The following is a 72089-nucleotide window of genomic DNA, read 5'->3' on the forward strand; positions in this document are numbered from 1 at the left end:
GCAGCCTAGCAACATGGGCTTAACTGGTTTACTGCCCGCTCATCTGCAGCTGTCAGAGAAATACATTGATATTTAGCCATTACCTATACATAGTTTACACAAGATAGGCAATCATTATCTATGTAGTAGAATGGGTACTTACTCACTGCTGGGCCATTGGCCATATGCCTTGCTTCTTGGATCCACTGGTCCAAGAGATCATCCTTCTGCCACTTAAGGTCAGCATGGTGATGCCTGATCTGCTCACCAGTCCGGGGGATACCAGTGGCATTGGTGAGGTCATGGGCGAGACTGTCTCAGGCCTCCACTTTATACTGAGAGCCCTGGTACTGGCCCCCTCTCCTCATGGTGTTTTACTAGAACCCATGGCATGAATCTGGACTCTTGGGTGCCCCAGCACTCCGCTCTAGATTGAGTGCCTTCCCCAACTCCAGCTATTCTGCCTACAGTAGGGAGCTGCAACCAGTTATGGGAATTATTGGCACTGGTGGGGTTTAAATATGCCTGATTTCCCACACTTTCCCGTGATTGGATGGTTCTGAAAAGGCTAAGCTCTGGGCACACCTGCTTACTAATGTTGGGATTGCTTAAAGGGGCATACCACTGGGCAGGTTGAGTTAGCTGGCCTACACATTGCTTACACCACGTAAGCTGACCTGTGCAATGCTTAGCATTGCTTAATATCTAATTAGCATTATACTTTCCTTTTGACATTGATTTATTATTTGTTACATCTTATATCTGTGTTTGGTATCTGTGATTCATGTGTACGTACACTGTATGGGGTCCTGGGGACTTCAACACTTTATTACACTAACGCCTAATATCTGGCCTTACTGCAGTACTCCAGTTCACATATTTATGTTATGTAGCAGGTTATACAACATCACACTGTACATAGATTCATTTCACATGTTCAGTTTGATTTTCCTATGGTATGGATTTGTTTGTTGAAACCTGAAGCTTATGTACTGTTATGATAGCTTAGTGGTTAACTGCTGTGATTGTAGTGTACAGGGTTCTGGGTTCAAGCCTTCCAGAGGCTGTTTATTTTGTTGATGGGCAGAACATGGGCTGTTGGATACAGAGTGATTAAGGCACTTTAAAGCAGTTGTAAGCGGGTGTGCATGTGTTTGCGCAGAGCTAAGCACTGCTAACTTCTGGTTACAGTTTCTTATACTCCATTAGCTTCCAGATTGCTTAATCTCTGTAGACAGTGCTTACCCCCATGCAAACGCACATAAACATGCTTACTAGTGCTTACATATGCTTACTACTGCTTAGTTGTGCTTAGATCTATTCATTATGACACTGATACTTCACATGTGCATTTCCTGCAGTACTCTACTTCATAAATATGTGTTATTTAGTGGGTTTTGCAACAAAAAATTGGTTATAACGTGCTTTGCAATGTAAAATAGACTGTGCTGTAGTGGGACCCGAACCTGGAATGCCTGCTCATTAGGCATATGTTCTGCCCGCTACACTATTGCCATGCTGCTTCATTGACATATATCTTCCTTGTTATCATCTTCAGTCTTTTAAGCTGCTTTAACCATAGTTAAGCGAAGGGCACACCCGCACACCTACAGTTATCTTTAATCGGATTTAAAAATAAACAAATAAAAGGGTTTCTTCATTTACTTTTTCAGTACTGTTGCTGTTGTACACATGGGGAACTGTTGGTGGGGATATGCACACACCTATGAGCAATCTCGCTTATTTCTTAACACTTTCTGCTGTTCTACATTGCAGGGGTGTGTTTATTTTGAGAGCTCTGCTCTCAGACATGCCCCCTGCACTCGTACACACTCTGTGTAAGCCTGGGAGCTTGGGCAGCGTGCCTTCATTAATATGCATGGCACGCTGCTGTCCTGCTCCTAAACGGGCGCTTCCATGCAGGACTAAGTTAGTCTTGGACGGAAGATTAGTGAATCTGGGGGAGTGTATACTTCTGCAACTTTGATTTTCAGAATTTTGAATTCTCGGGCTCACATGTTAATGTTTCTTCTGATTAATTGTGAAAGTATAAGGAATGTTTAGTATACAGTTTCTTCTTTTATGGAAATATCTACATTAAATTATTTATTTTTTACATTGTACTAGTTACTGCTCTCTGTTTACAGTGCTTATGTGTATGACTAATTTGATAATTCTTCCAGTGCTATGGCCTCTGGTATTGTTTTGAGGAGGTTTGCCTGGCTACATTCTCAGAACTTCCCAAGGAGATGTCAATAATGAGATTTTATTTTCTCTTTTGGATGTAGATTCATGTTTTAGTTCCTTTGCTGTAGAGGTGATCACAATGTATGATAGATGAGGTACGTTAAATCAGGAAATCACTAGCATTTTCTATCCGCCTTTTTCTAATTTTCTAGGGATTCTCTAACCCCCCATCCAATTTTGGCATAATGGCTAGGGAATTCAAAAAAGAATTCAGGAACCCCCAAAAGAGGATTTGACTATTTATGGGACCTTGTACCCCCCTCCCACACTGGCAGTCCTGTTTCACTTCCAGAAAGTCTGAATCTACATTTTTCTCTTTGGCAACAGATAGTTTCAGACAAATGGTTTATAAAGATAATTCATCAAGGTTATAGATGACAGTGAGAGAATATTCCTCATTGCCAGGAGTTTATTTGTTATCCACCAGATCAGACTCGTTTATTTCCACCTGTCCTTCATTAAATGCTGTTACAGAGAGAAATAAAACCAGTCCCTCCTTCCCAAGTTGGGAAAGGTTTTTGTTCAAGAATGTTTTTAGTGCCAAATAAAGAAGATGCCTGGAAACTGGTTCTGGATCTTTATTCTTATAATTGCTTGTGATAGTGCCTAACTTCAAACTGATGTAATTTCAAAATATTTTACCTGTTCTTAATTATTCAAGTTTCCTAATAACTTTACATTTAAAAGATGCTTGTCATCTGATTGCTTTTCATTCAGACTTCAGGCATTTCTTAAGGTTTGCATGTCTGGATCACTTTATCAGTTCTCTACTTTACCCTTTGGGCTATCCACTACACCAAGAGTATTCACTAAGTGGCTAGTTGCAGTTTAAGCTCATTGCAAGCTATAGGGCATCCATTTTCTTTTTCCATATTTGGATGACTTACTCACTTTTGCAGAGGCAAATTTTTCATTTGGGTGAGAGATCTCTTACACAAGCTTGGATTTCAAGATAATATTCAAAACTCCTTTTTGACTCATTCACAGTGGATTGTGCTCCTGAGGTATCAGCTGGGCACCTCAATTCAAATAGCTTCTCCTCCACAGGAAAAATCATTATACATCTAGATCTATGTCTAAAGTTTTTCACTCAGACTTTGGTCACTGCAAGGGAATACCTCAGGATTTTGGGTCTCATGGCATCTATTATTCTCATGATAACCCTGGCAAGACTCCATGTGAGAATGATACAAACACCGCAGTGATATCTGAAGTCTCTTTGGTCCCAGCATCAACATCCCTTATCTTTTCAAATCCCAATGCCAGGCTTTGTCAGTAGAAAAATTACTTGATGGAGATAGCAAATATCCCCATATTTGGGTCACCCCTTATCCCTCATTATTTCAAAGCAGTCAGTAATCTCCAATGTCTCAGACTTTGTTTGGGAAGCAGTTTCAAAAGGGGTAACACTACAAGGTGTGTGGGACACCTAGGACAGATGTAAGTACATAAATATGAAAGAGATGCTTGCCTTGATCAAGGCACGCTACTCTCTGAATCCTCTTTGGCCCCCAGGGCCTATTCAAGTTGTTTAAGACAATTTCACAATCATGTGGTACATCTTCAAGTGTGGGGAACTAGGTCATACCCCTTTTGCGGACTAGCCATGCTAGCTTGGAATATAGTTTCTCCACACAGTCTCACTCTATAGACGTCCTTCATTCTATCAGAGCAATACTGTGAAGCAGTGAAGATAAACAGGACAAGGCAGGCCCTCCTATATGCAAACAAGAACAGGGGGTCTTCCACGATTTGATCCATCTGTGTGGAGTTCCTCTAGCAGACCCATTTGTTTAATCTCTAAATAACCAGCTGGCAATATTCTGATCCAGGACATCATGCTAGAAGGTCTAGAAGTCAGATGCTTTTTATTTTTTCTTTGACTGGAATGTCCCTGTATGCTTTTTCACCTATTCCACTGATATCCATGCTATGTCTGAAGATTCAGAAATAATTCCCCAAGATCTTTGTGTTGACTCCTTTTCTGGCCCCTGCAACAGAGGTTCTCTCTTTTTGGAAATGGTCAGGGGCAGTTACCAGAAGCTTGCTCACAGAATGTATCTACTCACATAAGATCAGGGATATCTGATACACCCCAACTCCTATCAACTTCAACTGACTGCTTGGCTGATAGGATCTTATTTTCCTTTGGGCATCTGTTTACTGAGGATGTGCAGCAAGTCTTAATGGAAGTAAGAAAGCCTAATACTAGAAAACTTTATATTAGTAAATGTAAAACATTTTGTAGTTTGTGCTAAAAAAAAACATAACCAGAACCCATTCAAGGCTATTTGTTTTTTGGTTTTGCAATATTTGGCTGAGTTGCTTTCCTATGGCCTTTCTTACTTCTCCATCAAGATTCAGTTATTGGCCATTTCAGCATGTCTACTCATGGAACACCCACTTTCAAGGTTTTCTCATGTCGAAATGTTTTCAAAAGGGGTTTTACTTAACTCATTAACACTTATGTGGTGTTGAACATCGTACCTCTAGCAACCTATACATATCTTGCATTCCAGAGAATTTTATGAAAAGTAAACTTAAAAAGCCTAAGATAAACAATTATTGTAAATACTTTCTGAGCATGAAAAGATACTAAAACTGTACAAATAGCAATGCTATCAGTAAGAAGAATTCTTTATAGTGATAATACACATTGTTCTTCTTCTTCTTTCGACTGCTCCCGTTAGGGGTCGCCACAGCAGATCAACTGTTTCCATTTCTTCCTGTCCTCTGCATCTTGCTCTATCACACCAACCACCTGCATGTCCTCTCTCACCACATCCATAAACCTTATCTTAGGCCTTCCTCTTTTCCTGTTATCTGGCAGCTTCAACCTTAGCATCGTTTTCCCAATATACTCTGCATCCCTCCTCAGCACATGTCCAAACCAATGCAATCTTGCCTCTCTGGTTTTGTCTCCAAACCTTCCAACCTGGGCTGACCCTCTAATATACTTATTCCTAATCCTGTCCATCCTTGTCACACCCAGTGCAAATCTTAACATCTTCAACTCTGCCACATCAAGCTCTGACTCCTGCCTTTTTGTCAGTGCCACTGTCTCCAACCCATATAACATAGCTGGTTGCACTACCCTCTTGTAGACCTTCCCTTTCACTCTTACTGGTACTCGTCTGTCACAAATCACTCCTGACACTCTCCTCCATGCACTCCATCCTGCCTGTTCTCTCTTCTTCACCTCTCTTCCACACTCACCATTACTCTGAACTGTTGATCCCAAGTACTTAAACTCATTCACCTTTGCCACCTCTACTCTCTGCATCCTCACCATTCCTCTATCCTCCCTCTCATTCACACACATATATTCTGTCTTACTCCTGCTGACCTTCAGTCCTCTTCTCTCTAAAGCATATCTCCACCTCTCCAGGGTCTCCTCCACCTGTTCCCTACTCTCACTACAGATCACAATGTCATCTGTAAACATCATAGTCTACAGGGATTCCTGTCTGATCTCGTCTGTCAACCTGTCCATCACCATTGCAAATAAGAAAGGGCTCAGAGCTGATCCTTGATGTAATCCCACCACCACCTTAAACGCATCTGTCACTCTCACTGCAGACCTCACCGCTGTCACACTAGCCTCGTACATATCCTGTACCACTCTTACATTCTTCTCTGATACCCCCGACATCCTCATACAATACCACAACTCCTCTCTAGGCACCCTGTCATATGCTTTCTCTAAATCCACAAAGACCCAATGCAACTCCTTCTGACCTTCTCTGTACTTCTCCATCAACACTCTCAGAGCAAACATCGCATCTGTAGTGCTCTTTCCTGGCATGAAACCATACTGCTGATCACTAATCATCACCTCCCCTCTTAACCTAGCTTCCACTACTCTTTCCCATAACTTCATGCTGTGACTGATCAGTTTAATCCATCTGTAGTTACTACAGCTCTGCACATCACCCTTATTCTTAAAAATTGGTACCAAAACACTTTTTCTCCATTCCTCAGGCATCCTCTCACTTTCCAAGATTTCATTAAACAAGCTAGTTAAAAACTCCACTGCCATTTCACCTAAACACCTCCATGCTTCCACAGGTATGTCATCTGGACCAAACGCCTTTCCGTTCTTCATCCTCTTCATAGCCATCCTTACTTCCTCCTTGCTAATCCACTGCACTTCATGATTCACTATCCGCACATCATCCAACCTTCTCTTCCTCTCATTCTCTTCATTCATCAACCCCTCAAAGTACTCTTTCCATCTGCTCAACACACTCTCCTTGCTTGTGAGTATATTTCCCTCATTATCCTTTATCACCCTTACCTGCTGCATATCTTTACTAGCTCGGTCTCTCTGTCTAGCCAATCGGTACAGGTCCTTTTCTCCCTCCTTAGTGTCCAACCTTTCATACAACTCTTCATATACCTTATCCTTAGCCTTCTCCACCTCTCTCTTTACCATGCACCTCATCTCCTTATACTCTTGTCTACTTTCTTAAATACTATAGTATATTATAATGCACACAAACCAAAATGTATATTTTTTGCTATACTTTCTCAAACAAATTGTTGTATCTTGGAAAATGCACAGCCTAGACATATATTGTTATACGATTTTTATTGACAAGACATAAGCTTTTTATGACAACAAGAAATTCCTCTATGAGTGCATGTTAATTGAGATATTTACAGACTTATGAAACATATACTTAATTGTATAATTATCAATATAAATAACACTAGCTACCACTCAAGATGTGCAACTTTCAGTGCAAATTTCAAAGGTAGTTTTCTTCAGCAACATGTAAGGTTTCACCTGATGTAATGAGTAGTTTGTAAGTCACTTGGTTTATGAAGTATTAAGTATTTATGGAAATATTATTTATGTTCATAATTTCAAACAACTAGCAATATCTCAGTTATGGATTGATACAGAAGCACAACAACAATTAATTTTCCTGTCTGCCACTATGGCATATTGCACAGTAGCCCTAACTGTCATGTAGGGCTGTCAGGTAGGAAAATGGGAACATGAATATGAAATATAACAAGTGAGAAGCACTGATTAATTTCTCTACTGCAGGACAATGCTAGAGTAACAATCCCAGTGTCGTTTTGCTAATAACGCCTCACACTTTCTAATACTTTTTATTATTAGCTTGTAAGTCTCTTAATTGAAGAAGACAGACCCAAAAAAGCCCTGCACACCATAAAGAACTATTGGTATGAGCTGGAGGTATACAAAAAGGCACTATAGGCTTGAATGGCTTAATAGGCCTCCAAGAAAAACAGTGGTCTCTTTTCAGGATCTTAATTTTGTTTTAGAAAAAACATTTATTCCATTTGAACCCACTAATCTGGCTGACTTGAGATTATTAACATGGAACAGACTTCTACTGATTCTTCTGAATCCTGCAAGAAGAGTATCGGAGTTGCAATCTCTTATGGTGAGTCATCTCTATCTCACTTTCCACAGAGGGTGAGTTTCTTTGAGAACTAATCTGTCTTTTATGTCTAAACTGGTTTCCAAGTTTACTTTAGGCCAAAGTATCCATTCCCCCTTTTCTTTACAAATCTTAAAATAAGGGAGAAAGGACACTCCATAGCTTGGATGTTCATTGACAACACAGGTACTATCTTGACAGAACTAAAACTAACTTTCAGATCTTTGGATCTGCTGTTCTTTTCTTGTGGAGGTAAGAATAAGGAACAAGCTGTGTCAACAGTATTTCCAAATGGTTGTCTAATGGTATTACCCTTTTTATAGTCACCACAGCAAGGTCTACTCTACCTTGACCTTGGCTTCATCTATGGCTTTTTGGAAAAGGATGGATAAACTGAAACTTGATCATCTGTACATACTTTTACAAAACACTATAAGCGTTATTCCTTCTCTCAGTCTAGAACATGCTTTGCAAGGAGTGGGTTTGGCCTGATTACTGGAGGGGTTTTGATGATGTTTTGTGTCGAAGGTGTGTTATTCTAACGAATCTACTGTTATGGTAAGTTTACTTATACAGCTGTTCTTTTTGAGTCTTTGTAATTATATAAAAGAGTGATCTTGAGAGTGGTATGCTGTGGATTAAGTTTGGCCTGATGAGTGGACCAGCTGTAATGGTAATTTGTTAGTGTCGAAGGATTGTTAGTCACCCAAATGTAGTAAGCTAGTATAATCTACTCATATAGCTAAGGTTCCTGCAGCAGTGATCGATATGATGAAAGTAGTACAGTAATGTAAGTAGCATTACCATAACAGTAAACATTCAAATGATAATTGCTGCAGTAGCCTGTCCCTTACTCCACCCTCCTTATTTTTTATGGTGTGTTGTTTACAACAGGGTGTGGTTGTTAATTTTTTCTTCTTCCTGAAATTACCCTTTCAAGAATCAGCCTCCCTCTCTATGTTGGCAGAAAAGCTGTGACGGCCTTGTCACCCAAACTTGTCTTTTAGTCAGCTCACCTTGAGCTGCTTGACAGTTTGGGCACATGGAAGATGCCCTGGAGTTTTGATAGCTGGCCGGCTGTCATATCCTTAGCAAATTATAACCCATAAAGCTAAGGCTACTGCAGCAACACTCCTTTAAACATCTACTGTTACAGTAAATTTACTTACACAACTCTACTTTCTGGGTCTTTGCTCTTTGTAATTATATAAAAGAGTGATCTTGAGAGTAGTTTGATGTGAAGTGGATTTGGCCTGATGACTTGGCGAGGGGGTTGTGATGTTGGTTTGTTAGTGTTGAAGTTGTGGAAATAGAGGCAATACTGGGTTTGCTAAGTGTTTATTGAAGATGTCTTGTTATTGCTGGTGGGGATGAGGGAGGTGAAGATGAAAGAAGAAGGAGACAGTAAGTTGTGGTAGAATAAAGATTTTATTGTGTTGATGTGTGTGCTGTGTTTGGGAAGTTATATAAAGGTGTTGCTAAGACTTCCAGTAATAATATAGTACTGACTTTGATGGCTGTGAGGTAAAGGAGGTTTAGTCTTTTTCATGGTATCTGTTTAAGAGGCTTATTTTGTGGATGTGACTGTGGGTGGAGATCAGAGCAGATGTACTGAACAATTTGGAGTCTGGGGAATTGGGCATGAGAGGGGAGAGAGAGGGACATAACTCACACTTTACTGGGAGTTAATCAGTCAAGGCCTGTGCCTAGTAGTGACCTCAAAAAGTTAGGTGTAATTGCATGAGCTGTGCAGAAATGAGACCTTGGAGAAAAGGAGATGTCCTAACAATTGCATGACAGTATGCCAGCATACTTTGTTCTACCACATTAATGGGTAAGGTAGTCATTCCTCATAGTGTGGCGATAACTAATGTTGGGTATTTATTGCCTGTTGCAACAGCCTAGAAGTCTAAAACCCTAAAGGGAATCTACATATGGAGATGGGGTCTATATTAGATCAGCGAACGCTTAAAAAAGCGAACGCTGATTGATCGAACTTATGTAAGCGAAAGCTTAAAATATCGAAGCAACAGAAACCCAAATTTTTTCCTAGGGAAAGAATTTGGTTGTCTGTTTCTCTTGCTTTGGTATTTTCAGTGCTGTGGTGGAAAGTTACGGGTCGGGTTCAGGTAAGTGTGCGATTGTGTGGATGTGAGTGTTAGGGCGGGTTAGGTGAGTTAGGGTTAGGGTGTGGGTTAGGTATGTGTGCGATTAAGTGGACATGAGGGTTAAGGCGGGTTAGGTGAGTTAGGGTTAGGGAGTGGGTGAGGTGAGTGTGTGATAGTGATGAACCTTAGGGTTAGGGTTTGGGTTAAGGTAAGTGGATAGTTAGTGGTGTGTGTATAGTTTAGTGTAGGGTTAGGTGTCAGATTTTAGGTGTATGTGTGTGGATTGCTGTTTGTTTGGTGTGCTTGTGTTGTGTGTATGTGTTTTGGATCAGCGATTTTGTTTTCCCTAGGAAAAAAAATCGCTGTTCTGACAGTTTGAGATTGTAAGCTTTCGCTTACATAAGTTTGATCAATCAGCATTTGCTTTTTTAAGCATTCGCTGATGTAATATAGACCCTGGAAATGGGAATTTTTTGAGAGGATGAGTCATGCAAACATCAGCCATGGAGATGCCTGCCTTACTATAGTTATAACGCAGGAAAGTGGAAGTTTTATGGCACTAAAGCACAATTTTCAAGATAAGTAGAAAATGCACCTTAAGAGTTTTTTCTTTTTGCTTGCTTTTGCTGTGCTAAGGTGACTTTGAGAAGAGTATGAGTAGAGTTCACTGGACAGCTGATATCTGTTTACAGAATGAGGACAGTCCCAGGTAGCTTGGACAAATATTGAAATACCCAAGGAAGGAAGAAAAAACAAACAGTGAAAGATGGGTGTATATTTAAAACAATAGGAGAAAAAGTATTTCTGTTTCACTTTAGAAACTCTATCAAAGTATGAGTTGACGCTGAGAATAGTATGACCACCAGCCAGCAGATAAGCAAAGAAATTCAATTCAACAAAGATACTGGGAAAATCATTCCCTAATATAATATCTCATTAAATACAAATTAACCCTGAGATACAGTTTACTTAATTTAAATTTAAGATTTAATTCTGCTAGTTAAACAGTTTGATATCTAGTGGATAATACAGGAGTTTACATTTAGTTTGATAACCTTATCGATAATGCCAGAATGTGGGGTGTTGTCAAAGGCCTTGGCAGGCTCTAAGTAGGCAGTGTGAATTGATTTGCCTGAGTCTGATGCATCAATGTCATACTCAAGGAAGTTCATGAGGTTCAAAAGGCAGGACTTACCATTCACGAACCCAAACTGGTTTGGGTCCAGGTCTTGCTGACTGCCTATATCCTTGTTAATAAGCTCTATCATGATGTGTTCCATGTAAATAAGGCTGATAAGGCTTATAGGTATGTAGTTTCCTGTATCAGTAGTAGATCTTCCATTATGGCATGGGATGACTGTTTTAGTTCTCCATTCCTCTGGCACAACTCCAAGAAGGCAGCCTGGCACATTATCAGGACCCATGAAGTAAATGGTTTTGGCTTTGGAGACAGCATTCCAGATCTGCTCTGAGTTTGCATTAATAAGCTGGGGGAAGTTAGGGGAATAAAGTTAAGGCTAAATTTGTCAGTTAAAATTATGGTTATGTCCTCAGGGTTGAGTAAGTGTTGTTGTTTTGTATTAACTTTGAGCATTGTTGGGCATTAACTTTCGAGTTTCTGACATAGCTGTAGAAGGCTTTGTGGTTGTTCAACAGAGGTAGCAATGCATAATACTCATTTACGTTTGGAGGATTTAGTTTTGTTTCTGACTTCTTTTTTTATCTTTCTTAGTTGCTCTCTAGATGATGATGTATTTGCTTTTATGGGCCATGAGATTCTTCTTCGTATTGTATAGTTTGTTTATACTAGGGTTCCACTATAGGGGTTTATTCCCGAATTTCATATTGTGTTTGTGTCTTATGGGGACTGATTCCTCAATGCATGCTTTGAGGGGGTATAGAAGTTATTCACAAATGTGTTGACATGTGAGATGGGGTCAACAAGGTAAGGAGGACACATTCATTTCATTAGGTCTCCAATTAGTTGGATTAGATTTACCTAGGCCAAAACATTTTAATGATCTTTATAGAAGGAAGTGTTACATCACGGGTTTTACCTTGAATGGGGAAAATTTACATTCTGCAACAATTCTAACCTGTCACCAGTAGGACTTACTAATAATTAATAAATAATAAATGTGCAGTCAACTCTCAGTTAACTGGCACCCATGGAGATTAGTAGATGCTGGACAGCTGCAGTTTCTGGTTGCTTGAGAGTTACTATTAAAAATAGGCCTGTCTAATACTGTACCCTATACTATTTGTTTGGTTTGACTTGTTCTCAGGTTGGGGAGAGAGGGAATTTATTCCTATCTTCCTTTTTAAAACTTTAAACTCTAAAAACGTAAGGTATATTTCTGTGGAGGAAAAACAGAAAGTGCAACACATGAAAATTGTACTGTATTTCTTCAAATTTTTTTTTTGCCAGTTGCTTGAGTTCCGGTTAATTGAGAGTTTACTGTATTAATAAAATACTTCATTCCATATTTTACACATTTAAGTGAGTATGTTAACTTTTATTAAAATAATTATTATGGTTAAAAAGCACTCCACATTTTACGTGACAACAAAGGCAAAAAAAAAAGTAAAAATCAGAGGTACAGTCTTGGGGAAGATGAACACCATTAGTAAAAGCTTATCTGTTTTTCATTTATTTTTCATAGGTTCATAGGTGTGTACTAGGCTAATGGCCCTAGAACCTTTACAAGCCTAGCCCATAGGATTACCCTGGCATCGTGCCACCTGACCTTAGTTCCCAGTGCCTCTGTCGAGTAGAGCCAGTAGAGTGATCCCCGGGGTGAATTTTCTATTTCCCATCACCTCATCAAGATTTATCTTGAAGAGGGCCAGTGAGGTGCTCTGTTTGACATGTATTGGAAGTCTATTCCATAGCATGGGCAGTCTCTGGGTTATGAACCTGTCCCTCCAGCATGTTCTGTTGAGTGTGGTAATGAGGCTGAGGTCTCTGGAGCGTGTGTTGTGGAGGGATTGGGATTTCTTTAGATTTAGCATTTCTAACAGAGCTGCGTCAGACATGGCTTTGTATGTCAAGCAGAGATTGCCTCTAAGTAGGCAGTATGAGACAGAGAATAGTTGGAGTTTTTTGAGTCTGTCTATATAGGACAAGTGTTTAAGGCCTAGGATCCTCTTCGTTGGGTACTTTTGCGGCCTCTCCAGTTGTTGCAGGTGTCTAGTGAGGTACATGCCAAATGGGGCATTGTACTCGACGACTGGCCTAATGGGGGAAGAGTAGACGGAGACAATGACCTCTTTCTTCCTGAATGCAAAACACTTGGTAATGACATGTGGAACATAGAAGGACTTTCTGATCACAGTGTAAATGTGGTGGTCAAAAGAGAGGTTGCTGTCAACCTGTGTTCCCAGATCTCTTATAACACCTTCTGTGTTCAATGGACTACCATCGATGTGGTAATTTATGGGAACTGGGTTTTTTCCAAAGGGGATGACGACACATTTTTTGGCATTGAGCTTAAGGCCATGGTTCTGACACCAGTCGTTGGTCTCAGTGAGGCCTTTCTGTAGGATGTCAACATCACTTGGGGAGTTAATAATGGCTCCCAACTTGCAATCATCTGTGAACTTTGTCAGCCAGATTCCCTTCATGTTGACCTGGAATTATGAGAAGTAGATACCAAAGAGGAGAGGACCCAAGACCAATCCCTGTGGGACTCCACACTTGACTGATCAGCAGTCTGACTTGGAGTCAGCTACTTTCACACTTTGGCTTCTATCTGTGAGCCAGTTTGCAACCCACCTAGTGATATAAGGGTTGATGACTAGCTTATTGAGTTTTTCTATGATTGCTGAGTGGAGAATGGTATCAAAGGCCTTGGACAGATCAAGGTAGGCTGTATGAACCACCTTGCCTTCATCCACAGCTCTCTTGACTGGCTCAAAGAAGTCGACCAAGTTGAGCAGGTGTGATTTACCCTTCACAAAACCAAACTGTGTGGATTCCAGACTTTGGAGATTCCCTATATCCTTGCTTATTAGGTCCATGATGATGCATTCCGTAGCTTTGCATATTAGACTTGTCAGGCTAATGGGGCGATAGTTCCCAGAGTCTGTAGTTGCTCCTCCTTTGTGGAGAAGGATGACTGTAGTAGTGTGCCATTCGGTAGGGACAAAGCCTGAGATTAGGCTGTGATTGAACAGGGCACACAGTTCATTCTGTAGTTCATGTAGAACACAGCCAGGGATATTGTCAGGTTCCATGGAAGCTGTATTCTTGGACTTGGACAGTGCTGTTTTAACCTGTGCAGCAGTAATACTGAGTGCCTGGCAATCTACTGGTATTGTGATTGGTCTTTTGGGGGGAGGAGGGGTAAAGTTGGCACTGAATCTGTCGCCAATATATTGGCAATTTCTGTTGGCTCGGTATAGGAGGTACCATTGTGCAGTAGCTCAGAAATCTGGGTATTGCCATGGAGATTCTTTACATAACTATAGAATGCCTTGTGGTTGTCTTTACTATCTGCTGCAATTCTGTTTTCATAGCTAGCTTTAGAGGATTTGATGATGGATTTCAACTTTTTGTTGAGGCTGATAAGGGAGTTTTACTAGTCTTGGAACTTCACCTTATTCAGCATCAGTTTACTCCTTCTGTTGTAGAGTTTGTTTATGGCAGGGGATCATCAAATTGGCTTTCTTTTTTTGGAGGAGAGTGTCTTGGTTCTATTGGGTATAGCGAGATCATGCATTTGTGTATGTGTTCGTATAGTGCATTGGTGTATGATTCAGTGGTCATGTAACTATTCTTCATTTGCATGGTGACGTGAAATTAACCACCTCTGTTTTTAGGAGCCCAAAGTTATCTTTGGAGAAGTTTTTCATGGCGGTTACCTTTGTGGGGGGTGATGGGGTGGGCGGGATGTGGATTTCCAAGGTGATTAGTTTGTGGTCAGATCTAACCAGGGAGGAGTTGACTATTGGTGTACAGCAACGGTCGCCCATATTAGTAATGACCAGGTCAAGGATGTTGCTACCTCTAATGGGGGTAAGAATGAGCTGGTCCAGGGCATTGGAATTAATGAATTCCAGGAAACGTTGTGCAAGTGTATTGGTACATGAGTAGTTTTCTCAGTTAATGGAGGGGTAGTTGAAGTTGCCAAGTATGAGAGTGTTAGGTTGGACCCTAATATTGTCCAGGGTGCTTATGAATGTGGAGTGTGAGTCTTGGGACATGGTTGGGGACCTATAACAGGCTACAACCTAAATTGCTGTCTTACCCAGTGTTAGCTGCACCTGACGTATCTCTGATGGGTTATGTTGGGCTACCAGTCTGGAGGTGTGTGCATCCTTTATGAATACAGAAACACCATCATCTTGGAGCTTCGGTCCAAATTCTGGGGCCAAAAGGTGTGGAATGAGTTATAACCTGGTAATGCAGGGTTGCTTTCTGCTGCCTTGAACTAGGTCTCTGTTACAGCACAAATGTCGATGTTCTCCATTTTAAGGAGTGCTTCGAGCGAGTGCATTTTGAGATTTAGACTTCTAGCGGTGAGCAGCATGACCCTCAGATTGCATTTTCCTTTAATTTTCCCTGTTACTTTTACATTGTGCAGAACTGTGTTTAGTGCAGCTGGATTGAAATGTGCACTCCAGTGAAGTGGGCACATTTATTTGTAACTTTTTCTAATATAACCGACTCACCCACCTTCTATCAGTGAATACACTCTTGATATGTACAGTTGCAGCATCTGTGTTTACCTCCATAAAATGGTGAGCGCTGAGAGCCTAGCATCCTAAAAGTAGCACATAACAGCCCCTATCTGCACAACATTGTTTAACTTATCCTATATGCTCTACATATACTGTCAACACTACTGTTACGCAAGGTTGCCAAGCTGTACTCTTCACAGTTGCATTTAAACCCAAGATCTATGTTGTCCTTTTCATTCTTCCTCAACACATGGGTTTGGATCCAATACTTGGATCCAACTCAGAAGCATATTCTAGACTTTGGATCCAACTCTTGAGCTCCTCCCTCTGGCCATAATACATTAGTTCATCTCCAATACCTCAGATCTTGTTTGCCACTACCATGCTCAGATGCAGGTTCCTCTCTTGAGCGAGGAAATTAGTGAATTCTTTGTCAGTATTTATATATATATATATATATATATATATATATATATATATATATATATATTACACATTTTTTATCTTCTAGCTTGTTAGTGTACTGTTTTGTATTAGCATTAAATGCCCTCAGTCATGTCTGAAAAACTGACAGGGTTCAAAAAATGCACTTATCGTAGGTATAAATTCTGTCCTCAGATGCCCAAAAGGAGTGCATTTATTGTCTCAGAGATGGCCACATGGATACCAACTGCAGCATTTGTTCCACATTTAATCCAAGGGCTCTGGCCAACCAATGCGACAAGTTAATATTGAAGGGCCTACTTCCTTCTGCTGCAACTTCTTCTGGGCCTCAAATCCTTGCCAAATCTTCTAAGTATGCTCCATCAGAGCACAGAAACTGTTCCCTGCTGAAGTCGCCTAGAACTTAGTTGGAGCCACCAGCTAAGATCCAAAAATCCTTGGATTCAAAATCATGAAACCCAAAACCTTCAGATCCAATTATTATATCTGCTAGTCCTATAGCACCTAATTCAGATCCCAGACCCTTGGATCTAAAGCCTGGCACCTCTCAGAGAGGTCACACACCATAGTTTTTACTAGGCCCAATTTCTCCTACTTTGTGTTCTGCATTTATGCAGACTCCAAGGAAACATTCACGGCCACAGTCCACCACATCCTCCAGGTCCTACAGATGTATATCAGAAGTGGATATGGATAGGATGATGCAAAAATTTCCCAGAGCTCAGATCCAGATGGAGGTCATTCAGGTTCCATCGCCTATTGGATCTATGAGACTTCCAACTATGTCTAATACTACTCTCACTCCTTTGCTGATTTGTCCCACCATTTTGGAGGCCCAGGATCCAAAAGCCTTGAGACATCCAGAGTTGTATCTGAAGAAGATCTCTTCTTTGACTGCAAATGCATTCCTGACTAGTTCTGCTCTGATACCTTCAGATCAGAATGGATCCCCGAGCTGAAGTGTTGGCATCAAATCTGTGGCGCCGGGTCAAGTCTGATGTTATCAGATCCTTCCCTACCCCTCAGAGCCTAAGCCCCTAGACAGTTCAGGTCCAGTTCCATCCTCAAGCCACCAATCCAGTAGAGGTCACAGTCTGCCTGTACTGGAAGTCTTGGCTTCAGTGTGGTTGTTCACGGCTTCTCTTGGTCTGTCTGCCTTCAAGGTCATGGAAATGGCTTTATCTCTCTCTTCAGAGAACCACCTCCTCATTCATTGGATCCAGTTCCCATCCCCCTGTTCAGTTTTGAGCTCTGAGTCGATCAGGCCTACTCTACAGGGACAGCCAGTTCCGACTAGTTTTCAAGCAGTTCCTGTAGAAGAACTCCCCCTGTCTGCAGATACTTCCTCTGAACATCCTCCAGAGGAGATCCATTGCTGGAAAATGTCCATGAGGAGGCACATAGATTCCCTGCTGGAATCTCTCACAGAGGATACCAATTTCAGTGAAGGAAAAAGGTCCTCGAGATCACCACCAGATGATATTGCCTTCTGAGACATATTAGAGATTCTCAGACAAAAGAGAGGTTGAGCCTTCAAAAATCCCTCTACAGAGGAACTAGTATTTTTGAAAGCTTTTGGTTCTGGCCCATTTACATGTTGGGTTACCTCCCTGATGTATGCTTATTGATTTAGTTTTCTGCTGGGCATGGAAGGAGCCAGATACCGTTGAGCCCATTCCAAGGAGACCTGATAAATTTTTAGCTCCTCCCATGGATGGTCCCCACTGGAGCAGAGGAGTCCCAGTAGATGCTATGGTGGTGGTGGCAGCCACTACAAAAGAGCTAGCAGAACAGAGCTGCTCCGTCCAGCCACCAAACAGGGAGTTTAGGGAGCTGGACAGATGTAGAAAGTGAGTCTTTGCCTCAGCAGCTTTTGCTTTGAGGTCTCTTAATTATCTGGCACATTTCATGAGGCTACAGAGAGATTTGACCAAATAACTATCAAATACTCTCTCAGAGTCCATGTCTACAGAGGATTTCAAAATAATATCCTCTCAGCTCACCATTTTATTGTCAGTTTCCAGTGCTTCCATGTGGTTGATCTGTCACACAGCTGAAAGCACCCCCATAAGCTGCCAGTTTAGGCACTGCACTAAGGAGATATGCTTGGATGCATCTATGTGATATTTTGAAGCCTTTTAAGGTATCCTTCATAAACGCACCTTTCTATGGCACATCTTTATTTAGTTCATTGGTAAAACATATGCTTACCCACAGCAAATACAAGGGAAATACTCTGTCTGCCAAGGGAAACAAGTTTTCTACCCCTCAATGAACCTTCTCTGGAATCAAAGAGGTGGCAAGAAAATTGTGGTTCCAGAAATCTCAAGGACCTTTCCAAGATTCATGCAGGGACAACTCCATCTGAGGCAGAGGAGGAAGTTCCAATGGGAGACATCACCTTAGAGGCAGAGGAGGTCCAAAAAAACAGGGTTTCCATGATTTGTTTCTAGACAGACCCTTCCAGTGCCCCTGAAGTGCTGCCCAACTGTCCAACTCTGGAGGCAGTCGGGGGATAATTATCCTTGCACCTAGATGTCTGGGCAAATATAGCAGAAGATTCCTGGGTGCTAAAAATAATATCCAGAGGTTATTTCATTCTATTTTTCCAACTTCCTCTTTGCAAAAGGAAAGAGCTTCCTGACACTTCACCCAGTCAGAGGAAAGCAGCAGTGCAAAAAATTCAAAGGCTGCTAGACAACAGAGTCATCCAAGATGTCTCACCAGACTAAATAGGATTCAGAACTTACATTTCTCTTTCATGCCCAAAACGATGGGGGACCTCAGACCAATTCTGGATCTGAGCAAATTGAATCAGTACGTAAAGAAGTGAAAGTTCTGAATGGTCATGATTCAGTCCATTCTGCCATTTTTTTGCAAGGATGATTGGATGTGCTCCATACATCTTCAGGATATGTACTATCACATGAAAATAGACAGGTGATCTAGTAGACATTTACACTTTTGGCTGGGAGCCAGTTATTACCAACTCAGAGCCCAGATTTTGAATGTTTCCTTATCTGAATGGCTGGCTCCTCACTGCCCCCCTCCAAGCATCTCCTCCAGTAGTCTAGGGACTATTTGCTCCAAATTTGCCAGTAACTGGGGATAACAGCAAACAATGCCAGATCAAACTTGGCACCATTGCAGAGCCTGGAATTCACTATTGCACATCTGAGCAATGCAAATAGCATCACTACCATTTCATTGTATAGCCACTCTTGGGTCTCAGGTCCTTCAGTTTATCTCCCATCCACTTCCTTCACCCAGATTAGTTCTTCAAGCATTAAGAGCTGTGGCAGCAGCCATTGTATTGCTTCCCTTAGCATGATACTTTGTGTGTTCTTCAATGGACTCTAGCTGTTTAATGGTCTATTCTTCAACAACCACTGTCCTTTCCTAAAAACTTACTCCAGTTTACAAATGACACATCTGCTGGTGGATCCAGTCAGATGACATTCATCTAGGATGACCTTTTGTTTTACCACCCTCAGTGGCCACTGTGACTATGGATTCCTCCCAACTGGGGTCGGAGGGAGTCTGCATGTCAATGTACTAGAGATGAGTGCAATCCTATTAGCATTGCAGGCATTTCAAGAAGCTCTTCCTCTAGGGACTATTGCAATTCAGACCAACAACATATCTATTGTCTGGTGTATCAACAAACAAGGAGGAACTTAATCTTAACCCCTCTGCAGAGAGGCCATGAGTGTATGGGAATGGATGAATTCTCAGACCACTTTCTAGTTGCAGTGTACATACTGGGGAAAATCAGTGTGCTAGCAGACAAATTAAGCAGGTCATTTTTGCATGAGTGGCTGTCAAACAGTCTGTAGTAGAAGAAATTAGTTGTGATTGGGGACAACCTTGTTGCTATCTCTTCCCCACAACACTAAATGCAGCAGGTATTTTGCCATTTTCCCCCCTCAGGTGGAGTCACAGAGAGATGCTCTAGTTCACGTTTGGCCCTTCAGTCTTCATTATGTTTATCCCCCACTCTTGATTCCCAAATTTCTACAGAAAGAAAACCATTGGCCCCTTCTGGCTTTGACAAGTATGGTTCTCTTTCTTATGTTCTCATCTTTGTTACCCTCCATGGATACTGGAACTATTTCCAGATCTCCTCACACCCCTCCTGAATCAACTATCCCAATATTCAGGCTCTCAAGCTAACTGCACAGTTTCTTCACTTCCAGTAATGGTTAGACAGCCCAGGCTTTGTTCCCCAGTAAGCACCATAATTTTATCTTCAGAAAAAGACTCTACCAAGAAGGGTTATAAGAGCAAGTGGAAAAGATGCTCATTTTTGGGCACTGACAAACAACTTATCTCTGTCCTCAATAACCTATCCTTCTCACAATCAGTCACCAACTGGTTTCAGAGTTACCTGTCTTACTGCCAACAATCCGTTCCATGGCAGAATGACATATCTCCCCAACTACCTGTCTCCATAGGGGTTCCCCAAGGATCCATCCTTGGACCCCTATTCTTCTCTGTTTTCACCAATAATCTAGCCTCTGTCACCAAACATGGCACACTCATACAATATGCAGATGACTCAACCATCATCTGCTCAGCCCAGTCCCTACCCAAACTGCAAAAAGTCACACAGGAATACTTTTCCTCTGTTGAAACTTGGTTATCCGATGCCCAGTTAATACTCAACCCAAACAAAACTAAACTACTCATCTTCCAACCCACCAAACATACTCAAAACAACTCTCACTTTAACATCACAGCAAAAGACAACACCACTATATACCCAACTGAACACACCAAATTGCTAGGAGTAGAAATAGACAATAAACTAAAATTTGACATTCACATATCCATGACCATAAAGAAAGTCCACAAAAAACTAGGATCATTATACAGAAATAAGCAATTTCTCACCAAAGCAGCAAAGATTTCAGTAGCAAATTCCCACCTTATCTCCACCCTACTTTATGCCTCTCCAGTATATACCAACCTAATGCAATGTGATCTAAACAGGCTAGAGACCTGCTACAACAAAATCGCCAAATTCGCCACAGGGGTATCCTACTGTAGTCACCACTGTCTCTCACTTGCTGAACTGGGCTGGCTTGAACTCCCTCACCTCCTTCAATGGTATCAACTCTCACTTGCCCACAAACTAGTAAACCATCCTCTAAATGTCCCATCCCTCCAGAATCTATTCCAACCCTATTGCACCACCAGACCACTAAGATGCAGCAACAAAAATCACTTGAAGATCACTAAAGCCAATAACTCTGCTAGTGAAGCACTATTCTCTTGCACCATAGCCATATTATGGAACTCCCTCCCACCCACAATTGCCTCCATACCATCATGCACCCACTTCAAAACTTTACTAAACGTGCACCTAAAAGCATGCTGGCTATGCCCTTTCATCTCCCACTCTAATATCACCCACCCCATCCAACCACTACCTTTCTTTCCACTCCACTAACTACCTTGATTATAGCAAGCTCAGATGCTCATAAGCCTAGTACTTATTATACAGCAGGAACTTCTTATTTTAACATTTGCTAATGTCTGTTATGTACTTCACAGATAAAGATTCTAGTTGTCTACTGATGTACTATGTTCTTCATCTGTAAATATGTTGTAAGTAATTGATATGTAAATTGTTAATCACTATGTAATCCAATGTAATTGCTGTCTGTTTATTTTAACTGTGGAGCTTTTCTCCCCGGGCCTCTGCTGAAAATGGACCTATGTCCAGTCGGACACTCCCGGTCAACAAATATAAATAAATAATAAATGTTGACCCTTTTTCTGCTCCAGTTTTTGCAGCACTTGATGTTTTTGTTGTTCTTTTTAAAGAAGGAACTAGCTTTTCTATGATTAAACTGCAATTAGCAGCCATTTCCTATTTTCATACAGGAGACAAAAAGTATTCCTTGGCTTCTTCCAAGTTATGCAAAGCATTTCTAAAAGGCATTTTTCTAATTCTACCACCAGTAAAGGATCCTTCACCACCATGGGATCTGACTGCTGTGTGCTACAAGTTTTAACTCAGAAACCTTTTGAACCTTCAGCTAAAAATTATTTAAAATTTCTTTCATGGAAACAGTCTTCTTAGTAGCTATTACTGCTGCAAAGAGAATATCTGAACTCCAAGCTCTTTCTTCAAATACCCCTTACATTATTTTCCATAAAGATATGGATACCTTATGGGCAAACCCTTCTTCTTTACCTAAAGTAGCTTCTGAAACAAACATTAATCAATCCATTCATTTACCAGTCTTATTTCCAAATTTTTCAAACAAAGGAGAATACATGCTTCATCTCCTGGATGTGCACAGACAGGTGCCCTTTTATCTACACCGAAAAAAACAAATCAGAAAATCAGATAGCTATTTGTTTCCTTTTCACCAAAAGACTGGATTGCTCAGTTTCTAATGTTACTTTAGCTAAATTGATTACTGATCACTGATTGTATTTCTTGGATCTGTTCCCATCGAGGGATTCTCCCTACCAAAACCACCTAAAGCTCATTCAACTAGATCCATGGCTGCTTCATCTGCTTTTTGGTCAGGAACATCTATTGATGATATTTGTGCAGCTGCCACATGGTCCAATGCTCATACCTTTGTTACTCATTACAAATTGGATCTTATATCCAGAAATAGAGCTACCTTTGGCTCAGTGGCACTCTGGAATATCCTTCCATTAGGGCCACTCAGTGTCACTGTAGCTGGGGACTCTGTCTCATGTGTTGAGGAAGAATGAAAAGGACAACATTAGATTTAAAAGTTATGTACTCACCATATATAGGTATCTGTGTTGTCCATTTTCATTCTTCCTCAACTTCCTTCCCATCTATCTCCTGGCCTTAAATCTGTTGGACTGTTATTGGAACATAACAGGGTTGAGCCCTTTTTTTCTTTCAGATATCCTTGTTTCTGTCTAGCTATAGGGTACTTATGGCAACAAACTAGATATGAGGTATTGGGATACACACAGACATTATGCTTAGAGGGAGGAGCTCGAGAGTTCAATCCAACATCTACAGTATGCAGCCAAGTCAGATCTGAGGATCAGATCTGAACCAATGTGTTGAGGAAGAATAAAAATGGACAACACAGATGGCTAGTTATGGTAAGCACATAACGTTTAATTACCTATTTACCTAAATAGATACTCAGATGTAACTACACTACCCACCTTAACTGATAACTATCTTAGTAGACCATAAATGTCTATTTCTTTCTTTTTTTAAAGAAGAAAACATCTTTATTAAATTAGCGCTTACAACATAGGCAATCATACATTTATATAAATGAAAATTAGAAGTTATGTACATACCATAACGTTCCATGTTAGTTGTCTTCTCTCGCCTTCTTTCTTGCTGGATGGGTTCAGAGCCGATCCTCGGCTCCGACTCGGCACTTGCTAAGCTCGAGAACTCATTTTACCAGCTCGAGGCAACCCTGTATCCCATGATGCAAGGCGTGACTACCTCAGATCTCGTTTGGTAGCTAGAAGAAAACCCTGCCAAAAAACACTTCTTCCCCAGGAAGAAGATTACTAAATGTAGGAGAAACTAGGCCGATAGCCACTAACAATAATGACTCTTCCTACTGGGAACTCTTGGAAAGAGTGACAACACCCCCAACAAAAGGAAGGTACAACCTCAAGATCAGTCCAGGCCAGGGGGAAGGAGGGAGGGACGCAAGAAAGAAGGCAAGAGAAGACAACTAACATGGAACGTTATGGTATGTACATAACTTCTAAATGTTAAGTTGTCAAACTCGCCTTCATTCTTGCTGGATGGGACCGCGTCCCTAGCACCTCTATCCTGAGTGGCTCAATGGAACAGACTCTTGAGAACTGTGGAACCAAACCTAGCCCTGTCCCTGGAGGCCAAGTCCAATTTGTAATGAGAGACAAAGGTGTGAGGAGTGGCCCAAGTGGCTGCTGCACAAATGGTGTCAATAGGTAGCCTATCCTGAAAGGCTGTGGATGTGGACAGGCTCCTGGTAGAATGTGCTTTTGGTTTTAAGGACAATTGCTTGCCTCTAAGATGATAAACATAGGAAATGATAGAAGACAGCCATCTGGATAAGGTCACTTTAGAGACTGGGAGACCTTTTCTGTTCTCTGCATAAGAAAGGAATAGTTGATCAGATTTTCTGAATTGTTTAGTTCTGTCCAAATAATATCTGAGTTGACGATGGACATCTAAGCAATGAAGTTTTTGTTCAGCTTTGTCTGAATAATTAGGGAAAAAAACTGGCAAATCAATAGATTGATTAAGATTCGTCTGGGAAGCAACTTTGGGCAAAAAAGATGGATTAGGTCTTAAAGATACCCTATCTTTGTGAAAAACCAAGTAAGGGGAACGGACACAGAGGGCTTGAAGTTCAGAAACCCTTCTAGCTGAAGTAACAGCCACCAAGAAATTGTTTTCCAGGAAAGAAACTTTAAGGAGCATGTAGCAGCCGGTTCAAAGGGGGGTAGAATCAAGGATGCCAGCATTAAGTTCAAATCCCATTGCGGAGGAGGATCTCTGATTGGAGGCTTCAGGAGAAATATACCTCTCAGAAAGGCTTTGCAAAGCTTGTGGGGCATTATGTTTTGATCCGCTAAACCCACATGAAAATTTGAGATTGCTGCCAATTGGACTTTAACTGTAGAAGAAGAAGACCCTGATTGAAAAATCTCTGCTAAGAAGTCCAAAACTGAATGCACTGGAGCAGTAAAGGGATCTATGTGTTTAGACTTTGCCCAGAAAGAAAAATGTTTCCACTTACTAGCATAAATCTTTCTGGTGGAGGACTTTAGAGAAGCTACTATGATATTCCTAACGGGGTTAGAGATCATAGGAAGCCTGGCTAAGGAAGGAAGTGGAGCAACCAAGCAGTGAGGTTGAGAGAATGAATGGCCCAGTGCGATTGACCCGACTGGTGGGTCAGAAGATCTGGAACTGGGTCCAGATGCCAAGGCTGCACCAGGAGATGACGATGCAGGGTCGGAAACCAAATTTGTCGAGGCCAGTAAGGGGCAATGAGGATCAACTTGGCTCTCAATACGGTAGCTTTCTGAATAACTTGTGGTATCAGTGGAAATGGAGGAAAGGCATACAGAAGTCCCCGGGGCCAATCCTGGGTTAGAGAGTCTCTCGGGGAATGGCCTGGTAGAGGAAAGAGGGTGAAGAAGTCCGGGCATTTGCTGTTTTGGGGTGTAGCAAAAAGGTCACAGGAAGGGAAGCCCCACTTCTGAAAAATCTCGTCCACTACCAATTGCTTGAGAGACCACTCGTGTGGCATGAGAATAGCTCTGCTCAGTCTGTCCGCTAAGGGGTTGGATCTCCCGGGGATATGCGTTGCTATCAGAAACCGATGAGAGGAGATTGCCCATTGCCAAAGTCTGAGAGCTTCTCGACACAGTGGGTAGGACCTGGTCCCGCCCTGCTTGTTGATATACCAGACTACAGAAATGTTGTCCGTCTGAACTCCAATAGTCCCTAAGGGAAGAAAGTCGCTGAGGGCTTGCAACGTTAAAAGCACTGCTCTCATCTCTAGGACATTTATGTGCAGATGGTATTCTATGGGTTGCCAAGTCCCATGGACCATCCTGCCCTGATAATGCCCCCCGCACATGATCAGAGAGGCATCCGAAGTGACTGTGGCAACCGGAACTGGGGGAACAAACAGTCGGCCCTGATGGAGCAGAGGAGAAGACATCCACCAGGTTAGATGACTCTTGCACGACTGCGTGACAAAAATCTCGTGACTCATGGGGAGCTGCTGGAATGACCACTGATTGAATAACATCCACTGCAGAAGACGCATGTGGAAGCGGGCTAATGGCAGTAGAACAATGGCCGCAGCCATAAGACCCAGAACCTTCAGGACAAATTTGGCTCTGATCTTCTTGCTGAGTAATATGATCCGAACATACTTCTGAATGTCCAGAATTCTTTGTTTTGTGAGTCTGGCTGACATACTGACAGTGTTTAATTCTGCGCCTATAAAGGTAATAGATTGGCAAGGCAACAGAGAAGATTTTTCGAAGTTTATTGAAATCCCCAATTGTTTGCAGGTTTGCAGAGTGTAGTCTCTGGCCTTGAGAAGTTGAAGCCTGGTGGTGGTGGAGAGGAGCCAGTCGTCTAGATACGGAAACACCTGGAATCCTTGACGTCTCAGATGAGCCGTAACCACTGCCATACATTTGGTAAACACTCTGGGGGCTGTAGTGAAGCCAAAGGGCAGGGCTCTGAATTGAAAATGACTGGACCCCAGCCGAAAGCGGAGAAACCTTCTGGAGTGCCTGTGAATCTTTATATGATAGTACACATCCTGAAGGTCTATTGAGCACATCCAGTTGTCCTTGCCCAAAAAGGGTAGAATGGATTGAAGCATGACCATCCGGAACCTTGCCTTCTTGACAAGTTTGCTGAGGTCTAAAATTGGTCTTCAATCTCCCGTCCTTTTGGGGACCAAAAAGAATCTTGAGTAGATGCCGGATCCTACTTGGTCTGCTGGCACTATTTGGATGGCTCTTTTTGCTAGGAGCTTTGATACCTCCTGCTTTGCCAATTCCCTTAGACTGGGTGAGACGTCTGGAAGGGAATGATGAGGAACGGGATACCTCTCGAAAGGGATATTGTAGCCCTCGAATATGATCAACTGTACCCATTTGTCTTGAGAGAGGGAACGCCAGGCTATTGGGTACAGCGACAATCTTCCCCCGACTGCCTCCAAGGGTGGGCAGTGGGGCAACACCTCAGGGATGCCGGAAGGGTTTATCAGGGAGAGTCTCCCTGCTACCCTGATTCTGCGGACCCCCTCTGCCCCTAGGGCGGTGCCTATTGTTATTATTACCCCCTCTGCCTCTGGGGTAAACTGACCACGTGTGTCCGGTGACTCCTTGAGATTTACGGAACCACATTTTCCCTCCCTTCTGACCCTTTGGATAGGGTCTTGAAGGGGTGGAGAAATGGACTCCTACGGCAGAAAGGGTCTTGCCGTCTTGTTCACACCTGGTCAATGTATCCTTCACCTGAGGCCCGAACAAAGCCGAACCATCAAAGGGGGTATTGGTGAAGGACGCCTTAAAGGGGTCTGCAAAATTACAAAGCCACATCCAGGCCTGACGCCTAAGTGCCACTCCTGTGCCTGCGGCCCTACTCGCCCCATCGGCTGCATAAGAAATGAGCCGCATGGAGGAGTTAGTCAAAGAATTGAGGATTCCTAGCTGTGAGGCAATCTTATCCTGAGCCCCAGTCGCCGAAGGATCCTGAACCACTTCACCTAGTTCCTTGAGAATGTCTCTCTGAAGTCTGGTAAAGTGACAAAGGTAGTTCAGTGAACGCATAGCAAAGGTCACTGAAGAAAACATCCGCTTGCCGTACCTATCCATGGTCCTAGAATCCTTATTAGGAGGATGGACAGGCACAGAAGGATCAGCAAGTTCCTTCTTGGTGGCCGCCGCCACCACCATAGCATCAACAGGGATGCCCTTAGAAAGAAACTGTTTGTCTGCAGGGGCTGTAATAAATTTGGAGGGCCTCCTAGGCACTGGTTCCACAGAATCCGGGGCTGCCCACGCCTTCCGAGCCACTACTTGCATGAGTGGGTCGAAAGGCGGAGACACCCAGGAGGTGGAGGGTCGAGATCCAAAAGCCTCCAGGTATACCGACTCATCCTCGGAGGGGTCAATGGAAGGCCAGTTCCCCCTCTGCTTAAGGAGTTCCAGGATGTCTGAAAAAGAGACATCCTCAGAGGGGAACCGTGGGGAACCCTCCGACTCATCTAAGTCAGTATCTGATGTAGTAGACTCAGGGGAGTCTGTGTGCTTCCTCTTACACGTCCTCTTACGAGGGATTCTGCTGCGGGATCAGGAGAAACCTCAGAAGAGGAAGTTATTCCCAATGGGGAAACCTGGGGCGATGGATCTCTGGGTCTGGGAGCAAGAGACTGGCAAGAGACATCAACAGGCACCGAAGATGGAGGAGCTAAAGGAATAGACCGTTGACCTAGCTCAGGGGCTAGGACACTCCTCATCACCTCAAAGGCTCCTCTCCCAGGGAGGCCAGAAGAATCCCACTCCGAAGAAACAGGAATCCCCGGCCCCACCGAAAGAGAAGGCTCCAAAGCCAATGTCAGTGCTGAGCTAACCAATGCCGAAGCTCCAAGAGGGAGAGCAGGGTCGAACAAGGGTCCGATGCCAATCGCCCCCTCGGAGCCGACAAGGGAGACTCGACGACCAGATCCCTCCAAAGAAGGTCTCATGGAGGAGATTGGAGCTGAAAGGGGCAGTATCGGCTCCAGCGCACCCACGGTCACCGTTCCGAGAAGCTCCGGCTCCAAACTCTGAAGGAGAGTCGGAGGAGGAAGTTCAGGGGGATGAAAAATAGCAGACGTCTGTTGAGACGGGCTATGGAGCATTTGGGCTAGTGCCTGTGACTTCAACAGTCTGCTTACCACCCTCTCTAAATTGTGGTCTGACAGCCTGGAAGATCTTGAAGATCGGCTACGATGGCTCCGCTCCAACAAAAGAGGAGATCCCAGAGCCAAATGAATCCACTCCAGGGAAGGAGACCGAGATCTCTTCCTGGATGGAGCCATCGGAGCCGACAACCCCTCGGTTCCAGGCGGAGCCGAAGACTTATCGGCTCCAATACTGGATAAAGACACGTCGGCTCCGGCCGGAGCCGACAAGGTAATGGGTATCTGTGTGTCGGAGCCAGATGGAGCCGACACAACAACTTCCAAAGTGGAAAGATCAGCTCCGGCCAGAGCCGATCTCGACTCCGAAGGAGTCGGAGCCACAGCCGAAGGCATGGACACTACAGCCTGGGCTTTAGATGGCTTAGAGGGTTTAACCGACCCAGCCTTGGTCGGAGAACCCTCTGGCTTTAACAAGCCACAAAGAATTAATTTGTTTCTTTGTTCCTGCAGGACTCTCTGGCTAAAGGAGTGACAAATGGCACAGGAGTCCTGCAGGTGTAAAGGCCCCAGGCAGTACACACAAGAAGTGTGACCGTCTGTCAGAGACATTTTCTGACAGCACGAGTCACACTTCTTGAAGCCTGAGACCTTCACTTCCTTAGACATAATTATGTCCACAAATGCACAAACACACAACAGTCACACAGTTAACCCCCAAAAAACAGACAACACACAACGTTGACAGGAATTAACTGAGAGGGAGGCTTAAGGCCTGAAGAAAGGAATAAATCCTAATGTAAAGAAAGGGAAATATAGGGTAGAGATTAACTATTAGTATCAAATATACTCAATAAAGGAAAAATAGGAGCTAAGGGAGAAAAAACCCTGACTAAACTTCACAAATTGAATATTTACCTGAGCTGGTAAAAAAAGAGACCTCTTCGCGAAGCGGCAAACGAGATCTGAGGTAGTCACGCCTTGCATCATGGGATATAGGGTTGCCTCGAGCTGGTAAAATGAGTTCTCGAGCTTAGCAAGTGCCGAGTCGGAGCCGAGGATCGGCTCCGAACCCATCCAGCAAGAATGAAGGCGAGTTTGACAGCTTAACATCAAACTGTACTCACATATTTCTAGTTGCAAACATTATATATTGCTTATAATCTGCCCAGTCATTGTCAGTCAAACATTACATAGCTCATTCAAATCCTGCCTTCTTTTGAACTTCATTCCTCCTCCAAAATGTTATTCTGCATGTATTGTTCCTACATTCTCATTTTTTCTATATAATTGTTCCTACCCATTTTTAAACTTCCCATTTCCAGTTGTTTTATCTCTGTTACTATATTTACTATTTCTAGTAGAGTTAGTTTAAACTTTGATTTCCATTATTCTAGTAACTGATTTTTGGCAGCCACCATAATTAGACCCAGCAAGGCCTTTCTATGTCTAGGTAATTTTGATTCGGTATCATAGCTCAAAAAATCATTTCCTTAGTTATATCAATTTCCTTGCAGAGTATTTCTGATAGAGTAGTCTGCAGGGAATTTTTAAAGTCTGCCAACTCATTACACTCCCAAAAATATGGCCCCATTTATCTCTTTCATGCCTATCACATCTCTAGCATTTGCTATCTACCTTGGGAAAATATCTTTGGAGTCTACTTGGGATATAAAAATACCTATGTATAAAATTCCAAGCAAAAATCCTGAATCTGTAGACTTTATTGCGTACTTTGGAGCCATACCTATATCCCCCATTGCTTCTTTGTGCAGGCATCAAACATTCCTGAAAATCACTGTGGAGGAAGAACATGAAAATCTTCTTCTCCCTCCAATACGAAACAGAAGCCCTGCAGTTTACAGTACCCAAGGATGCCAAATCTTCTCACACAGGTTACTTGAAATTATAAAATGGTAGCTCCATGCGCATGGATGCATATTGTACCTCTGCAAAGGGAAATTGCCAAAAACCTCCATATAAGAGATCAATGGCACTATGAGATTTCCAAGCGACATAAATGAGCATAGGGTGCAAACATGCCCCTAACCTTGGCATGAGCAAGTACAAACAGGTTGCTGCTGCTTAGAATGGATACAGCTTTGCGTTAAGCTAGGGATTCAGAGAGACATATACTAATTTCCCTTAAAATAACCATCATGCTGCAAAGCCCTTATAAGCACAGCATAAAGTGTATGTGCATTACTGCATGAGAACATGTTAAACCAATCAACTGTGTAATCTGGACTTTAGAGGATAAGATATTGGAATTTGTAATAGACATACAAAACAAAGACAAAATACCTGGTGATGCAAACCTACATTATACTCAACACCCATGAGTGATGGCATGTAGGAATGTGGAAACAGCACTATGGCATGATACTGGCATGCTCAGTTGTGTGGTGGGGGAGTGCATACTGTGGGCTATGTGCATATAGCGAAGGATGCACAGCACTGGTTCGTGAACATAGGATGAGGTTTGGAAACATATATTGTCCACGATGAGCACAGGGTGTGCAGAGCAATGGACAGATTCACTTCTTTGCTGTAGTTTGTTTAAGAAAGGAATGCATTGTCACAGTGCAAAATGACACAGGCAATTGACTATCAAATGGTGAAGGGGCAATGCACATACATGAGAGACATCCGCAGTCAACCATGCACTCATACTGATCAACATGCATAACTCATAAGTGTATATGTCTTGCCATGGGTCCACAGCAAAGGAAACAAATGGAAAAGTTCACCATCAAGGAGGCTGAGGTATACAACAAGCCCCCCATACACATGGCATATATCTCCTGATCAAAGGTAACATGGACATGTTTTATCAGACTAGGTACAGCAGGAAGTGTACAATATCAGTGTTGTGGAGAGCCATAATAGGACCCTTCAACAGGTGGGTAATTGATATGATAATGCATACCAAGAACAAAGCATAAGACGCTGCTCAGGCCAAGGGCAGGCCATCAATGTAGAAGCAACTGACAGACATGGATAAGTGCCGAGTGTCTTTGTCTGTGGTTTGGGAGCTGGGCTAGCAACAACTACAAGAGTGCATTTCCATACATATGGAGTGCACTGCATCTGAGGCAGACCTTATTCAGCAAGAAGGTTTTGCATTCTCCAGATATCACTTGGCAGCAACTGCAACACCCTGTACAGCAACATGTATATGCCAATATGGTATTCACAGATTGTGTATTTTACCAGTATGAATACTAAGGGGTGGGGGGTCTTATTATGCTTTCAAAGGTTCTAAAGATGGAACAGCACATGCCTGATGTCAGCATGACAATGAAGACAATGTGTGCATAAGACAGTCTTATGTCACAGTGGTACTGTCAGTAGCATTTACACTGTAGGGCTCATACACAGGGACAGGATGAGCCTACAACCTTACCCATGTATAGCAGATGTTCAGTGACTGTGAGCCCCACTCAGGCTACTCAGGATTCCTCAGCCCAGATGGTATTTTTGCACTGCACTGCCTCTGACATGCTTTTACACTCCATAGCACAGAGGTGCATTAGTCTGTGGTGCTGGCATCGCTCCAGATCTGTAGCTGACCTTGATGCAATGCTTGGCATTAATGAATAGATATACATGTCAGTAATCCAAGCACAGACAAATATGACTTCACACATTTATGGAGATGGTGAGTATGTTGTGTGGGCCTGCATGAAGATGTGCAACACCAGCACGGTCTGCAAGATGGCATGCAGTGCCTGCACAGTGGCTCAGAATACAGAGTCCAAGAGCAGACAGCACTGATCAAGTCACTGGTGGCTAGCCTACATCCGTTGGTGAATCCATGAGACACATGGTAACTGACTTATCATCTGACTCTGCATGTCATGGGGACTATGGCAGTTGGATGGTCCAAATGTAAGGTGCTCAGTCACAAGCTGAGTAAACACAGATGACACAGAACATTCTTGAGAGAGCATCCCTGTCATTATTGGCAATAGAGGCCACCATTCCTGGGCATGCCAGATCTCATGCTCATGGCAACAGATACTCCACTACCAACACTCTGGGACACGTCCCCAGGCCACACCTTCTTGCTTGCATAGTTCTATACCATCAAAATTTCCTGAAGGCAGATACAGCATGTTTTGTACTCATGTCCAGCTTTAAGTCATGTATGATATACATCTTTTGGCTACCAACATGAGATACCAATCAAGGTGCATGTGCACCCTTGCATTGTTTTACACAGTCCCCTGAAATTGGCTTCATTAAGCCCTGAAACCAAAGGTCATCAGAATAGATATCACCAGTGCTCACAACATGTTAGCTACACCCCAACCTTGGAGTACATACACCCTAACTTCCCACAACCTGTGATCAGACTGCATGGCTACCACATCCACCTGCCATGACTTTGGCCTATCTGATTGTATCATTATCATTTGTCACCTGAGTGGGTAAGGTAATGTCTGATGCACAGCATGGCCAGTCCATGCACTGTCTTGGATACCCTGAATTTGATAATAAAAACATTTTTTGTCTGTCTCATGGCTCATAGTCATGGACCAGATGCCATAATTTTGCCAGTGCTGCTATGTATTGCACCCATCTCTGCCTTCCATGGGGGTCTGCTCATCCTCTGACTACTCACCCTACTCCTTGGCCATTGCTTTTACAGGTGTGGTTTGCCCTACTCAGTTGCTACCCTGCTATGCAACATAGCACATACAATAAATATTTGGCTGTAGGTCTCTGGTGAATATTACAGTACACTACTGGAATTATCAAGACAGTGGACACATCCCTTCAGTTGGCCAAAAAGAAGTTCTGCCACATTCTGTCCTTCTGTGTGTGCAGTATAATATGTTATCTCTGCCATGGTGTGGGGATTGTGGATGGGAGTCAACAAGCACAGTTTCAGCCCATAACTGGCTTTCCCTGCAGCAGACAACAGTGACAGCATTATATGTGGCATGCTACTTCCTTGCATGGTTGCTTTATATATTGTCTTCTGTACCTGCCTACATGTGCACACACCAACTAGATGACCTTGTGGGAAGTTACCCCATCATGAACGGTTGATATAGATCAGACATATGCTACATGAGTTAATTATGAAAACTACTTGAGTGGCACACAGATAATTTATAGATGATACCCTGAGTACTGCACACTGTCTGGCAGTTGAGAGAGTGGAAGCTCTTCCTGTTGATGTAATCTGACACCCTGTGGACCAGGTGGGCCACAATGTCAATGTGTATGCAGCCAATGGTTCCCAGGGCCATGGAAAAATGAGCTTTCATTATAAATACCTCCTTAGCGGTGGTTCAGTTCTCTGCATTCCTTGAGAACAGATATGCTCCTTTATATGCTGCAGCATAATATTGATGAATCCAGTGTATGATAAGTCAGTCTGGCACCTGTAAAATTTCTAGCATATCCTTCACAGGTCCGTGAAAGGTTTATGTAGCTAAGATGATTAAAACTACATAGATATTAGTTTCCACTGGAATGGACAGCCCATGTGTCTCTCTTTATTCTGTGAAGGAGCAACACAATTTGTCAAGCTCCCATATGGTCTCCCTGTCCATATGGTGGTGGATCACAACCTGCTCTTGTATCAGATGCTGGTAAGTTAGGAGCTGATGGTGCCATATACAGTGGCATAGAGATCCACAGCAAACCATGTTGCAGTCAATGGTTCAGACAGTACCCTCTAACAACTGTTGCTCTGCTATAAAAACTGGTCTCACAAACATTATAGTATCCTATATACCAACAATTTCTGGTGCTCAGAATGGGTAACTATGTGGGCAGCACAGTCTGTAAATCACTCCACCATGTCAAATGGTGTAATTTTAATAGTCACTTTGTCTCACGTGCACCTGGAAACTTATTTCCATATCATTATGTAGACATTTACATATGTTGTATATTTCTGTATTTTTACCTTAGCACAGTAGTGTTACTTGACTGTTTGAATCACCTCCTCCTTGCACTATGCCAGTTCCCACACTAACTTGCACAGCATCGTCTGTGAAAACTGGCCTGCATCTATAGCTGCAGTCTCTCATTGTTTAGCAAATATAATCATCAATGTTTTGTTTTCAGTGTAAGAGGGTTAGGTCTAATTTTTTTATTCTATCATTTTATTGAAAACATCATTAACAAAGAACAAGTATATTTGCAATCTTAACAGAATATGAAAAATACAACTTTGACAAAAACCATGAGTAACAATAAGAATCAAAGAATCAATATTAGAAGTATCAGACCACATAAAAATAAACAGATGTTATGTGATCCTATCTCGCCTACATTCTGTACTGATGGGTTCGGAGCCGATCCTCGGCTCCGACATGGCACGCTATACTATAGAGCGAAGTCTCTAATTGGCTGAGCTATTCTGCATCCCAGGATGCACCACCACTACTTTCCCAGATCTCGTTTGCCGCTTGATAGCAATAGACGTGGTCTCGACTTGGCTGGGCTAAGTACTCCTTACTGACAAGTTTTCTGTCAGAATTTCTCTAATTTTTCACCCAAAAGCTGTTTTAACAGCTACTTATCACTTGTTGAGTGTTTTTTGTGAGGAAAGTTGTGTGAATTTTCGTAGCGTTAGGTTCCCGCCTTTACTGGTAGGGGTTTTCTCGCGCTCTAGTTCAAGCTTTTGTGTTAAAATTGTTGTTAAATTTTTTGTGTGGTACTTGTTCCCCTAACATCTAGGTCCAGTTTTAGTTAGAGGGGCCTTGCCCTCGCGCTCTGTTAGAGCATTGTTATAGTTTTACCTGTGTATCTGTTTCTGAGCTTATAGGTCGAATCCTGTTTAAGTTAGAGGGATTTGGCTCTCTGAGTGCTTACTTTTTGTCCCTAGTTGGTTTTTGGTGTCTTTCTACTGATGTCGAAAGAACATAGACCTTTGGGTTTTAAAAAATGTACCAGGTGTGGGTACAAGATGTCTATAATGGATGATCACTTGCTATGTGTTTATTGCTTAGGGCCTAAGCACCTTCAAGAGTCGTGCAGTGTATGCCACATTTTCTCTTCCCGTGTCCTCCAAGAGAGGAAAAACAAATTGATATTGAAAGGGATGATCACCCCTTCCTTTGAGGAGGCTTTATCTTCTTCCCCCTCTCCTTCCAGGAAGAAGAAGTCTTCGGCTCCGACCAGTCTGTCGGAGCCGACAGCTAAGAAATCAAGGCAGGCTTCTCCGTCGGCTCCACGGACTTTGGAGCCAAGGTCGGAACGGTCTGCCTCGGTGCCTCCAGCCTCGACTCCTCTGTCCTCGGAGCCGAGTGCTCGAGCATCGAGAGGTGGGTCACCTTCTTCGGCTCCAATGGTTCCGGAGCCGAGAAAGGTCGCACACTCAGACTCTTCTACCTCGGCGCCGAAGTCCCCGTCGGCTCCGAGGGAAATTGCTGTGCTGGTGGAATCTCCCTCGGCGCCGATACTACTTGAGACTATTCGGACCCGGTCCCCCAGTCTTTTGGAACCAGAGGAGAAGTCAACCTGGGCCTGATCGGTCTCTTCTCGGTCCTCGAGGATGTCCAATTCAGATATTGACAGGGTGCTTCAAAGGCTGTTTCAGTCTCCAGTCTTCCAAAAGTTTGTCTCGGCACCAGCCCAGTCAGCTCCGGAGCCGATTGTCCACCCTGTTGTCTTGGTTCCTCCTCCAACAGCCTCGGCACTGTTGGAGTCGGTGCTGGTGGAGCCGGTGGAGGTTTTCTGGTCGGCTCCGACCCTTACTCCAACCCCGACCTTCGGGTTGGAGTTCGGAACACGGACCTCCTCCGTCGGCCCCGGGGGTGATGCTTCGGGTCTGATGCTTTTGGTTCCGAGCCTCCCTCTCAGTGAGTCGGCTGCGGGAGTGCCTTCTACTGTTGTGGCCTCGGGGGTCGGACCTTCCCAGGACTCAGGGGGTCCGGCCTTCAGGGCCATGAGGAGTGCTTTAGCCAAATTTTCCTTGGCTACCTCCACCATCTCTCCAACACCTTCTCTTGGCATGGAGACTTGTTCCTTTGTTGTCCCCCTGTGTCAAGACAGCGGAGCCCTGGGGCCTAAGGTCACCCCCATTGGGGATTCCTCCCTTCCTGGGGGTCCTTCCGAGGCTTCTTTGGAGGAACCTCCCAGGAAGAGACAGTGTAAGAGGAAGCATGTCGACTCACCTGATGAGTCTCTCACCTTGGACACCGACCTCGATGATGCGGAGGGGTCCCCCAAGTCGTCCTCGGATGATGTCTCTTTTGTGGACATCTTAGAAATCCTCAAGCAACGAGGCGACTGGCAGTCCAAACCCCCTTCCGCTGAGGAGTTGGTCTTCCTTCGGGGCTCAGCCTTCTGCCTCCTGGGTGTCTCCGCCCTTCGATGAGCTCCTGGATTTGATCTCTCGAAGGGCGTGGGAGCACCCGGATTCTATGGAACCGGTGCCAGCTCACCCGAATACATTTCTGTCAGCCCCCCCTGAAAAGGAATTCTTATCTAAAGGTGTGGCTGTAGATGCCCTGGTGGTGGCATCTGCTACCCAGCAAGATGTGGCAGAGGCTTCGACGTCCATCCATCCTCCTAATAAAGAGTCCAGGAGTATGGATCGGTACGGGAAGCACACCCTTACTTCAGCAGCCTTTACTTTAAGGTCTCTGAATTACCTAACGCACTTCACCAGACTTCAGAGGGATCTGGTCAAGGAGCTTTCAGATACCCTCTCTGGTAACCTACCTGAGCAGTTGGCCCAGACGGTTAGCTCTCAGTTGGCTACCCTGTCATCAATATCGAACTCGTCCATGAGGCTCATTTCATATGCGGCCGAAGGGGCGAGTAGAGCGGCGGGTACAGGTGTTGCTCTACGGAGACAAGCCTGGCTCCACCTGTGTCATTTTGCGGTGACCTTCAAGTCTTCCTTTGCCGACGCTCCCTTTGATGGGTCCTCCTTGTTTGGACCCAAGGTAAAGGACACCTTGACCCACTGTGAACAAGAGGGTAAGACTTTGACTGCCGTAGGGGCACGGTTTTCCACTCCCTTCCGGCCTTATCCCAAGGCTAGAAGAGGGGGGAAAATGTGGTTCCACAAATCTCAGAAGACTTACCCCTCACAGCAGGATGATCCCCCTTCTAGAGGCAGAGGGGGGGGGGATTTTTCAGGAAGACGCCGTCCCAGAGGTGGCAGAGGCCCCCACAACACTGGAGACCGCGAGTCCTTTCGTGGCTCCTCAACCTTCCAGCATCCCTGAAGGATTGCTTGACTACGCCGCTCCAGAGCCAGTCGGGGGTCGTTTTTCGAGGCACCTAAAGGCCTGGGAGAATATCACTCAGGACCGATGGGTGCTCCGGATCATTGCCGGAGGTTACAACATCCCCTTTTCACAGCCCCCCCCACTATCCCGGAAAATCCCAGACCCACCACCCAGTCAACGGGATCTCGCAGCCATCGAAATTTCAAAGCTGTTTCAAAAAGGAGTCATCCAACCGGTCCCCGAAGACCAGACCGGATTAGGGACTTACTCAAGATTCTTTTTCGTGCCAAAAAAGACCGGGGACATGAGGCCCATTTTGGATCTCAGCAAGCTCAACCGTTCTGTCAAGAAGTCCAAGTTCCGGATGGTCACCTTACAATCCATTCTCCTACTGCTGGAGAAAGGTGTTTGGATGTGCTCCATAGATCTCAAGGACGCCTATTATCACATCCTGATAGATCAGGCGTCCAGGAGACACTTGCGCTTCAGCCTGGGAGACAGTCATTTCCAGTTCCGTGCACTGCCCTTTGGTCTCACCACAGCCCCCAGGGTGTTCACCAAATGTTTGGCGGTGGTGACTGCTCACCTGAGAAGTCTAGGATTCCAGGTGTTTCCATACCTAGACGACTGGCTCCTAACTGCAACCTCCAGGCGTCTACTCTTACAAAACCTAGCAGCCACTATTTCTCAAGGCAACTCCTTAGGAATCACCTTCAATTGGGCAAAGTCTGTGTTGCTGCCATCTCACCGCATACGGTTTATCGGAGTAGAGATAGACTCAAAGCAAATGCGGGTCTATCTTCCTACAGCGAGGATAGAAACATTACAATCTCAAGTCCGAGCATTGCTCTTCAAACGCCGAGCCCCAGCAAGGATGGTCCTACAACTTTTGGGTTCCATGTCGGCTACCGTTCTCCTAGTTCCCTTAGCAAGATTGCACATGAGGATTCTCCAGTGGCTCCTGTCAGTCCAGTGGTTGTATCAGGATCTCCCTCTCAGTCACCTCATTATAATCATGGAGACGTGCAAACAGGACCTCCGTTGGTGGCTTCTGTCCTCCAACCTGGATCAGGGGTGACCCTTCATTCCTCCACCTCCAGTGGCCACTCTGACTACGGACACCTCCCAGATGGGGTGGGGGGGACATTCCCTGGGCAGGTCAGTCCAAGGCAAGTGGCACCCCGACGAGAGTTCCCTACACATCAACATACTGGAAATGAGGGCGGTGCTTCTATCGCTACAAGCACTACACAGCTACCTCCCCCAGAGCATGATTGCCGTTCAGTCCAACAACATGTCAGTAGTCTGGTACCTGAACAAGCAGGGAGGGACCAGGTCCTACCCTCTTTGCAGAGAGGGCATGAAAGTATGGGACTGGGCTATTGCAACCAACCGTTTCTTGGTAGCAACACACATTCCAGGGAGATCCAATGTGATAGCCGACAGACTGAGCAGAACTATTCTCTCCCCACACGAGTGGTCTCTGAATGACAGAGTGGCAACTCAGATCTTCAGAAGATGGGGAACTCCTTGTTGCGACCTCTTTGCAACTCCCCTCAACACGAAATGTCTACAGTTCTTCTCTCTCACCCCAGTTCTGGGGGGGTTTCCCAAGGACGCCCTAGTCCAAGCTTGGCCCACCGGCCTACTGTACGCCTTTCCACTGGTTCCCCTTCTTCCCAGGGTGATCCAGAAGGTGATTCACTTGCAGTGCAAGATGATTTTAGTTGCCCCATACTGGCCTCATCAACTCTGGCTGCCCTTTCTTCGGAAATACGCACTGGACGGTCCATGGTTCCTGGACCAGGTTCCAGATCTCTTGATCCACCAGTCAGGACAGCTTCATCAGTCCCTTCACTCATTGAGGTTAACAGCTTGGCTCCTCCACTTCTGACTATAGTCAGGAACCAGGTTTTGGACTTGGAAGTTATACATATCTTGTCCTCAGCCCACAAGAATTCGACTAAGAAGATGTATAACAGCAAATGGAAGAGATTCGCCATTTGGGCCCAACTCCGGGGATTAGATCCCATTACTGCCCCGGTGTCTGAAGTTTTGAAATTTTTAGCTTCCTTATTCAATCAAGGTTCTTCGGTCTCTACCATTAAGGTTCAATTAGCAGCTATTTCTAATTTTCATGAAAGTATAGACCCACCTTTAATGAGCAATAAGTTGTGTAAAGCCTTCATGAAAGGTGCTGGGCTGCTACGACCTCCGATTTCTCATCCCGCTCCACCGTGGGATCTTAATGTCATATTAGGTGCTTTGACCTCTTCCTCCTTCGAACCGGCAGCAACTTGTGACTTGAAATTTCTTTCTTGGAAGACTGCCTTTTTGGTGGCAATTACATCAGCCAGAAGAGTTTCGGAACTTCAAGCCCTATGTGTCAAACCACTGTACCTGTTTTTTCACAAGGATAGAGTATCCCTCAGGCCTAAACCATCCTTTGTTCCCAAAGTTTGTTCTAGTTTTTGTCTTCAACCATCATTGGAACTCCCACTTTTCTTCCCCAACTACTCAGACAGAGCGGAATATATCTTCCATTCATTGGATGTTCACAGGCAATTGCGTTTCTACTTAGATAGGACGCACCAAACATGGAAAACAGATCAGTTGTTTGTGTCCTTTTCGGACAATAAATTGGGCAAAGCCATCACGAAGGTCACTATTGCCAAGTGGATCAGAGACTGTATCAGTCATACTTATTTTCTTTCTAATAGAGAGCTTACAACCTCTGTGAAAGCTCATTCTACAAGGGCTATGGCTACTTCGACAGCCTTTCATTCCAAGCTTTCCATTAGTGACATTTGTGCTGCGGCTACCTGGTCTTCTCCTCACACCTTTATTTCTCATTACAAATTGGATGTGGCATCTCGGGGGCGAGCTTCCTTCGGTTCCACAGTTCTCAGGAGTGTTTTCCAGTGAGCCACCCAGGAATCAGGTGCTAGGGACGCTGTCCCATCAGTACAGAATGTAGGCGAGATAGGATCACATAACATCTTTTAGTTATGTACTTACCATAACTTTAGATGTTTGGGATCCATCTCACCTACATTCCTAATAACCCACCCTCCTTCCCCCTGCCTTGGAGATCAGAAGAGACCGGACGGTTCAGTTTAGCCGTTTCATCTTGAAACACCTGGCAATGTTATTTCAACTGTCTATGACTGTGTGCATGTGTGCAGACAAACAAGATCTGGGGAAGTAGTGGTGGTGCATCCTGGGATGTAGAATAGCTCAGCCAATTAGAGACTTCGCTCTATAGTATAGCGTGCCGAGTCGGAGCCGAGGATCGGCTCCGAACCCATCAGTACAGAATGTAGGCGAGATGGATCCCAAACATCTAAAGTTATGGTAAGTACATAACTAAAAGATCTTGTTAACTCACTATCCTGCACCCAATTCAAATCATAATGTAAATAGACAAATACTAGTTCTGAGGAAAAAGTGTGCAGCAGCCCAAAAACATAAAACTCAAAGATATTAATTAACCACTTTGTAATAATTCCTAACACTGGCCCAGTTCTCTTAGCCTTATTCTTGCCTTCTCTGTCTTCTTGAGCACAAATAAAACAATGGTAAATCCTGACATTATTGATCCCTGCAATTCCACTATCCCAATCAATTTTCCCTTCCCAGTTCCCAGTGATGATGCTTTGTCCACCCCCCTCCCCAAAAGGAGGATGACATCAAAATCTGTCCATTCCATATCTTCTCCACCCAGGCCAAAAAGTCAGAATTCCCAAGTGTTTGGAACTGACCTGTCAGAAATGTTCTCCCATGCATTGATACACTCCTCCCCATCATGCCTAAGAAAACACAATCCCAAAATATATGGATGAGACCTGCCTGCTATACCTGCCTTCCTCCTTGATAAACAAAGGCTATCCTTAGAAATTCTGCTGCATTTCCCAGACCTGACAAATTTCTTGCACAATGTCTGAACCTTCACAAACCATTTCTTGTCTTCTTCATTAACTGGCAGATATTAGCTGATGTATAACACTCTTGGTAAGACCATCATCTGGAGAAAATATATTCTACCCACATTGTAGACATTTGATCAAAAAGAGAGGCACAGTTAGCCACTATAAGTGCAGTCTCTGTCTCCAGTAGTCTTAATCCCAGATGTTTGGCTTCAGCCCTTCTGCCATTCCAGTATTCACCAATGGAGGCAATCACCCTGCCTACTCTTATCTGAATTGTTTTATTCCAATTGCATTCTAAGCCAATGACTTCTTAAATTAAACACAAAAGAGTCACTATATCTGGTAAAATCAGATTCAGCATATAGTCATCTGAAAACAAGTTAAATGCTTCCATACAGCACCGAATAACTCATAAATATGGATGAACTTTTTGATCCAGAACCTCCATCACAAGAATAAAAAGAACAGGTGACAGGGGACAGCCCTGCCTTATCCCCCATCTATTGGCAATTTCTGAGAAATGTGACCACTGATTACTAGCTGGGCTCTGGCATTTTCATATAAAGCAGAGATCCATTTAAGAAACTTAGATCCAAACCCTACCTCTCTTAGTGTCTTAGAAAGGAAAGTCTAGTCTACAGAATCAAAAGCTTTCTTTGATATAAGAAAATATAATGCTTGCCTGTTCCACTGGATTATATTCAGCATTGTGCAAAAATCTTTTAGCATCCACCAGTTTGCTACTGCAGACTGCTTTTATTGAATCCCTTTTGAGACTTGCTTGCTAATCAAAGATAACGTTGTATTCTTTTTGTTAAGATATCTGCCAGTATTTTTGCATAATCAGCTAAATAGGCCTACAGTTCTTAGGGAGTAGCCTATCTTGGCAAGATTAAGGCAACAACACAAAGCTTTCATAAAAGAACTAGGCAGAACCCATTCATCTTCACCAATATTGTAAAGCCATAACAAGTCTTCCACTAATAGGTTTTGGAACGATTTATAAAACTCCACAGAAAGACCATCACTTCCTGGGGACTTTTCAGACTTCAGACCTCTTATATCTTCTAGAACTTCTTTAAGGGTAATATCTTGATCAGTAGGTTCTCTAGCTTCCTCAAGTAGCATTGGCCATACTCATGAGATCTTCTGCAATGATCACTACAGCTAACAGCCTTAGAGGCATATAAGTTAGGATATAATTCCCCAAATGCTTTATTGATCTAAACACCATCCATGCATTGTGAACTATCCAAACCATGAATCAGTGTAATATCGCTGGCTTTGGCCTTATCTTTAACTCTACTAGTGAAGCATTTGCCGGTTTTATCCTCCAAGCCTCACCAAAAATCCTGTCTGTTATTAAGGCCCTTTTCTAACCACATTATAGTATGTTCTTTAATGAGCGTTTTTAAAGAATTAATCTAAAAGACTACTTTGCTGATATCCATCACTTCTAAGCCACTGTCAAGGTTGTTTTGAAGGAGTAAAATTTATTTTCCTATGCCATAACTTTATGAAAATTGTTCTTACTCCAGCTTCATTGAAGGCTCATTAAATGGCCTTTAAATACACTTTTAATAGCTTCACTCCAGGATCAGGGTCAAGCCTTGCTAGGGATATTTTTTGTTCCTTTTAAGCACTTCATCAATTAATTTGGCCCCTAAAAGACATTTGTCTGGATTTAACCAGAGCAAATGCTTCCACTTCCATTTCTTGGATCTCACAGCACAGCATGATATTAGTAGTAAGAGTAATGTGTGTGTGTGTGTGTGTGTGTGTGTGTGTGTGTGTGTGTGTGTGTGTGTGTGTGTGTGTGTGTGTGCATGTGCGGTTAGATATGCTTCTTTCCGCTATCAAAACTTCCTACACCTGTAATAACCCATTAACCTTAAATCAAAACCCTATCCATCCAACTAGGCTGCACCTCCTCATTTCATAAACCTTTTGACTTCAAAGTAGGGTCTACGCCAAATATCCTCCCATCCCTCTATTTCCTGTCACTTCCTTACTACTTCCTTAGCCCTTATTTGTTTTCCTTTGTGTACAATTTTTCTGTCCACAGGAAATTCCAGTATCAAATAAAATTGTTCCCAACCGTTTTTCTATTGCAAAAGGGAAGACTGTCCTACCATTGAGCATAAAAGCTATTAAAAAAATTGGGATCATCCATATTTGGCCCATAAATCACCCCCAACTTCTACTCTTGCCCCTCAGTTTTAAGCCCTGCACTGACACATCTATCTTCCATAACTTCCTGCATTATAACGTTCAATGTCTTTCTAAGCCAGAATAACAACACCTCTCTGTCTACTTCTTCTCACTGTACTACAACCTAAAACACACCAAACCTGCCTCCTAACTTAGCCTCCTTTCATTTCATTTTTATTTCTTGTAGCATAACTATATCTGCCTTCATCTTCTTTAGTTTTGATCAAGTATTTCCCCATTTAATAGGGTGACATATATCCCCCACATTCCAGGAAACACTTGTTTAAGATTCCACCTTCCTGGCCACCTCCATCCTTGAAAAGCCCAGAGTCCCTTTCCTGGGCTAGGTCATGAACAACCCTTAGAGAATGGGTGAACTATACATTGGCACCCTGTTTGGAGAGCAAACATTCTCCAGCAGGGTATTAACATATAGGTAATGACAGATGAAAAACGAGTCCGCTGCTTCATGGCAGCATATCAAGCTGCCGTGGAGATCAGACTGAAAAAAACTAACTGCTGCTATTATTTTATGCTCGTCAAGCAGCGCTTTTGCTGTTTAGTGGGTGTAAAATTATAAAAAAAAAATTAAAATTAAAAAATATGTGTATGAAAGTGAGAGATTGATTGAGCCATTAACTTGCACTCGCTAAGCAGTGCTGTTGCTGTTTAGCGAGTGTAAAACAATTGAAACTGAAAAAAGTGTGTGTGTGTGTGTGTGTGTGTGTGTGTGTGTGTGTGTGTGTGTGTGTGTGTGTGTGTGTGTGTGTGTGTGTGTGTGTGAGAGAGATAAATTTGGAAAGTTGCTAGAACAACTAACAAGTGTTTCCATTAGGATGTATTTATTATCTGAAGGATATGAAGTCTGAAACTCAAAAATCTGTCATTATTTAATGACTTCAATCCCCACTGGTTTGCTAGAAAACTATAGATTTTATGAGGATGAGACCAAAAATACGAGCTAAAAATCTGACTCTTAGCTCAAAATATCTGGATAAACCTGAAATAAATGGGGGAGAAAAGCTCAAAATAGGAACATATTTTACTTGATTATTAGGATTTGTGTCAGCATACATTTTCTGAAATAGAGGTGTGTATGACAAACTGAGTGAGAGCGACAGTAAATATGTTTGCATACCTCAATTTGGACCTTTCAGCTGAAGAAATCTGGATAAAGCCTGAAATAAGGAGGGAATAAAGGCTCAAAAATCGGAACAGATTTTAATTACTCCTCTTATAAAGTTACAAACTTGTTTAATTAAAAGGATATGTGTTAGTATGAATTTTCTGAAGAAAGTAATAGTCAAACTCAAATGTATGCTATTATTTAGTAATGCCACTCTCCAATGACTGGCAACAAGCCAAACATTTTAGGAGTAAGGGACCAAAACATGAAGTAACTGCCTGGATATTTTTTAAGTGTTATATTTGCTGTTGATTCCATGAACTAAATATAGACTGACAGAGATCCAACTAGGCAATAATGCCTGACAGGGTATGTTTTAATGTGTAATTAATGCCTGCTCAGGGAGTGGGGTTGGGCCTCTATAGCTATGGAAGAGCATTAGTTACATATTAACACACTCCATGGAGGGCATTGTGGTGCTTAGAGAATGGGCTCTCTGTAAAATTGTTGTGTTTTACTTATTTATTTAACTACTATATTATTTTTTTGTCAGTCTAAAGGAGATTGGAGTTTGTAAAATGGTGACAGGGGAAAGTGTAGTTAAGCAGCATAGATTGGTGGTCTGTAGGATGACGTTGGTCATCAAGAAGAGGATGAGAAGTGTGAAAGCAGTGCTAAGGATTAAATGGTGGAAGTTAAAAAAGGGTGATTGTGAGGTGGAGTTCAGGGAAGAGTTAAGACAGGCACTGGGAGGCAGTGAAGAGTTACCGAATAGCTGGGAAACTATAGCAGAGCTAGTAAGGTAGACTGCTAGAAAGGTGCTTGGTGTGACATCTGGGCAGAGGAAGGAGGACAAGGAAACCTGGTGGTGGAATGAGGAAGTACAGGAGAGTATACAGAGGAAGAGGCTGGCGAAGAAGAAGTGGGATTGCCAAAGAGATGAAGAAAGTAGACATGAGTATAAGGAGATGAGACGCATAGCAAAGAGAGAGGTGGCAAAGGCTAAGGATAAGGCATATGGAGAGTTGTATGAGAGATTGGACACTAAAGAGGAAGAAAAGGACCTGTACTGATTGCTAGACAGAGGGACAGAGCTGGGAATGATGTGCAGCAGGTAAGGGTGATAAAGGATAGTGAGGGAAATGTACTCACAAGTGAGGAGAGTGTGTTGAGTAGATGGAAAGAGTACTTTGAAGGGCTGATGAATGAAGAGAATGAGAGAGAAAGAAGATTGGATGATGTGGGGATAGTGAATCAGGAAGTGAAACAGATTAGCAAGGAGGAAATAAGGTCAGCTATGAAGAGGATGAAGAATGGAAAGGCTGTTGGCCCAGATGACATACCAGTGGAAGCATGGAGGTGCTTAGGTGAAATGGCAGTGGAATTTTTAACCAGATTGTTTAGTGAAATTTTGGAAAGTCAGAGGATGCCTGAGGAGTGGAGAAAAAGTGTTTTGGTACCTATCTTTAAGAATAAGGGTGATGTGCAGAGCTGCAGTAACTACAGAGGGATAAAATTGATCAGTCACAGCTTGAAGTTATGGGAAAGAGTAGTGGAAGCTAGGTTAAGAAGGGAGGTGATGATTATTGATCAGCTGTATGGTTTCATGCCAGGAAAGAGCACTACAGATGCAATATTTGCTCTGATAGTGTTGTTGGAGAAATACAGAGAAGGTCAGAAGGAGTTGTATTGTGTCTTTGTGGACTTAGAGAAAGGATATGACAGGGTGCCTAGAGAGGAGTTGTGGTATTGTATGAGGAAGTCGGGAGTGGCAGAGAAGTATGTAAGAGTGGTACAGGATATGTACAAGGGTAGTGTGACATTGGTGAGGACTGCAGTGGGAGTGACAGATACGTTTAAGGTGGAGGTGGGATTACATCAAGAATCAGCTCTGAGCCCTTTCTTATTTGCAGTAATGATGGACAGGTTGATAGATGAGATCAGACAGGAGGCCCCATGGACTATGATGTTTGCTGATGACATTGTGATATGTAGTGAGAGTAGGGACCAGGTTGAGTAGACCCTGGAGAGGTGGAGATATGCTTTAGAGAGGAGAGGAATGAAGGTCAGCAGGGCTAAAACAGAATATATGTGTGTACATGTGAGGGAGGGTAGAGGAATGGTGAGGATGCAGGGAGTAGAGTTGGTAAAGGTGGATGAGTTTAAGTACTTCGGATCAACAGTTCAGAGTAATGGTGAGTGTGGAAGAGAGGTGAAGAAGAGAGTACAGGCAGGGTGGAATGGGTGGAGAAGAGTGTCAGGAGTGATTTGTGACAGACGGGTACCAGTAAGAGTGAAAGGGAGGGTCTACAAGAGGGTAGTGAGACCAGCTATGTTATATGGGTTGGAGACGGTGGCATTGACGAAAAGGCAGGAATCAGAGCTTGATGTAGCAGAGTTAAAGATGTTAAGATTTGCACTGGGTGTGACTAGGATGGACAGGATTAGGAGTCAGTATATTAGAGGGTCAGCTCAGGTTGGACAGTTTGGAGACAAAGCAAGAAAGGTGAGATTGCGTTGGTTTGGACATGTGCTGAGGAGGGATGCTGGGTATATTGGGGAAAAGGATGCTAAGGATGGAGCTGCCAGGTAAGAGGAAAAGAGGAAGGCCTAAGATGAGGTTTATGGATGTGGTGAGAGAGGATATGCAAGTGGATGGTGTGAAGGAGCATGATGCAGAGGACAGGAAGAAATGGAAACAGAAGATCCGCTGTGGCGACCCCTAACGGGAACAGCCGAAAGAAGATGATGATTATTTTTTTTTATATTTTTGATGTAAAATAGTTCCTCCTCCTAATGTTTCAAACTTGCTGTAGTATATGTTAATGGTGTTGGAAGAAGCATTTTCCATCCAAAATATAACACTTAAAAAAATATCCAGGTATTTACTTTATTTTTTGTTCCCTTACTCCTAAAACATTTGGTTTGTTGCCAGTCATTGGAGTTTGAAATTACTAAATAATGACATACTTTTGAGTTTCAGACTTTTATTTCCTTCAGAAAATTCATGCTAACACAAATCATTTTATTTAAGCAAGTTTGTAATTTGATAAGAGCAATAATTAAAATCTGTTTATATTTTTGAGCCTTTGTTCCCCCTTTATTGTAGGCTTTATATAGACTTCTTTAGCTGAAAGGTCCAGAGGTAAGCAAACCTCTTTACTGCAGCTGCTGCCAGTGGTTGATCTCATTCACTCACTCACTCACTCACTCACTCACTCACTCACTCACTCACTCACTCACTCACTCACTCACTCTCCCTTAGAAACACGCACGTAGACACATCCCTTTGCTTCAAAATATGCATGCTAATTATTCAAGTAACTCTCTAATTTTATAACTGTACTCTTTAAAATATGTTCTCATTTGGGCCTTTATTTCCCCTATATTTTAAGCTTTACCGGCTAATGTTAATCTAAGAGGTTGAGCATTATGCAAACCTCTTATCTGCTGCTGCTGCTGTTGCCAGGGATCATTTGATCACTCTCACACTTCACTGTCTATCTCTCTTTCTCTCTCTCTCTCACTCACTGACTCACACACACACACACACACACACACACACACACACACACACACACACACACACACACACACACACACACACACACAGTCTCTTCTGCTTTTACACACTCATTCATTCACTCATGCATGCAGAAACATAAACACTGGCTAAACAGCAAAAGTGCTGCTTAGCAAGTGTACCATTATGGCGGTCATTAGTTTTTTTTCAGTCTGAGCTCCGCAGCAGCTTGATATGTTGCCTTGAAGCAGGGGAGTAGTTTTTCAGTGGCGTTATCTGTAAAGTAATAGCCTGCTGGAGAATGTTCAGTTTCCTATCGGGGTGTTGATCTACAGGTCACCGTTATCTAACACTTAATATCATGCAACTATTAAGTTCAATACCCAGGCTATTAAAGATTCTTGCTGCAAATACGTTATTAGAATAGTATAATACAGAATGTCTCAATATAGATTCAAACATGTGCACAGATACAAGACCTTTTATATTTTCTAAAATAGAAAAAACAAAATGGTTCATACACTGTTCAAACTTTTATAACAGTGATAAAAGCTGTACACACATTTTCTAGGTAAAAAGAGGAAACAGATGCAGATGAGAGGATAGCTTAAAACATTTCTCATGTATTGCGTTGACGTGGTTTATGTGTTTAATTTCCACAAGCTTATCTCCAACTATGTTCCATGAAGTACAGGATGCATAAATTTCTTAATGGGTTGCAAGATTAGAAGAAACATTTAACATCTGCTTGCTAGACTCTAATGAACTCTAACAAAAGTCAGGCTGTTCTTTGTATGTGAAAACACTACAGCAGTTTTAAGTTAGACATTTTATAAAACAAGCATTAAAAAAATACATATCCACTACACTATGATGCCTGAAGGTGGAATGGTGTTGAATGCCTTTGCAAGAACAAGATAGGCAATGTACACCGATTTGCATTTATCTATTGCCTCAGTGATGTTTTCATCTCCAATGTGGTATTTCTTGAAGTTTGTTTTCTTTTAAGGGAGGTGAGATTTTTATAATGTTTTCTGACTGTCACATTTTAAAACTGTCAAATGCATTATACATAGTAATATGCTTGAAAGTCAACAATTTCTACTGAATTGTGGTAGGCAAAATGGTGCAATCAAGTCTAACTGCTTCCAATATCGGTCAGCAATGTGCATGTCCTCTGTGAGCCGGATGCTGAACATTACTGCTAAATCATGCTTTTGCTGCAGCACTTAGAACTTCCATTTTATGTTTGTTCATGTTCTAAAGAGCAAGGCAGAATATGTAACGGCTGATGTCTTGAATGTTTTGTGCCTAAAAATTAATGACAGGCATTTGAGTTGGCTCATGACCTCTTATGCTGTATAGGCTTGACAGCTTTGAGTAAGCCAGTTCTTCAAAGGGAATACTACTGAATATATATGTTTCCTAACCACAGAATCCTAATTCTCTTTTATGTTCCTTATACTACATATATTTAATGAATATAAATTTGCTGAAATATCTTATAAATTATGAAACAAATTCAGTTAGTACTAATTCTATTTATGTTCTGTGATTCATTTACAGGTATTAGTGGAATGACAGTTGAAACTGCAAATATAACGGGAGGCTATTCAACATTTTTGTCCAATATTTCCAGTTTTATGAATACCGATTATATGAATGCAAATAGCTTGACTGGAATCTTCATTCCTAGTGAAACTGACAATTATGCGTTTATTGTACAAAATTGTAGCTCATCTGATTTCTTTTGTAAAGAAGCATTTGGCTTTACCAGTGTGGTAAGTCATACATTTTACTTTTATATTTTGTAGTTATACCTTCAGTTTTTTTATACAGACTGTAATATATTTTGATTTCATTTTTATTATCTACATACTTTTACCTTCCATTCATTACTTCTTTCTTTCCTTTTTTATCTTGTTCATTCATTTCAATAATACCATTTGTTAAACTAGTAGGCCCACTAGACACAATCCATTTCCAGGGCACCTCATGAAGAATATTGGGTTAAGCGACTTGCTCAAAGTCACACACTAGGCAAACAAGGGCTGTGGGAATCAAACTCTCTACTGCAGAAAATACAGGTTGCAGCCTTAACCTCTGCACAAATTACCAGACTTTATAGTAGTTTACTTGAACATTTTCATTTGATAAGTTGGTGAAGTGGAAGCCAGGGGCAAAGGTCACAAAGGATATATTTAGCTGGCTCTGTTATAACATTTGGACTATCAGAAACTTTTCTTGTATTTCCTCAGATAATATAGATAAAAAGCTGCAGCCTGTTAGCTTCCTTTTTTCTAATTAGCCATATAATCTCCAATGTAGTCTTTCTTGAAGTTTGTTTTTATTTTGAGGTAGGTGAGATTTATCAGATATCTCTGACTAGTCACATTATTTCAAACAATCAAATGTATTATATATATTTACATGGCTGAAAGCCAACAACTTTTATGGAATTTTGGAATGGAAAATGTTACAATCACTTCTAGCTACTTCCATTATGGATCACCAAATGAACACTTCTTCTGCAAGTCAGATGCTGAAAATTACTGCTCGAATGCTGCATTTCCTGCAGTACAAATTTGATGACATTCAGCATCCTGAAAGGGGTTGCCATTAGAAGGGGTGATGCCTTATTCATTAAGGCACACCTTTCCATCTTGAAAGGCATGTACAGCGAGACTAACAATTTAACAATTCCTCTCTTCAGTCACCACTGCAAGGAGTTTTCAAACCCAGTTAGTGTTCTGCAGGTGGTAAGGGATCACCTCTACAATATGAAGCAGTGGTGAATGGCACTTTTCATATATGACAGTGTGCACAGGATGGCTATAGATGGAAGCATACATATGAAGTAGCTATGGCAGCCATCTTGGAGGAAGCACATATGTAGTAGCTCAATAAGTGCAAGGAAAGGACAAAGATGGGGGGAGACAGATGGTTAAACCTGGACCATGTGTGCAAGTTCCGTACAGTGTGTATGTATTTATTTAATTATTAATGTGCACTATATAAATGGGATAGACCACTGCTGCACACTGTACAGACAAGATCTGTGAACAATGCGAGGATAGCTGCATCAGCTTGAATTCAGAAGTATAACTCTCAACCATCCAGAATTTTGAGTGTGTCTTATTTTTGTGCCCCTTCCTTTAACAAATGTGTGATTTTTCTGGCTAATCACTGTGGATTACAGCCAGTCGTTAATGCCAGACTTTAAAGTTTCATACTTCATGTTTTTGAGAAAATACATGTCGGTGCTGTTTTATTAATGTTTGCATTAATTCACAGTAATACTTAAACATTCCCAGATGTTTGGATTATGTCTCTCCATTAATTTTGACATAGTTACAATTTCTTGCATAAAAATGTTGAATGATATGTACTGAAAGATTTTTTTTTCCTAAGGAACCATACCCTTGGCTGTCATTAACAGCTACAAGCTTTAATCTAATCCACTGACTGCAGGATGATAAATGTTTATTTTACAGGATATTTTATCAACAGGACAATGATATGGGGCAATTTCAGGGGCAGTAGAGTGGTGGACAATTACATACCAGAGGAACTTATAGTGTATGCCTACAACAGCTTGCACTGCAGTCATATCCTTGTGCAACTCCCTAAATTCCTCTGGTGGCTAGGGGCAAAGGGCAAATGTCATAGATATTATTTGTCTTTTTCTTTTTTTTTTTTCCTCTGCCGTCTCTTCCCATTTATTTACTCCTGCTCACTTGCAACATTCTCCTACCTCCTTCTCATTCATTATGGTACCTCCCTCTCCCAATCATCATTCATCATTTGGCAACTGAAGCACTTTTGCCAAAAAATATAGCCATTCAGAAAATGCCCATTTATCCTTCTCCCATCTGTAGGAAAGCCATTCTAGCTATGTAGACTATGCAGCCCAAGTATAATATATACTAACTAATATATTTGGTCCTGCTTTTCGTTAATAAAGTCTCCTTTGCAGTTTATGGTGTTGCCTCTGGATTTTTTCTTTGGATTGACTACATATTATCGCTGAGGCACTTTGCCCTGAGGACTGAGTTTATCCGTTTACATGGTGATCAAAGTTAAGGTTGCTGTCGACCTGTGTTCCCAAATCTTTCACCACAGGGTTTGAGCTAAGGGTGTACTGTAAATATTGTAATTTGCAGTGACTTCCCCCTTTTCCAAATGGGATGGTAATATATTTTTTGCATTTTGTTTAAGTCCATGGCTTTGGCACTGGTTATTTGTCTGTGTAAGCCCTTTTTGTAGTTTGTCAACATCATTGGGGGACTCAGTTATTGCACCCAGTTTGCAGTCATTGGAGAACTTGGTAAGCCACAGGCCATCTATTTTCACCTGGACCTCTGGGCAATAGATTCCAAACAGTAGGTGGCCCAGCACAGATCCTTGTGGAACACCACTGGTAACAGGTCTGATAGTAGAGGTGGAATCCCCAACTTTGACTGCATGCGTTCTCTCCATGAACCAGTTGGCTACCCATCTAGTGACATATGGGTTTTACCAGGTGGGTGAGTTTCTCAGTGTTGCCTGAGTGGGACATTATGTCAAAAGCTTTGCCTAAGTCAACATAGGCTGTATGTACTGTTTTGGATGGAGTGGTAAAATTTGTACTGGAGTACATATAAAGTTTTTGGATGGAAGCCAGTATTTGTGTGCTACTAGTTGTCATCCTCTCCATGTTTTGTCAGCATTACCTTATGGAGAGGTTTTAAGAGTATCAAGAATTTGTAATGTTGAAATTAATTTACTAGATGAAATATATAATACCTCAATCATGTTTTGTAAATAGGGGTTATAATAAGGAAGTGGAAGAGGAAAACAAACGTAAAATTTTGTCTTTGGAATTAAGTAAAAATTTGAATAAAAGGTATTGGAGCAAAGTAAAAGAAAACAGTGGGATTAATAAAAAGCAGATGTATTTTGTTACTGGATATAATATTAAAAGTGAAGACATGTGTGACATTGTAAGATATTACTGGAACTTTCGTCTTAGAGACAGGGATTTGAACAACATTTTGGACAAATATCCCATGATGTCATACAAACAGGGGAGGAGTTTAAAGGACATGCTTGTACATGGAAATTTTGTTTTTCCAAAAATAAATTTGAACGACCATCCAATATCTATGGGCACTTTTAAATTTAATGATTGTTCTATTTGTTAACGTGTAGTGTGTTGCTTTGAATATCTAAATAAGGTTAAGTATATACCAAAAGGGCTGTTTACATGTAATAGTGAGGGGGTTATTTATGCCCTAAAATGTCCCTGTAGTTTCTTTTATATTGGTAAGACAAAAAGAAGTTTCAAGGTGAGGTTAATGGAACATATCAGGGACATAAAAAAATCAATGGTTCCTATGGGACTGAATGGAGAGATTAATTGGAAATATTTTATTTAATTGTTTAATTATTTGATTGTATAATTTAATAATTGATGTTTTGATTTTGTATATAAAGTAGCAATTTTTTTATGTATTTTCTAACTCCTTAAAGGTCTTGTGCCAAGGCTCTAGAGAGATAATTAAAATGTTTTGGTCTGAGACAGTGGTTTTGGTCCTTTTTTCTGCATAGTTGTTTGGAATGCATGTACTGTTTTGCCTTCATCCAGGGCTTATGTGACATTCTCAAAGAAGTCCACCAAGTTTAATAAACTTGATCTACCCTTAACAAAGCCAAATTGGGTTGGGTCAAGAGTTTGAAGGTCACCTATGGCTTTGTTGATAAGGTCTATGATGACTCTTTCCATGGCCTTGCAGATAAGGCAGGTTAGGCTTATGGGTCTGTAGTTCCCAGGGTCGGTTGATGGACACCATTTGTTCAAGGGAATTACTGTTGCTGTTTTCCGCTATGCTGGGACAAAGCCAGTACTTAGACTGTGGTTAAAGAGAGTAACAAGTGGTTCCACTAGGTCCTGTTTTGGACCATTTAATAGGCAGCCTGGGATATTATCCATTCCCATAGAGGCTGTGTTTTTAGTTCATAGACTAGTACTAGGCTAACTGCCTCTGTGGGCCATTTTAAACCTAGCCAATTACCCCACATGAAAATCAAACCCTGCACCATGTGTCTATAAGGTAAATACCTTAATCATTTTGCCAACCTCCCACTGGAATTGGGAGAGTGTGGTCATGACCTTTTCTTTGAAGATACTAGGTAGAGGACTGGTGACAGGTATGCTTTGGGGAATATCTGGTGGGGAGAGGGGGGTGAAGTTTGCACCAAATCTGTCTGCTAGCAGCTTGGCAATGTCCTTAGGGTCAGTATAAGTGGTACTGTCCACTACTAGTTTAGCACAAAGCTGTGCCTTCCCTTTTAGATTTCTGATGTACCTAAAGAATGCTTTGTAATTATCCTTAGCTAGGGATGCTAGTTTAGCTTCATAATTGGCTTTAGAGGACTTTACAAGATATCTAATTTGCTTCTCCAAGATGTGGAGGGTGTCCTTCCTCTACTGAGTCAGTTTCTTCTTGTTCTTGGGCATTAGTTTCTTCCTCTTGTTGTATAACCTGTTTATGCTTGATGTCCACCAGGATGGCTTACTTTTTTGTGAAGACCTTGTTTTCATCTGTTCAGGTACAGCTGAGTCTACACATTTGTATAGGTGCTTATCCAGGGCATTTATGTGCACCACTGTATAGGAGTCATTATTGACAGTGGTAGCAGGGGGCTTGAAACTATTTATGCCATCATTTAGGAACCTGAGGTTGAGCTGTTTATGCTCATATATGACTGCCAAATGATGGAAGGATTGTTGAAATCACCCATGACCAAGGTGTTTGGCTGTATAGTGAGTGACTCAAGTAGGTCCAGGTAGGTAGAGTGGTTGTCGTGGTTTATGGTGGGGGACCTATAGTTAACAATGATACGGAAGGGAGGACTTGGAGTAGCTCTAGGGAGTCGTACTGTTTGACCAGTCTTGAGCTGTATTTATCTTTAATGATGATGGATACACCTTTGCCTTTTGTTATTTCATGCTCGTTTTGAGGTCTGAACATGTGGAAGACATTCATGTCTCTGTGACTGCACAGATATCGACGTCTTCCAAGGTAAGGAGTGCTTCCAGTGAGTGCTGTTTCCGATTTAGACTCCTAGCATTAATTAGCATAACCTTCAGTTTGTCTCTGGTGGATTTTTTTTACATTGGGAATTTTGTTGTTATGACACTGCCTAAAAAAGGAACTGTATGGAAGGCAAAGGCAAGTACCTTTGCCAGTAACCAAAATCCAAGAGGCGACAGGTGAAGACCATCTCTGGCAAAGCCACATGGTCTGTCAAAAATATCTTCCCAGTCTGACAGATACTGGATCCCCCTGGATTGACACCAGAAGGTAAGCCAATTGTTGAAGTCAATCATTTCTTGTTTATACTGAGGCATCATCCTGGGTGAATGTAGAATGCTGCCTAGGGCTAGGGACATACCTGCCTGGGACACATAATTTGAGAATTCAGTCATGTTTCTCTTCATATAGTTAAGTGACGTATGTCTCACGTCATTCATTCCAACATGGACTATGACAAAGTCTTAACAATATTTGTTGTTGAGAGACTTGAGTGGGTGTGTGATCTTATGGATCCTAGCACTCGTGACCTTATCCTTGTCCAACTTGGTGAGGAGGACATCTGTGTGTCTCACTATGGAGTTGCCTATTGGCTGAGACACTGTTGTGTGTATTATTATTATGTATAATTGTTTGTGTTGGGTCTGCAGTTTATGCAGTAGGTTTGCACATGGCAGGTCACTGATCTTTATGTAGACTTCTAGCGAGTACCTCCACGTATGTGGGTTTATGTGTTGTGAGCTTATGTGCAAGAGGTAAAGTGTGTGTGCTGACAACCTGCTTGATATCTGGTTTGTTGTTATTTGAGAGAATTGATTCCACATTCATATTATAGATACATCTCTCACATGTTGTATTTGTTTTAAGAGCAATTGTTTATCAGTATACATGAGGCAATTGCTACATTGCCTCAGGATGCCCATGTCAATCAGCCTGGCTGGAGAAATTGTGGGAAACTGTTTTTCCATTATGGCAGATATATACTGTAGTAACTAGTGGGCAGTGGGCTAAATGGACCAGGTTTTACTGTAAGAATAACAAAAAGTAGTTATTCTATGGATCGCTAGGGGTAGAAAATTGCATTAAAGCTTCATAATGCACAACTGAGTTGCTTGCAGGGCAGCAGTGTGCAACTGTGTTGCAAAATGTGAAGCAGGTGAGGTTAGAAAGGTTCCCTAACAGATATCTATGGAAAATTGTCTTTTTGGGCCTTTACTTCTGTGCACATATATGCTCAGCTGTGCTAAACCCCATTGCATTATGCAAAGCTATTTGCAAACATGAGGCTTAAATACAAGTGAAGTTAAAATATGTTAAAACAAAGTAAACAATGGGAAACTCTAAGACTGAGCCTTATTCCAGCAGTCCCCAACTCAGATGGGTCCTAGACTATACATTTCTTCCACAGGTGTGCAGGGGGGGGGCTTCTTAATTTAAGTTGGCTGGTTTTAGTGCTGAAGTGATACCACACAATCTAGATTCAGCAAGTCTGAATCTAATCTATGCTATAAAATTCAGAAGTACTAGAAATTCAAAGTGTAAAAAATCACAGTCACTATTGCAAAAATAGTTCAAATAAAGCAACAGTTTAGTAGAATACTCCCACAGGAGTGTAAACCACAAACCTTCCTAGTGTGAAATAATTGATCTGGAACCCAAGTTCTTAAACCAGAACAAAGACACTTAGAATAGTAGGACAATACGCCTTCACCATCAATCCCCAGCTTAGAAGGCTGTATGTTACTCTCTTCTGCCACAAGAGTCTAGACCAGAAACCTTCCTAATGTAAAATATCTACTTTGGAGCCCAAGTTCTTAAACCAGAAATAAGACACTTTTAGAATAACAGACACAATATGCCTTCAGCCAGCAATTCCAGCTTAGAAGGTGTATCATGCAATAAGTTTACATTTTCTACAACCTCCAGCAGAAATCGACATACTCCTGCCCTTTGGGTTTTGTTGAAGTTATTATATTTTAATGGAAAGGATAAATTGCATTTGTTATTAGTTTTTAAGATAATAAGACATTTTTAGGTTATCAATTCTTAATCAGTCCTTTTGAGACTTGTCGTTTGTACACCTTTTACTGTCCTGACCTATTTGCTGTTACTTAGGAAGTAAAAATATACTGGTTGTGGCTAGTAGTATGGCGTTTCTACTTAGGATTGCAATTTGCTCTGCACATTTGTCATTTTTCTTGACAATGTTTTACTCAGTTGGGGCATACAAACTTCTATTTCAGTCACTCATCATAAAAGAAACATTGCAAATGTAATTGTACTGCTCCCTGCAATTATAAGGGCAGCTGGCTAATATGTTAGCTAAATCAGACAAAGCAGGCAAACATGAAATCTCAGAGGATTTTTAAATGGAAGAGGACTGCAAACCTGTCATAACAGGCTAATATTCTGTGTTCAGGCCAAATAAAAAAAAACAAACACACCCACCCTGCAACTGGAAGTACCACAGCCAAGAATACTTCACATGAAAATAAAAAGCAACAGACACCCAAGCTAGATATTTACTGAATTGCATAATTTTCTCATTCCCCCCAATGGAGCTCTTTTGAGTTTGTTCTCTAAAGTACAGTTGTGCAAGTTGCTCTTACTCATAACAGTAGATGTTTGAATTACTCACTGCTGCAGTAGCCCTTAGGCTATATGTGATGTTTCCTGGCCAGGATACAAGAACCATCCACCTTTAAAAAGCTGTGCCCCCTTCACATTGACTGCTGATTGGCTAATCCCAAATCAGGGAAATCAGAAGTCAGAATGAATCTTTCTTCATGAATTTCTTGTCCATATATAGACAGAGGAGCCTAAAAATACTGAAATAACCAAGCAATAATAACAATAAAACCTATAAAGTAGTAAATACACAACCCTAATTTATATCCCAACTACAATTGTATACAAGTGTAGGGGGTGAAGCTGGGTGTGACTACTGCAGCAGTGAGGGATTTGAATGTCTACTTATATGGGTAAGTGCAACTTACACACCTGTACTATATTCATTATTCTCATTGGTTCAGTAACCCTTAGGCTGCATGGGTTGAATCCCAAAGCCTATCCATCCTGGGAAGAAGAAGGATACAGATCCAGGAGCCTTTGGAGAATAGTCCTAGTAAGGTCTGACTTCAAACTAGACAAGGAATCCGATTTCTAGTGTTTTCTAAAAGTATGTACAGAGGACAATGTAGCTGCTTGTATAATGATTCTAGAGTCCAACCTTTCCAGTATTCTATTAAAGAAGACAAGGTACAAGTGGAATGTGCTTCAATACTGCTGAAAATGGAATTGGCATGGTGGGAATACAAAAAAAGAGTTGATGCAGTCACTTGGAACTTGTCTGTTTAGACACAGGGTGTCCCCCTCGGTAAGAAATAAATAGCTGATAGCTTTTCTAAAGGACTTAGTTCTGTCAAGATAGTAACTGCACATCAAAAGTATGCCAAAGCAGTTCTCCCTGGTTATAGGTGCTAAGTAGAAAACTGGGAGATCTATGGCTTTATTCAAAGTAAACTCTGAAACCAGTTTGTGCATGAATGAGGGGTTTGATTTTTAAAGAGACCCTATCACTACAGAAAGTAAGATAGAGCTCACCCACCATGACAGTTTGCAACTCAAATACTCTTCTTGCAGATGTCACAGCAATGTTTTGGACAAATTTTTAAGTTAAGAACCTTAAATCAGGTTGACACACAGGTTTAAAAAGTAACAGTTTAATTGGTCAGCACACCGTTGAAATGCTAAGGAGGCGAAACCTGTTTACAAGAACTCTCTGGAGTAAAACTCCTTTCAGAAACTGTTTCGCAACAAACAGGAAAGAAAGAGGAGGATCCATAGCCAGAAATGCTGAAATGGCTGCAAGATGAACCTTTATAGAGGAATACATGAGGCCAGAAGAAAGTAACTTAGACAAATATGAAAGCACAAGTGCTAAAAAAATGCTTGATGGGCCCCTGTATTGATCAGGCATCACTTCCACATACCAACATAGGATTTTCTAGTATCAGGCTTACTTGCCTTCTTTTGTGCCTTTTGCATGTCCACATGAAATAATCAGTGATGGGAGTAACGCATTACAAAAGTAACAATGTTACTGTAATATATCACAATTTCTAGTAGCTAGTAATGTAACACGTTTTTTCAAAGTAGTAACCAAGCAATAATACTAAATACTAAATTACTTTTTTAGTAACTAGTAACATAAATGCGTTACTTTTGTGTTACATTTGCTTAAACCAGTGGTTCTCAATGTGGGTGATATTGCCCCTAAAGGTCTAGTTAGAGTGTATCAAAACATGCTGCACAACTGATGACTCATCAGTTGTATGTGTGCACAGCAAATATGTTCTACTTGTTCACTGTTTGATGTCACAGAAATCACTGATGGCTGGAAAAAAATAGAAAAAGCTTTAATTAGCTGTTTAGATGAACTAATAAAACTGCAAAAATCAAAGGATGAAATAAAGAAAAGGCTTGCTGGTTATGAGACCTGTCAAGATGAGCTTTTTGAAAAAAATGGCAAAGTTAGAAGACAGTGTACAGAGAAAATCTAGGATTTTTAGCTGTTCCAGAGAAACTGGAAGAAACAGACTGCATTAATTTTATGAAAGCATAAATATGCACTTGGACTGGTATTCCACAGCAAGATTTGTTAATTGAAAGGGCACATGTAGTGTATGCTACAAACCTAGACATGAGAAAGCAGCCAATACCTCTCATAGTAAAGATGTAATCCTACCAGCAGAAATAGTTGATCCTTACAAAACTGTAGCAGAAGGAAGAAGTATAAAAAACTGGAGACAACAGAGTGTTTGTAGACAATGATTGTTTACTGTACACCAGAAAGACGAGCAGTGCATTTTCTCCAGTAATCAGGAAATACCAAGACGCAGGTGTGAGATTCAATCTGCTGTATTCAGCTGTCTTCAAATTTTTCCCCCTAGAGAAACAAAAAAATTTTTGGATGCAGAGTAGGCTAAGGAGGTAATAACAAAGTTTATTCAACAAAAAACAAGCTAGCAAACAGAAGGAGAATCCTGTTTCTCATTCCTCTCACAATAAAGCTCATAGATAGATTTTGCAAGTGGAACCTTTTCTGATGTTCCAAACGAAAAAGTTTTTGAGAGAGAAAAAAAACGCAGAAGTTGACTAGAAGAATTAGAAGTACCTTGGATGTGAACCAGAGTCTTATGTTGGGAGATCGAGATGAACTGGAAGAAGACAAGCAACATTGAAAGTGTGAATGCGAGACTATAAAAACAACAATCACATTAGTAAAATATGCCTTTATAAGAAAAAAAACAGAGAAATAGGCTGATTTTTGTTGACTTGTTAAACTTTTGGGTGGACTGTAAAGCAGATAACCTTCTTTGTCTTTAATGTTTACAAGGACACAAAAAATGAAAATAAGTAACTAAGTAAAAATATTTTTCTTCTTATTAGTATTTGTATAAAATATTTCATAATACAAACTGCATGTTAGATATAGTACAACTGTTTGAGTAGAGCATAGACAGGGGTATTTTAAATTTGGGGGCAGTCTCTTCAGTGACTGTTGTTAAGATAGTAAAGTAAACAAGTACTTTTTTAAGTTCAAAGACATATAAGAGCTTTACAGTATAACAAGAAAAGCTGGAAAAAGCAAGCTTAATGTTAATATACTGTGATCCTAGGCTGCTGGGGTGGGGTGTGGTATAAAAGTGCACTGATTATGTTTCATGTAGAATTAAGATATTTTTTTCTTACTTTTACAACCATGAATATCCAGATTAATGCTCTTGACTTAAGTTATAAACAGGTGTCTTTTGTAAGCAAATGGGTTTGAAAAATAAGACAAAATGCCAGGTTTCTTACATCTGCAAATATATTAGCTTGTTTTCTTTTTCATTAGCAGTTTTTCAGTTGGAGTCAAAAAGTCTGCAGCCGATGGCAGTTGTACATTCTGTTTTGAGTGAAATTTACAAAGATTCATTCTTGACTATATTTACTTGAAGACAAGTTGTCTGCATGTGCAACCAATTAATCCTGAGTGTTCTTTGGTGAGGAAAATGCAAAATTTACAAGTACAATGGCAAGCAGTTCAGTGAAAATAATTGAAATTATACGAACTTTGCAGATTACTATAAACTAGAAGCAGTCATTAAATTTCCAAATGACTTAGCCATCCTGCAGGAAGGCTTGTCCCAAATAAATAACTTTGGTCAAAACTATGGTCTTAAACTAAATGCCAAAAATGCATTATTGTATACTTTGGGAAATCGTTTACCCAGAGGAGCTACCATAATGACAATACATCTCAGGGAGTTGACCCAGCTGTTCAGGATTTCAGAACCTATGTGGATAATGACCTAACTTTTAACCAACATGTGTCCATTGTTGTAAGAATGTCCTACAGTATTGCACAGCTTATAACAAAGTGTGTCTGGATCTAAGGATGTCATTGTTCCTCTTTTTCAGACACACGCAACAGCTAGAACACCCACAGAGATACTTCAGTAAAAGAATACAAGGTCTAAACAACATGTCCTGCATGGATCAAAAGCCCTTTCACTATACTTGCTATCCTACAGACTGTAAGAGGTGGCCTGTATCTGGCATACAAGGCATCCTCCAACCCAATATTGATGGATTCCCTGCAAATCAGCAAGTCAAATGGTATCAGAAATACTTGGGCTAGGGTCCTAAATCTTATAGGATAATAGGTTGTTTCTAGGCTAATGACCATTATGACCCTTACAAGCCTTGCTGTGCACTGCAAATCATTGCGTCCCAAATATCATACACATCTATACGGGGCATATTAGTATGAAGGCAACTAAGGATTTGTAGGAGGGGCTGTTAGTTATGATAATACTTTTCTTATTGAAGGTCTCTTTCCATAAAGGACATGAGGGCCAGACCAGGGCTACATTTCTGATTTCCCATCCAGTTGTCAAGGTTTGGTTTGAATAGGGCCAGAGTTGACCTCTGTTTTACATGGATGGCAAACCTATTTCATAGTGCGGGTATAATGTAGGACATAAGTCTGTCTCCCCTGCACATTCTGTTTTATGTCACTAGCCAAGTTCAAATCCCTGGATCTAATCTTTCCAGTGCTGTTAGTTTTACATAAGTGCAACAGATCCATCAGGGCTGGGTCTGAGGAAGCCATGTTAGCTAGGAAAGCATCCCCTCTCAGCAGCCTGTAGCAAGCTGAATACAAAGACAAAACAGTGCAGGATAGGGTATTTGTGCCCTGATTTCCCCTGGTGAGAAGCCTTTGTTAGCAATCCAACTGTTGCAAGTGTCGGGTTAGATACATGCCAAAGTGGGCTTTGTTTTAAATGATAGGTCTTATAAGGGCTGAATGGAGTTGTACTATAACTTCTTTGGACCTGGTTGCCCTACCCATACCTATAGGTGGCATATAATGATTTTCTTATTATGTTAGCTATGAGTTGGTCAAAGGCCAGATTGCTATCTACAAGTGTTCCCAGATCCATTGCTGCTGGGGTCGACCCTTAGGGGTATTTTGTCGATATAGTAATTAACTTGGGTTAACAGTTTCCCAGAGGGCATTATAATGCATTTTTTCACTTGCATTTTAGACCATGGCTTTGGCACCACACATTAGTCTGCATTAAACCCACTTGGAAGATGTTGGTGTCTTGGCAGAATCTATAATAGCTCCCGATTTACAGTCATTAACAAACTTGGTGAACCAGAGCCTTGAACATTAGCCTTGACTTCCAAGTAGATGTAAAACAGGAGCAGGCCCAGCTTGAAGCCCTGGGGTACACTGCTGGTGACCAGTCTGTTGGTGGAGTTTGTCTCACAGACCTTGACTTCTTGAATCCTGTCTGTGAGACAGCCAGCAATCTAGTGAGTTATGTAAGGATTTATAACTAGCTCAGGGAGCTTGTCACAATGTCTGAGAAGGGTATTGTATCAAATGCCTTAGCCAAGTCAAGATACACAGTATTCACTGTTTCATCCTTATCCACTGCCTTGGAGAACCTCTGAAAAAAGTCTACCTGGTTAAGTAGGCATTACTTTCCCTTAACAAAGTCAAACTGGGATGGGTCCAGCATCTTTAGGTCATCAATGCTCTTGTTTATCATTTCCATTATAACTAATTCCATGGCACTCCATATTTGGTTTATTAGACTGATGCATCTGTAGTTTCCAGGGTTAGTTAATGGTCCACCCTTGTGGAGGGTGATGAATGTTGTAGTCCTCCATTCACTTGGAATGCAGCATGTTTCAAGGCTGTAATTGATGACTGCTTCAAGTGGTCCTGATGGGTCACAATGTTAAGTTGTCTATCTCGCCTTCATTCTTGCTGGATGGGTTCGGAGCTGATCCTCGGCACCGACTCGGCCAATACTAAAGCTTGAGAGCTAATTCCACCGGCTTGAGGCTCCCCCATATCCCACAATGCTAGGCGGTAACTCCTCAGATCTCGTTTGCCGCTTAGCTGACGAGGTGCTTTTCCAACCGGCTCTGCAGGTTAGTTAAATTTCTAAAGTTTCTAGTAAACTTAGACCCCCTTTAAGTTAGTTTTTCGATAGTAATTAGTTAGTTACTTAGTTTGTTAGCACTCCCTTACAAATATCTTCCCTTTTCAAAAATTTTTTTCCAAGGGTTTTTTCCCTTAGGCCTTAGGCCCCTTCCCACCCCTTCTAGTAGTTGGAGTGAGTGTGTTTTTTTCTGTCAGGATCCTTGTTAAATTTAGTTAGTTTCATTTAATTTTTAGTGTAATCTGTGTGTTTGTGTGAGTGATTGCACTAATGTTGTCTCTTTAGATATGTCTAAAGAATCGATAGTCTCAGGCTTTAAGAAGTGTGACTCGTGCTGTCAGAAGATGTCTCTGACAGACGGTCACACTTCTTGTGTGTATTGCCTGGGACCTTTACACCTGCAGGACTCTTGTGCTGTCTGTCACGGTTTCAGCCCTAGAGTCCTGCAGGAACGTAAAAACAAATTAATCTTAAGGGGCTTATTGAAGCCCGAAGGTCCCCCGACCCAATCTCTGTCGGGGAAACCTTCTAAGCCCTCCAGGCAGTCGGCTCCAGTGTCTGAGCCGTCCTCCGGAGATTCAAAGACCGTTCATACGGTTCAAACATCAGCTCCGGCCAGAGCCGATGATTCTAAATCTGCCACACACACCGTGTCCTTGGCTCTGGCTGGAGCCGAGACAGACAAGTCGAAGACGGTTCCGATACCCTTGTCGGAACTGACTACTAGAAAGAGATCCAGGTCTCCTTCTATCTGCTCCGTTCATTCGGCTCCAGCGTCACCGCTCTTGTCTGAACGGAGCCATAGGTCACACTCCTCTAGGTCCTCCAGACTTTCGGACCATGATTTGCAGAGGGTGGTGAGTAGACTTCTTAAGTCCGAGGCACTGGCCCAGATGTTACACAGCCTGACTCAACAGTCGATGGCTACCCCTGTTCCATTAGATATTCCTCCTCTGACTATCTTGAGTTCGGAGCCGGTGCTGCTCGGAGCCAAGGCTGTGGGAGCGTCGGAACCGATACCTTTCGGCGCCGTCATCTGCTCCGATTTCCTCCTTGGAGGGATCTCAGTGCCGGACTTCCCTCATCGGCTCCGAGAGGGTGAGTGGCATCGGACCCTTGTCTGACCCCGCTCTCCCTCTCGGTGCTTCGGCGCTGGTTAGTTCGGCTCTGACATCAGCTTTGGAGCCATCCTTGTCAGTGCCGGGGGAGGTTTTTGGCTCTTCGGAGCAGAGACCTCTGGCCCTGCCTGACAGGGGTGCCTTTGAGGTCATGCAGAGCGTGTTCGAACCTGGTTCTACTCCACAGTCGGCTCCATCAGCCCCTCCCTCCACAGTGCCTGCGGTGATTTCTTCTCACCCCCCTGCTTCGGACCGTAGAGAATCTGCACCTCAAGTATCCCCAGTGAGAATTTCCTCCTCTTCCGAGGCCTCTCCTGACCTTGCAGGAGAACCCCCTAGGAAGAGACAGTGCAAGAGGAAGCACATTGACTCCCCTGAGTCTGTCACCTCTGACACTGATTCTGAGGAGTCTGGGTGTTCCCCTCGTTCCCCCTCTGAAGATGTCTCCTTCGCAGACATACTAGAAATCTTAAGACAGAGGGGGAATTGGCCAGCCCTTAACCCTTCAGAGGACGAATCAGTGTACTTTGAGGTGTTTGGTTCTCGATCTTCCACCTCCTGGGTGTCCCCTCCCTTTGACCCCCTCATGGAAGTGGTGGCGAGGAAGGCTTGTGCAGCTCCTGACTTGGTGGAACCAACCCCTAGGAGGCCAGCCAAATTTATCACTGCTCCCAAAGACAAGGAGTTTTTGTCCAAAGGTGTCTCTGTGGATGCCATGGTGGTGGCTGCAGCCACCAAGAAGGAACTAGCGGATCCTTCGGTACCTGTTCATCCTCCTAATAAGGAATCTAGGACCATGGACAGGTACGGTAAGCGGATGTTCTCATCAGCGACCTTTTTTATGCATTCGCTGAATTACCTGTCTCATTTCACTCATCTCCAAAGGGACTTGCTCAAGGATATGAGTGAAGTGTTGAAGGACCCATCAGCTGTGGGGTTTCAAGATAGGATGAACTCCCAGCTGGCTACCCTTAACTCAGTAGTTAACTCCTCCATGCGCCTGATTTCGTACGCGGCTGATGGAGCGAGCAGGGCCGCAGGTAGAGGGATGGCCTTACGCTGCCATGCCTGGATGTGGATATGTAGCTTTGCGGACCCTTTCAAGGCGTCCTTCACTAACTCCCCTTTTGATGGATCATCTCTCTTTGGTCCACAAGTGAAGGATACTCTGACAAGGTGTGAGGTAGAAGGTAAGACTCTTTCTGCCATCGGAGTCCATTTTTCTACCCCTTCTAGACCTTACCCCAAGGGTCAGAAGGGGGGGAAGATGTGGTTCTGCAAACAACCACAGGGAGTCTTACCGGACGCACAGAGTCATTTCCCCTCTAGAGGCAGAGGGGGGAACAATAATAATAGACACCGTCCTAGAGGCAGAGGGGGCCCGCAGAATCAGGGTAGTCGAGAAACCTTTTCTGATAAACCCTTTCAGCACCCCTGAGGGGCTGCCCAACTGTCCACCTTCGGAGGCAGTAGGGGGAAGATTATCTCTGTACCCAAAAGCCTGGCTTTCTCTTACTCAAGACAAGTGGGTACAGTCTATCATATCCGAAGGATACAGAATTCCATTCATTCACATCCCAAAACAATCCAGAAACTCCCTCCCAGACATTCCACCTAGTCAAAGGGAGCAAGCAGCACTAGAAATTTCAAAGCTGCTAGCAAAAAGAGCCATTCAACCAGTTCCAGCAGACCAACAAGGATCCAGAATCTACTCCAAATTCTTTTTGGTTCCAAAGAAGACAGGGGACTGGAGACCCATTTTGGATCTCAGCAACTTGAACAAGTTTGTCAATAAAACAAAATTTCGGATGGTCATGCTGCAGTCCATCCTGCCCTTTCTGGGTCAGGACAACTGGATGTGCTCCATAGATCTCCAGGATGCGTACTATCACATCAAGATGAACAGACGATCCAGGAGATTTCTCCGCTTCAGGCTAGGAGCCAGTCATTTTCAGTTCAGGGCCCTGCCCTTTGGTCTCACTACAGCCCCCCGAGTGTTCACCAAATGCATGGCAGTGGTCGCCGCTCATTTGAGGGGCCAGGGATTCCAGGTGTTTCCGTACTTAGACGACTGGCTCCTGACTGCCACCACCAGGCATCTACTTCTCTTAGCCAGAGACTACACTTTACAAACCTGTCAGACTCTAGGCATCTCTGTAAATTACGAAAAGTCTGTCTTGTCGCCTTGTCAGTCTATTACCTTTATAGGCGCAAGATTAGACACAGTCAGTCTGTCAGCCAGACTCACAGAACAAAGACTAGCAGACATTCACAAGCAGGTTTTTCTTCTATTATGACACAACAGGGTCAAGGTCAGACTGGTGTTGAAAGTCCTAGAGGTTATGGCAGCGGCTATTCCTCTCCTCCCCTTAGCCTGCTTCCACATGAGGATTCTTCAGTGGATGCTTTTCACTCAGTGGTCTTTTCAACTTCTGCCAATGTCCCACACTATCAGCATAACACAGTCATGCAGGAATCATCTTTCCTGGTGGGTCACATCTTCCCAACTTCTGCTAGGGAGACCTTTCATTCCCCCGCTCCCGGCTGCAACTCTGACAACGGACGCCTCCCTGATCGGGTGGGGGGGGGCATTACCAGGGCAGGACAGTCCAGGGCATGTGGCAGCCGATCGAGTGCCACTTGCACATAAATGTTCTAGAGGTGAGAGCAGTGCTTTTAGTGTTGCAAGCCCTTCAGGACTCTCTTCCCAAGGGAACTATAGCAATTCAGATGGACAATATGTCCGTAGTGTGGTACATCAACAAGCAAGGCGGGACCAAATCTTACCCCTTATGTCGAGAAGCACTCAGACTGTGGCAATGGGCGATCTCTTCTCAGCGCTTCCTGATAGCAATGCACATTCCCGGCAAGTCCAATGTGATAGCAGACAGATTGAGCAGAGCAATTCTCATGCCTCACGAGTGGTCTCTGAAGAAATCAGTGTTGGAAGAAGTTTTTCGAACTTGGGGCCAACCTTGCTGCGATCTTTTTGCCACTCCCCAAAACAGCAAGTGTCCCGATTTCTTCACCCTCTTTCCCCTACCAGGTCATCCCATCAGAGACGCTCTAGTTCACGATTGGCCTCCAGGACTCCTGTATGCCTTTCCCCCATTCCCACTGATACCTCAGCTGATTCAGAAAGCCATCGCTCTGAAGGCCTCAATGATCCTCATTGCCCCTTATTGGCCTTGACAGGTTTGGTTTCCCTTTCTTCACCATTACCTTTTGGTGCAACCATGGCATCTGGACCCAGTTCCAGATCTCTTGACCCATCAATCGGGTCAGCTGCACCAATCCCTTTCTTCTCTGAACCTCACAGCATGGTTCCTCCAATTCCAACCTTAGCCAGGCTTCCCTTAATATCTCACTCAGTTAGAGATATTTTGATAGCTTCTCATAAGTCTTCTACCCGGAAGATTTATAGCAGCAAATGGAAACGTTTCTCCTTCTGGGCAGCGTCCAGGGAAATAGATCCTTTTACTGCACCTATTCAGTCCATTCTGGATTTCCTAGCTGAACTTTTCCAAGCAGGCTCTTCTCCTTCTACTATCAGAGTTCAATTGGCGGCTATATCTAATTTTCATGTGGGTGTGTCAGAGTCTACTATTATGTCTCACAAACTCTGTAAAGCCTTTTTGAAAGGAGTCTTTCTTCTTAAGCCCCCTGTCAAGGATCCACCTCCTCCATGGGATCTGAACTTGGTTCTAGCATCATTGATTCTACCCCCCTTTGAACCTGCGGCTTCATGTTCTATGAAGTTGTTGTCTTGGAAGACGCTTTTTCTAATAGCCATCACTTCAGCTAGAAGGGTATCGGAACTCCATGCTCTATGCTGTCGTCCCCCGTATTTACTTTTTCACAAAGATAGAGTATCCTTGCGTACCAATCCATCCTTTTTGCCCAAAGTGTCCTCTCAAGTAAATCTGAATCAAACTATTGATCTCCCAGTTTTTTTCCCCAACTATGGCAACAGATCAGAACAGAAACTGCACTGTTTAGATGTTCATCGCCAACTTAGGTATTATTTAGACAGGACTAAACAGTTTAGAAAATCAGACCAACTGTTTATTTCATATGCGGAAGGCAGGATGGGCCTTCCATTCACTAAAGTGTCACTTTCTAGATGGCTAACTTCTACGATTATCTTTATTTATGAGATCAGGCACCAACAATTGCCCTCAAAGCCTACAGCTCACTCTACTAGGGCCTTAGCCACATCTATAGCTTTTCAGGATAGGCTTCCTATTGATTCTATTTGCTCAGCAGCCACCTGGGCTTCCCCTCATACCTTCATTTCTCATTACAAGTTGGACATAGCCTCCAGAGACCATGCCAACTTTGGTTCCACTGTTCTCAAGAGTCTGTTCCGATAGGCCACCCAGGACAAGGTGCTAGGGACACGGTCCCATCCAGCAAGAATGAAGGCGAGATAGACAACTTAACATTAAGAAGTTATGTACCTACCATAACGTTCCATGTTAGTTGTCTTCTTCTCGCCTTCTTTCTTGTGTCCCACCCTCCTTCCCCCTAGCCTGGACAGACCTAGAGGAGATTGTCTTGTGACCTTTCAATCCTTTTCTCCAACGCTCTACCACCTCTATATTTTTCCTCTGTTAGGTTTAGGACACCTCACAGTCAGCCCTATAGTGGTGGTTTACCCTTCTCCATGTTATGGAGTTTTTTCTTGCTTGGCTTAGCTTTCAAACGAGATCTGAGGAGTTACTGCCTAGCATTGTGGGATATGGGGGAGCCTCGAGCCGGTGGAATTAGCTCTCGAGCTTTAGTATTGGCTGAGTCGAAGCCGAGGATCGGCTCCGAACCCATCCAGCAAGAAAGAAGGCGAGAAGAAGACAACTAACATGGAACGTTATGGTAGGTACATAACTTCTTATTTTAGACTATTCAGGGGGCAAATGGGGATGCTGTTGGAACCCCTGGAGGCAGCGTTCTTGGCTTTAGCTAGTGCTACCAGCACCTGGTCCCTGCTAATAGCTTGGGCAAGTATGTTGGAGGGGATTTCATCTGGTGGACCTGGGGAGACTGGAGGGTGAAGTTTGAACTAATTTTTCAGTCAGCAGATTTGTCACCTTGATAGATTAAGGGTGTACTGTTCACTACTAGCTCATCATTTTGCCCTATGTTATCCTAAGCTTCTGGATGTAACTGAAGAAGGCCTTCTTATTGGCCTTAGCCTGTGAGGCTATCCTGGCCTCATATTTGGTTTTGTTGGACTTATGTAGATTTTTTAGGACACCTGTTTTTAAGAGAGTTGCTCTTTCTGATTTTGACCATGAGTTTTCTTCACTTATTATATACCCTGTTTGGGTTAGAATTCCATGAGTGGAGTTTGTTTTTTCCAGTTGGTATGGTTAACTTATTTGGTGTTTTAAGCCTTTGATTGTATAGATTGTTCTGCATTGGTTTCTGCATGTGAGAAAGACAGGGTTGGATTGAATTTGACAAATTGCAACTTTGGGGAGAACTTTGGTTTTTGAATTTATCATGATTCTAACTTTAGACAGCCATTATTTGAATATTTTCACTGACTCAACCCAACTGAATTTGACAATTGGGGATCAAAAACTCTCCAATGCTGGTGACTTGTGACCGTGTGGTGTCTACAATGTGTGTGTGTTCCAAAGTGTTTAATGTAATAAGTGTTTTGTGTAATAAAGTCCAGGAAACATTATGCATGTCAGTTTAAGGCAGGTTTATTTTTCACAGTCTGCAGAGGGGTAGTTAAAGTCACCCATGAATCAGGTGACTGGTTCAATGACAAACACCTCTAGAAGGTTTAGGTAAGAGTTGTGAGACTCTAAAGGCAGAGATCGTGACCTGTAGCTCGCCATGATATGGTGTGGAACCTTATCTATGGTGACTTGCATGTGGCTGAGTTCCATGGTGTCAACCTGTTTAACCAACTTGGAGGTATGTTTGCTTCTAACGTAGATCGAGACACTTTCACCTTTGACCCCAGTCTATGCTGTTGATGGTCTAAATGTGTGGAAGGCACTGAAGCCTTGCATGTCACGAATACTTTTTATGAGTTTAAACCAAATCCTTATCACAGAACAGATATCTGTATTCTCCAAAGTAAGGAGGACTTGAAGGGTGTGGAATGTTTTCCTTTATGCTCTACGCATTGAGCAGTAACACCTTAAGTTTGCTTATTGCCTTTTTCACTGTGTTGTTAGTTACGGCCACGGGGGGAGTGGATAAAATTTTAGCCAGTATCCGAAAGCCTGGGGGGGAGGGGGGCAGGTGCAGCCCATCCTTGACAAAGAAACATGGTCTTTTCACTGTGTCCTCCCATGCTGACATATTTTGGACCCCTCCTAAAGTGACACCAGAAACTAACTCAATTATTAAAATCAATAATTTTATGTTCATATTATGGCATCATCCTTGGTGAAGATTGAATGCTGTTGAATGCATGCTAATACTTATCTGTGATATATTCAAAGAGATCCATTATGTACTACAGTTCAGTGCATTACACCACTAGGCCAACTCAGCTCTAAAAATATGCACCCCTGCCAAGTATTGAACCCAGGACCCTTTGAACTACAGCATAGTGAATTAGATCACTAGCCCAACTTGTCTTTGCTCATATAGCCCACTGAGGTGTGTCTCAGGTCATTTACACTGATGTGGACAATGATAGAATCTATTGGTACCTAGGATTCAGTAAACTGAGTGTGCTCATGATATTGTGGATCCCAGTTCTGGATAGGCAACTAACATTATCTTTTCCTAATTTAGTCTGTCTGTCATACAATGAAGTCCCCAATGACAAGTGTAATAGGCTAAGTTTATGCTTGCTTTAAGGGCATTGCTCTTGTGGATCATAGGGTGTAGGCTTATATAAAATGTGTGGTGTTGATTTTTGTGTGTAATTTTAGGGACTGCTGAGGAGTACTACTTCCACTACGTGGCTTTGGGGGTCTGGAGATTTGGGAATGTTCCTTGTAAGTGCCTCAGCATAAAACAATCTGTGTGTGTGTGGTGAGCAGTGTGTATGAGGGAAGTAGTATGGATATTCATAACAATCTCACACATACAGTATTTTTTTCTTTATGATTAACTGGCTGTCTGAGAATGAGATAACTGTTACA

The sequence above is a fragment of the Protopterus annectens genome, chromosome 2.part1 (assembly GCF_019279795.1).
Source record: "Protopterus annectens isolate FY-2018-M chromosome 2.part1, PAN1.0, whole genome shotgun sequence".
Taxonomy (NCBI): Eukaryota; Metazoa; Chordata; order Ceratodontiformes; family Protopteridae; genus Protopterus; species Protopterus annectens.